This window comes from Heterodontus francisci, chromosome 40, assembly GCF_036365525.1.
Source record: "Heterodontus francisci isolate sHetFra1 chromosome 40, sHetFra1.hap1, whole genome shotgun sequence".
Classification (NCBI taxonomy): Eukaryota; Metazoa; Chordata; class Chondrichthyes; order Heterodontiformes; family Heterodontidae; genus Heterodontus; species Heterodontus francisci.
In genome coordinates this window covers 23152488-23224576 of record NC_090410.1, presented here as the reverse complement: position 1 = coordinate 23224576, position 72089 = coordinate 23152488, and positions in this window count along the sequence as shown.

Here is a 72089-nt window from a genome sequence, read left to right as displayed (position 1 = left end):
TGGGTGTACCAACCCAACATGGACTACAGCGGTTCAAGAAGATGGCTCGCCACCACCATCTCAACGGCAATTAGAGATGGGCAATAAATGCTGGCCTGGCCAGTGACGCCCACATCCCATGAACGAATAAATAAAAACTATGTAGATCGTGAATGGGAAGAAAATAATCAAGTGCCTCAGGAGTGCAGCGAATTAAAGGCAGCGTTCCAGGTATGGCAGCGTTCCAGGTATGGCGGCATTCCTGGTGTAGCAGCGTTCCAGGTATGGCGACGTTCCTGGTGTAGCAGCGTTCCTGGTATGGCAGCGTTCAGATGCTGCGAGAGCAACACAAGGACCTTGAAACGTCTGATGATCATTCAATGTGCAAAGAGGAAATTGAACAGCTCCAGCACAAGCTACAGAGGCAGAGAGGTCGAGTCTGTGCTATGCAAGGGGTTGTGGAGGAAGGGAATACATTGAACAGGTGGTGGAAGAAGGCAGAAAAGCAAGTTGTGGAAGGTTAAAAGAAAGGTGGTAATAGTATTGGGCGAGGAATAATGTGTCCAATACGGCACACGAAAGCAACACCAGTGGACAGCGGAGACCTGGTAGTGTCAATTTGTGATGAAACTCATACTCCCTGACAATTCAGGGAAGCAGTAAAGGATTTAGGAACTCTCGGACGGGGAGGAGATGTGGACAGGCAGGTTTTTTTTCCGCCTAGAAACAGTGGCTGCAATGCAGAGCTTTGATCAATATCAGAAAAAGAGCTGTTTGTTTTAATCTGGATGGGGAGGCTCTGGCTGGGCTACCCCAAGACACCAAACATGCTCGACCCACAGTGACTTGGGATGATACTAAGTGACAGGTTAGAGAAGCTTACAGTTACGAAAGGGGTTTTCCATTTAAGATCATGGCACAAACTATGCAGGGAGAGGAGGAACACCCAGAAGTGTTTGTTGGCAGATTGTGGCCTGTTTATAATGAAGCAGAGTAATGAGGATTGGATCGGCATCAATTGGCAGGAAACAGTCTCTGCCGATGGTAAAGAGCTGTTAGAGCTCGTATGGAACCCGCTAATAATACAGTCCTGTCAGGGATTGATTTGGGAGACCCAGACATGACAGAAGCTCGAGTGTTGAGGAAGTTAATGATGTTTAGGGAGGATAAACTGGACAAGCAGGTTCGGAACAAGGTAGAAGGGAGAAAGAAAGGAAAAGAGCAAGAAATAAAACCCCAGGTAACTTGAGACCAATCTGGAGATAGGAAGGAGCAAAGCCGAGGAGGTCACCTGTGGGAAAAGTGAGGATAGAAAACAGGCCGGTAGAATGAGCAGAGAATGCTATAGCAGTTGAAAGCACAGCCATGTAGAATGGGAATTCTGTGTCTGAGGAAAAGGGAAGGACTGAGAAATAATCCTGGGGATTGTAGGGGTCATGATACTGGCCCATGCCTTGGAGAAGGCAGTAAGCCAGGCTGGAGCTAAATGTAACTTCACCAAGGGAGGAAATGTAGGGGACCCTAAGCTGGAGACCTTTACACCCTTCAAGCAATGAAGGGGCCGTAACAGCCGGTTATCATCCCCGTGCCCATTCAGGTATGACAGCCACAGAAGACCCACTGTGGATTTATGGGAGAAGGAAAGAAAGGGGAATAACTGGTAAATACAGGGGTGTCACATACTGTGGTCTATGCGAAGATTGAGTGGAGATCCAATTGGTCCTGCGGTAAAGCCTGCATTTTGGGAAGATTTACAGGAAATACACTGGCTGGCATGGTATCTAAATCTCGTCACATATAAGTGGGGCCACTTGAAATAAAGTAAGTATGCATATTAATAAATTGGGATGTGGTAAAGGAGGGGAGACAAATTTGTGTAAAATGTTGAAGAGAAGGCTGAGATGTGATTTGACAGAGGTTTTCAAAATCATGAGGGGTCTGGACAGAGTAGATAGAGAGAAACTGCTCCTGCTCGTGAAAGGATTGAGAATGAGACAGAACAGATTTAATATATTTAGTAAGAGAAGCAAAAGTGACATGAGGAAAAAATTCTTTTCACACATCGAGTGGTTAAGGTCTGGAATGCGCTGCCTGAGAACGTGGTGGAGGCAGGTTCAATTGAGGCATTCAAAAGGGAATTAGAGAGTAATCTGAAAAGGAAGAATGTGCAGGGTTATGGGGAGAAGGCAGGGGAATGGAACTGAGTGAATTGCTCTTTCAGAGAGCCAGTGCAGACACGATGGGCTGAATGGCCTCTTTCTGCATTGTAACAATTCTGTGATGTAGCTTTGAGTCACCCAGTGATGGTGACAAGTGAACAATATCTCAATTACATCATGCCACAGATGTAATACTGCTCACACCTGAACTGGGAAAACCGTGTGGAAAGGTTCAACGCAGAACCGGCTGGATCTGTAAGATTGTACAAAATCAATCGTTCTGTGAGTGATGGTATAGTCCACTGCTGACTGAATTGAAATAAGCAATATGAAGGGCATTTGGAAATAATGCAGCAGGAAAGAGTGTAACTAAAGAAGAAGTAAATTATCAAACTATAATAATGTATCAGTTAAAAACGACACCAAATAAAACACCCGAATTAAAACAACAATAATCTCCAGAGTGTTCAAAGCAAATACCAGGATCCAAAATGTCCTGGTATTGGTGCCAACCAATCAGATTTTATATCAAAGATAATTCCAGTATTTTGAATTTGACTGAGGCAAGATGGCTAATCTGTGTAAAAGAGACACCCAGAAACTGATAGATGTATTGTGTGAATTAAAAGAAAGGCAAAGTGAAGTCGGGAAAGAAATAAAAAGCATTACAATTATCCCGTGGTGAGGACAATTATGGATTTGGGGAACTACAGTTGAGATAAATCCTTGGATAAGAATCGTGTTTCACGTATTGGTCATAATCAAATGATCATTGTGATCTATTTGTCATGTCTGACGATGGCGGAGAAAACTCGGCAGAAGAAGAAGGAGAGACAGAAAAAGTTGATGTGTGAGGTCTTGGTTCAGCAAGAACAGGAGAAGTTGGTTTAAAGGTCACTGATTCCCTGTGGAATCAGGGCATCAATCAATTGGGACTGGAGTTCTGTAGCCAGTCCTGCAGCAAGAACACATTTAACTTTAAGTAAAAAGACAAGGAACAAACAGGATGTTTAATTGAACTTTTAAAGCAAGCTGTGAGCTTGCAGGGAAATATACAGAGACAGAGACACGATGGATTGACTTTGTGTATTTGCCAACGCAGGAAGTAGCTGGAGTAACCAGACCACACAATAGTACGTGTCCGTTTGAATTTAAGTGACTTTCCTGACCATTGAACTCCTGTGGCCAAGCTGTTCACCGGACTTACAAAATAACGACCATGGTTCCACTGTGTTTGGATCAGCTCCCATATTCCTTGAAAATGTTTTTCTCAAAATTGTTACAGAGGGTAAAACCTATTCACCAACCAGATGATGCTGATACACCCAGAATTTTCCCAATCAAAACACCTCTGTGTGCTAATGGTTAAAACATCAAACAGAATGAGGACATTTCCTTGTCTGATAATAGACTATTCGCTGACCCAGGATGTGGAAGTGATCAGATTAAACATTCTGTAGATTTACAGAAACAGACAATATTAAGATGTTACAATCAAAAAGGTGGGGGGAGGTTGTTTTAATCATTATCACAGAAAGTGATGTAACACATGTGGTATGAATCCCTCATATAGGATCTTGGAAGATGTAACCCACAGCAGTAAGACATGTTTCAATAAAGCTCCTGTTTCTTCTAACCCATCAGACTCTTTCCATATTCTGGACTAAACTAACAGAACGCAAAATATTGTACAGCGACAGTGGAGAAAAACAATGCTGGAAAATTCTCCATCTTTACCAGAAAGCTTCAAGAAAGTCTTGAGCCTAAATCAGCTGAGGCATGGCCGAAGTGGTATCGGAGATTTGCCAGGTACTGCACTGCATCAGACCTCGCTGTGAAGTCGAGCAGTGAGCAGGTCAGTACGCAGTTTTATGTGATGGGTGACTGTGCAGATGATATTCTCATCACAGAGTATCAACGAGGAGAAAGGCACATACGACGAAGTAATTAAAACACTCGATACATATCTTAATTTAGGAAAGACTATCATTGTCCAGTGCGCCAAATTTAGCAAACGTACCCAACGTCAAGGGGAAAGCATTAATGCATTTATAAATGACCATTCTAAACTTGCAGAAAACTATGATTATGACAGCTTGAAGGACGAGCTGATCAGAGACAGAATTGTTGTTGGACTGTTTGATTATGCTTTATCTGACCACTTGCAGTCAAGAGATGATTCAATCGAAGCAAAGGCAATACAACTGAGCAGACAAGCGGAGGTCAGGAAACAGACTTGATCAGGTGAGAGGGAAAGTCCCGTCTTGAGAAACCGACACAGGCGGGAAAATTGTCCCACCAAAGGGGCCAAGTGCCATTTGTGCCACTTCCAGGCGGTATGCCATAGCAAAAAACCAGTACAGAATTCACAAAACAGGAAATCTTAGAAAGGAGGCAAGGTCCATGAAGTTGAAGATATCCACAATGTTGAGATACCTTTCTTTGGCGAGATCCAGGAACCAAGTGAGGAAGTTGCTGAAATGCAGAGATCCTTGTCGAGGGAAACAAGATGCACTTTAAGTTCGAGACTGGAGCAGCAGTTTCGGTTCTTTCTGGTGCTGAACCATGGTTAGAGAGGAGCGTTCTTCAGTCATCAAGCAAACAAATATATGGACCGGGAGGAATGAAACTCAAGGTCATAGGAGGACTGAAGGCAGCCCTCCAATATTGAGAGTCAATGTTGAGGACTCTCAGGGCAACTCCCTCCCAACTGTTTACTGCTGTGCAGCCACCTCTGATAGGTCTGCCCTTCTGCTGGGACAGAACATACGCAGGGATGGTGATGGTGCTGTCTGGGTGAGGTATGATTCGGTGAATATGACTATGTCAGGTTGTTGCTTGACTAGTCTATGGGACAGTTCTCCCAATTTTGGCACAAGCCCCCATATGTTAGTCAGGAGGAATTTGCAGGGTCGACAGGGCTGGGTTTGCTGTTGTCGTTTCCAGTGCGTACATCAATGCTGGGTGATCCATTTGGTTTCATTCCTTCTCTTAAGCTTCAAAGCAGTTTGATTCAACTCAGTAGATTGCTAGGCCTTTTAGAGAGCATTTAAGAAACCATCACATTGCTGTGTGTCTGGAGACACATGTAGGCCAGACCAGGTGAGGATGGCAGATTTCCTTCCCTAAAGGACAAATCTCCTTCCTGTCCATCTCACCCCTCCCTCTGCTGACCCTCTGGACTTTGCTAGTGGATCAGCTCTCACAGCCCCTGTATGCTTCTCCCTCCAGAACGTCTGTTCACTTGTGAACAAGACGCTTTCCATCCATGAACTTATTGTGTACGACTGCATCAACATAATGGTCTGAACGGAAACCTGGCTGAGGGGTAATAACACCTTCCCGCTAACTGAAGCCTCCCCGCCTGGCTATACCTTCCACCACCTGCCCCACTGAGACTATCGTGGTGACAATGTGGCACTTATCACCAGATCACACTGTGGCCTGACCCCCTACTCTTCTGGCACTTTCTCCTCCTTTGGGCATCTCACTTTGTTCCATCCCTCTCACCTCATTCAAAATCCTCCTTCTCTCCCGCCCTCCCAAGTACAATGAACATTTTCTCACTGAGATATCTTCATGGCTTTTCTCCCTCAGCCTCTGCACTGAACGATTTCTCATCCTCAGTGAAATAAACCTCCATCTCAACTCATCATTCTCTCTCTCCTCTGAGTTCACTGGGCTCTTATCCTCCCTAAATCTCTCCTTCCATATAAAATCCCCAACCTATATTCAGAACCACCACCATTGATCTTGTCATCTTGCTAATCTCATCCGATCAAGCACAGATAAGGCCAGCTCTGATCAATTCCTTATATCAACCTCCACCCACATCACCTTCCACACCCCAACCCCTACCTCCTTCTGTAACTGTCCCTGGGAAAAACTATCCCCCAGTTCACTACAACAGCACTTTCAATTCCCAACTCTCTAGTCTTTGGTCTTCCATTTGCAACAACATTTCTGCAGCTACTGATTTGCTCGACCACACCCTCACCTCCACCTTTGATGCCCTAGTCCCCAATAAATAAATTCCTCTCTCTCACCCTGGCCATTCCCCCGGGACAATCCTCATCTGCAATCCCTTAACTCCAAGGAACACAGACTTGAGAGGATATGACAGAGAACTGCCATCGCCAGATCTGGCTGGACCACATAAAACAATAAAATAAAAACAGAAAGTGCTGGAAATACTCAGCAGGTCAGGCAGAATCTGTGGAGAGAGAAGCCAAGTGAGCATTTCAGGTCTGTAACCTTTCATCAGAATACGAAACCACAAAAAACAGTATTGGGTCCTGCCCTCATTTGCTAAAACTGCTCGTTATTGCAGGATCAGACTGCATTACAAAAATAACAGCAGGTACTTTTGTCATAGAGTCATAGAGTTATAAAGTACAGAAACATGCCCTTCGGCCCATCATGTCTGTGCCGGCCTTCAAGCACCGAACTGTTCTAATCCTGTTTTCCAGCACTTGGCCCGTAGCCTTGTATGCTATGACGTTTCAAATGCTCATCTAAATACTTCTTAAATGTTGTGCGGGTTCCTGTCTCTACCACCCCTTCAGGCAGTGCGTTGCAGATTCCAACCACCCTCTAGGTGAAAAAAGTCTTCTTCAAATCCCCTCCAAACTTCCTTCCTTACCTTAAATCTATGCCCCCTGGTTATTGACCCCTCAGCTAAGGGAAAACGTTTCTTCCTATCTAACCTATCAATGCCCCTCATAATTTTGTATACCTCAATCATGTCCCCCTCAGCATTCTCAGTTCTAAGGAAAACAACCCTAGTCTTTTCAGTCTCTTGCGTATTGGACACTATCTGCTTAAACCCCTCTCCCCTGTCTCGTCCACCCTTACCTCCAACAATATGTGCAGGGAATTCATGGACTTCTTTACCACTGAGATTGAGAACCCTCCTGGTCCCCATATTAGTCGATATCGTTAACGGTTTTCTCTCTTCCCGTGCTGTCCCTCGCTCCTTTAAATCTGCTGTTACCATCCTGATGGGATCTACCCCAGAATACTGAGGGAGGCAAGGGAGGAAATTGCTGGGGCCATGACAGAAGTCTTTGTATCCTCATTGGCTAAAGGTGAGGTCCCAGAGGACTGGAGAATAGCCAGTGTTGTTCCTGTGTTTAAGAAGGGTAGCAAGGAGAATCCAGGAAATTACAGGCCGGTGAGCCCTACGTCAGTGGTAGGTAAATTATTGGAGATGATTCTTCAGGACAGGATTTACTCCCATTTGGAAACAAATGGACTTATTAGCGAGAGGCAGCATGGTTTTGTGAAGGGGACATTGTGTCTCACAAACTTGATTGAGTTTTTTGAGGAAGTGACGAAGATGATTGATGAAGGAAGGGCAATGGATGTTGCCAACATTGACTTCAGTGAAGCCTTTGACAAGGTCCCTCATGACAGACTGGTACAAAAGGTGAAGTCACACGGGATCAGAGATGAGCTGGCAAGATGGATACAGAACTGGCACCGTCATAGAAGACAGAGGGTAGCAGTGGAAGGGTGCTTCTCTGAATGGAGGGCTGTGACTAGTGGCGTCCACACGGATCAGTGCTGAGACCTTTGCTGTTTGTCGTATATATAAATGATTTGGAGGAAAATATAGCTGGTCTGATTAGTAAGTTTGCGGACGACACAAAGTTTGGTGGAGTTGCGGATAGTGATGAGGATTGTCAGAGGATACAGCAGGATATAGATCGGTTGGAGACTTGGGCGGAGAAATGGCAGATGGAGTTTAATCCGGACAAATGTGAGGTAATGCATTTTGGAAAGTCTCAGACAGGTGGGAGGTATACAGTAAATGGCAGAACACTTCGGAGTATTGACAGGCAGAGAGATCTGGGCATACAGGTCCACAGGTCACTGAAAGTGGCAACGCAGGTGGATAAGGTAGTCAAGAAGGCATACGGCATGCTTGCCTTCATCGGTCGGGGCATAGAGTATAAAAATTGGAAAGTCATGCTGCAGCTGTACAGAACCTTAGTAAGGCCACACTTGGAATATTGCGTATGAGGAGAGGTTGGATAAACTGGGATTGTTTTCACTGGAACGACGGAGGTGGAGGGGCGATCTGATGGAGGTTTACAAAGCTATGAGTGGCATGGACAGAGCGGATAGTCAGAAGCTTTTTCCCAGGGTAGAAGAGTCAGTTCCTAGGTGACATAGCTTTAAGGTGCGAGGGGCAAAGTTTATAGGGGATGTGTGAGGCAGGAGTTTTTACACAGAGGGTGGTGAGTGCCTGAAACTTGCTGCCGGGGTAGGTGGTGGAAGCAGGTACGATAGCGATGTTTCAGAGGCATCTTGACAAATACTTGACTAGGATGGGAATAGAGGGATATGGACCAAGGAAGTGCAGAAGGTTTTAGTTCAGGCAGGCACCATGATCGATGCAGGCTTGGAGGGCCGAATGGCCTGTTCCTGTGCTGTCCGGTTCTTTGTTCTTTCTTTGTTCTCTCCTCAAAAAACAACCCTTGGCCCCATAGACCTTGCAAACTACCACCCCATGTCCAACCGCCTTTCCTCTCCAAAGTCCTTGAAGGATTGTCATCTCCCAAATCTTTGCCTATCTTTCCTGGAACTCCATGTTTGACTTCCACCAATCAGGCCTCCACCCCTGCCACAGTGTCAACACAACTCTTCTCAAAGTCACAAGTAATATCCTGTGTGACTGTGACAAAGATTTTCTCTCTCTAATCGTGCTTCTTGACTGCCTGCAGCCTTTGACATGGTTGACCACAGCATCCTCCTCCAACACCTCCCCACTGTCATCAGAACTGGGAAAAGTTAGAAATGTAATAGGTTTTAAGCAGGTGAAATGGGGAAGGTTGAAAAAGAACAAATTGCATGGTCTGTGATAAGGTCGAAGATGAGAGATTAAATGATAAATAGTTGGTGGAGCAGAGCCAAAGAGAGTGGTAATGGGACCAGTAAAGAAACAAAAGATGTGTCTCGCGGAGGTTTGAATGTTAGAATGATGAACAGCTGCATCAGAAAGCAAAAAAAAGAGATAAACAAGAGTAAGACCGAAACATGCAAAGAAAAATCAAAAGAAATAGGGCAGAGATTATGGTCTGAAATTGTTGAACTCACTGTTGATTCTGGAAGGCTGTAAAGTGCCTAAACAAAAGATGAAATGCTGTTCCTCAAGCTTCCATTGAGTTTCACAGGAACACTGCAGTAGGTCAAGGACAGAGAGGTCAGTGTGAGAACAAGGTGGAGAATTAAAATGGTAGGCGACCGGAAGCTCGGGGTCACACTTGCAGACAGAATGGAGGTGTCCTGCAAAGCAATCACCCAATCTGCATTCGGTCTCCCCAGTGTAGAGCAGACAGCATTGTGAGCAGTGAACACAGTATACTAAATTGAAAGAAGTACACATAAATCACTGTTTCCAGCGTCCACAGTATTTTGCTTTTATCTTAGTGTTTAATTCACTGCCACTTCTCTTTCAGGAATGCCTACCTTGAAGAAGTTCTGCTCTTCTCTCAGACGGGATTTTCATTTGTCTCTTTTACCTTGTTCACCTTCATTGCTTTGTATTTCCCTCCTGGTGTTTGATGAAGTGTCTACCAAAACTTGTTTTCACAGCCACATCTTCCTCAGTACTGTCTCCAGCTCCGACTTATTCCACGTGGATTCCAACTGCAGTTTCACCCGTCATGTTTTGAATCCACCCAGGATTACCGGTATCTCCGAGAAATGCAATGTTCCTCGGACTGCTATTCTCGCTGCATCCTGAGATCCACACTCAGTGCTATGCACCGCCACATGCACACACTGAACCTCTCTCCCCAGCAGCACCGTCTCACCTTATCTCAAAGCTGTTCTACTCCACAGTTTTATTTCATCCTTTGTCGCATCTGACGCATTAACAAAAAACCTTTTTTCTTCCTTTCAGTTGTTAACGAATGCAAGCTCCAGTAGTTGATGGGGACTAATGGCCCTCCAATCCTTCTTCCCCTTCACTTCCTTATGATCCCACCCCTTCTGATCTGACCCCTGGCCATGTATTCACTATACCCTCTGACCTCCCCCTCTCTGACGCTGAATGTTCTGTACTCAGCAAAGGTCTCAGTTTTATCCCCTTACTCCCCCACCTCAATGAATTTCACGCTCGGCATGACGTTGAGCTCTTCTTCCATCGCCTCTGTCTCTGGGCTCAATTCTTTGACTAGGAGTCCTCCCCCCGGTCAGCAGACCCATTCATCCGCCTCCAGCATTCTCCCTCTACCTGGAACCCTACCCCTGGCCTCTTACCCGCTTCATTGAAAACAGTCAGTGAGACATTGGTCATTTCAATTTCTCTGCCCCCCTCACTCACTCTAACCTGTCCCCCTCTGAACTTGAGGCACTCCGTTCTCTCAGGTCTAACCCCTACATGGTGATCAAACCTGCAGACAAAGGTGGTGCTGTTGTTGTATGGCGTACTGACCTCTACCTTGCAGAGGCTCAGCGCCAACTCTCAGCCACTTCTTCCTGTCTCCCTCTGGACCATCACCGCACCACCGAACATCAAGTTACTGTCCACAGGACTGTCACTGACCTCATCTCCTCTGCAGATCTTCCCTCTACAGCTTCCAACCTCATAGTCCTGCAATCCCAGACAGCCCACTTCTACCTCCTTCCCAAAATCCACAAACAGGACTGTCCCGGCAGACCCATTGTGTCAGCCTGCTCCTGCCCCTCTGAGCTTATTTCTTCCTATCTTGACTCTATCTTTTCTCCGCTGGTCCAGTCTCTTCCCACCTACATCCGTGACTCTTCTGACGTCCTAAGTCATTTTGACAATTCTTCATTGAACAGCAGCCCAACCAGTCCCCATCCACCACCACCCTCTTCCGCCTGGCTCAACTTGTTCTCACATTGAACAACTTCTCCTTCAACTCCACTCACTTCCTTCAAGTAAAAGGTGTTGCTATGGGTACCCACATGAGTCCTAGTTATGCCTGTCTTTTTGTGGGATATGTCGAACATTCCTTGTGTCAGTCCTACTCAGGCCCCCTCCCCCAACACTTTTTCCAGTACATTGATGACTGTATCGGTGCCATTTCCTGCTCTCGCCCAGAACTGCAAAACTTTATCAACTTTGCTTCTAATTTCCACCCTTCTCTCACCTTCACATGGTCGATCTCCGACACTTCCCTTCCCTTCCTCGACTTCTCCACATCTCTGGGGATAGGTTGTCTACTAATATCCATTATAAGCCCTACGACTCCCACAGCTACCTCAACGACACTTCTTCACACCCTGCCTCCTGTAAGGAATTCATTCCATTCTCACAGTTTCTCCGTCTCCAAGGCATCTGCTCTGGTGATGCTACTTTCCATGACAGTTCTGATATGTCTTCCTTTTTCCTCAACCGAGGATTCCCCCCAATTTGGTTGACAGGGCCCTCAACCATGTCTGGCCCATTTCCCACACCTCTACCCTCACCCCTTTCCCTCCCTCCCAGAACCGCGACAGGTTTCCCCTCGTCCTCACTTTCCACCCCATCCAAAGGATCATCCTCTGCCATTTCCGCCACTTCCAGTGTGATGCCACTACCAAACTCATCTTCCCCTCCCTTTCCCTGTCAGGGAAGGGATCATTCCCTCCGTGACATCCTGGTCCACTCCTACATTACCTCATTACCTCATCCCCTTCCCACGGCATCTTCCCCTGCAGTCGCAGGAAGTATAATACCTGCCTATTTACCTCCTCTCTCCTCACTATCCCAGACCCCAAACACTCCTTTCAGGTGAAGCAGCGATTTACTTGTACCTCTTTCAATGTAGTATACCGTATTCGCTGCTCACAACGCGGTCGCCTCCACATTGGGGAGACAAAACGCAGACTGGGTGACCGCTTCGCGGAACATCTCCGCTCAGTCCGCAAGCAGGACCCTGAGCTTCCGGTTGCTGGCCATTTCAACACTCTCCCCTGCTCTGATGCTCACATCTCTGTCCTGGGATTGCTGCAATGTTCCAGTGAACATCAACGCAAGCTCGAGGAACAGAATCTCATTTACTGCTAGGCACACTACTGCCTGCTGGCCTGAACACCGAGTTCAATAATTTCAGAGCATGACGGGCCCCCCATTTTACTTTTATTTTTGTTATTTTTTCTTTTTCCTTTTTTTTATGTTTTTGTGTTTGTTTTATTTTATTTCGTCTTAGTTTGTTCAGTTTGCTTACCCACTTTTTTTTCATGTTTGTACTTGCGGCTGTTCAATTTTCAGTCCATTAACACCTTATCTGTACTAATGCGTTGTCTTTCAACACACCATTAACATATTGTTTGCCTTTGCTCCACAACCTTCTGGTCAACTATTTTGTGCCCTTGTCCTATCTACACCTTCTCCTTTGTTATCTCTTTCCCCACCCCCGCTATACTTGCTTATAACCTTTTACATTTCTAATATTTGCCAGTTCTGAAGAAGGCTCACTGACCTGAAATGTTAACTCTGCTTCTCTCTCCACAGATGCTGCCAGACCTGCTGAGTATTCCCAGCATTTCTTGTTTTTAAATCACTGTCTCACCTGGATGGAGTGTTTTAGGGCCTTGGATATTGAGGAGAGTTGAGGTTAAAGGGCAGATGTTAATCTCCTGTGCTTGCGTAGTGGGTGGGGAGGTGGTGTTGGGGGTGATTGAGGAACGGACCAGGGTGTAGCGGAGAAAACAGTCCCCTCGAAATGCTGAAAGGGGAGGGGAAGATATCTTCGGTGGAGGCATCACGCTGGAATTGGAGGAAATGGTGAAGGACGATCCATTGAATATGGAGGCTGGTGGGGTAGAAGGTGAGGACAAGGGGAATCCTGTCATGTCTCTGGGAAGGAGGTGAAGGGCTGAGAACAGAAGTGTGAGAAGTGGGGTGGACATGATCAAGAGCCCTGTCAATCACAGTGGGAGAAATCCTCGGTTGGCAGAAAAGGACAACATATCAGAAGCACTGGTATGGACAGTTACATCATCAGAACCAATGTAACAGAGACAGTAAAACTGGGAGAATGGAATGGAGTCCTTACAGGAAGTTGGGTGTGAGGAAGTGTAGTTGAGAAAGGGCAGTCAGTGGCATACTGGTACTGTCACTGGACTATTAACCCAGAGACCCAGGGTATTGTGCTGGGGACTTGAGTTCGAATCCCACCACAGCAGAAGGTGGAATTTGCATTCGATTAATAAAAAATCTGGAATTCTAGTCTAATGATGGCCATTGTCGATTGTTGTAAAAATCCATCTGGTTTACTAATGTCCTTTTGGGAAGGAAATCTGCTGTCCTTGCTTGGTCTAGCCTACATGTGACTCCAGACCCACAGCAATGTGTTTGACTCTTAAATGCCCTCAGTGATGGCCTCGCAAGCTACTCAGTTGTATCTAACCGCTACAAAGTCAATAAAAAGTAATGAAACCGGATGGACCAGCCGGCATCGACTTAGGCACCCGAAACGACTACGGGAAACCCAGCCACGTCGACCCGGCAAAGTCCTCCTTACTAACATCTGGGGGCTTGTGCCAAAGTTGGGAGAGCTGTCCTCCAGACTAGTCAAGCCTGAGATAGTCATACTCACGGAATCATACATTACAGACAATGTCCCAGACACTGCCATCACTATCCCCGGGTTGGTCCTGACCCAGCAGAGGTGGCGGCACAGTGGTATAAAGTAGGGAGGGAGATGCCCTCGGAGTCTTCAATATCGACTCTGGCCCTCATGAAGTCTCATGGCATCAGGTCAAACATGGATAAGGAAACCTCCTGCTGATTACCACCTACTGCTCTCTCACAGCTGATGACTCTGTACTCCTCCATGTTGAACACCACTTGGAGCAAGTACTGAAGGTGACAAGGGCGCAGAATGTAGTCTGGGTGGGGGACTTCAATGTCCATCACCAAGAGTGGCTTGGTGGCACCACTACTGGCCGAGTCCTAAAGGACATAGCTGCTAGACTGTGTCTGAGGCAGGTGGAGAGGGAACCAACAAGAGGGAAAAACATACTTGACCTCGTCCTCACCAATCTGTCTGCCGCAGATGCATCTGTGCATGACTGATTTGGTAGGAGTGACCACCACACAGTCCTTGTGGAGATGAAGTCCTGCCTTCACATTGAGGATATCATCCATCGTGTTGTTTGGCACGATCACCATGCTAAATGGGATAGATTTCGAACAGATCTAGCAATGCAAAACTGGGCATCCAAGAGGCACTGTGGGCCATCAGCAGCAGCAGAATTGTACTCAACCACAATCAGTGACATCAAAGCCCGGCATACCCCCCCCCCCCCCCCCACTCTACCAGAACCATCAAGCCAGGAGACCAACCCTGGTTCAATGAAGAGTGCAGGGTGGCATGTCAGGAGCAGCACCAGGCATACCTCAAAATGAGGTGTCAACCTGGTGAAGCTACAACATAGGACTACTCGCATGCCAAACTGCTTAAGCAGCAGGTGATAGACAGAGCTAAGCGATCCCATAACCAACGGATCAGATCGAAGCTCTGCAGTGTGTGCACTGGTCAGGAATGCTTCAACCCATGGGGTAAACTGATCAATGATCACCAGGCAGGATCTCTTTCCCCAGCTGTTGGGCAGGGGTCCGGTGAAGTCTATCTGAATGTTCTCCCAGGGTCCCTTGGGACGTGGCTGATGTACCATTCAGACCTTTATTGGTTTACCTGGGTTGTGCTGTGCACAAATAATACATCGTTGGCAGTGCTTGGCCACATCCCTGCCAATTCTGGGCAACCACCAATCTCAGAGGAGGCGGCCAAGCATACTGTCTCACCCATTGTGATCTGGTTCATGGTACAGTTTCAGGAGGGAATTTCGTATACACTCTGGTGCTACAACTAATGATCCCTTTCTCCACACCCCATCATCGTTCTGGCTTGTCCCTTCCTGTTCCCATTTCTTTCTTTCATCTACACTTGCTTCTGCCTGCACTTTCTGTATATTCATCTCCTCTGGCCCCATCACTTCTTCTTGGGCCTTTTCTGCTGCTTCTTTTGCGTCTGCGGCCGCTAACATGGACCCGTGTTGCGCCTCCGTTTCTATCTTTCTGTGTGCTTTTATTTGGTTTCAGGACCTCATCCCTCTTTCTACCTCTGTTGTTAATACCAATGTGTACCATGACCTCTGACTGTTCAGCCACCCCCTTCAGAATGTCCTGCATCGGCTCCATGACATCCTTGACCCTCGCACCAGGGAGGCAACATACCATCCTGGAGTCACGTTTGCGGCCACAGAAATGCCTATCTGTTCCCCTTACAATAGAACCCCCATCACTAAAGCTCTCCTTCTCCTTTTCCTCCCCTGCTGTACAGCTGAGCCACCCATGGTGCCAACAGACTTGGGTCTTGCTGCATTCCCCTGAGAAACTATCTCCCCCAACAGTATCCAAAACGGTATATCTGTTTGAGAGGGGGATGACCACAGGGGACTCCTGTACTACCTGCCTGCGCCTACTACTCAGCCTGGTAGTCACCCATTCACTTTCTGCCTGAGCAGTCTTTACCTGTGCTGTGACCACCTCCCTGTACGTGCTATTCACGATGATCTCCACCTCGCGGATGCTCCACAGTGTCTCCAGCCACCGCTGCAGATCTGAAATGTGGATTTCAAGTAGCTGCAGCTGAAGACACTTCCAGGTGTTTGCCCTGGAGACTGGCAGTGACCCTTACTTCCCACATTGCACGGGAGGAGCATTCCACGCTGACGAGCTGCCGTGCCATGAAACAAGGCTACGGGCCAAGTGCTGGAAAATGGGATTAGAATAGATAGGTGCTTGATGGCTGGCACAGACACGATGGGCTGTAGGTCCTGCTTCGGTGCTGCAGAACTGTATGACTCTGTGACTTACCCTTAATTTACTCCTTTAAATTACCCAAAAATTAGATTATTTATACTAGGGACCTTGAATCCCCAAAAAAAACTACCTCCTATATATATAAAAAACTGTAGACCTTTCTCTTTACTTTGGTTACTTACCCAGCTATTTAGAGTGATTCCCTAACAGCAGTTACTCACCAACCAATCATCTTGCAACTTTCATGTGATGTCACTGTTGACATTTTTCCTTCTTTTTTTCAAAACTCCGGTGCGTCTGGACTGCTCTCCGCTGCCGGAAGGTAAGTGTCCAGGCCATGATCCTCGGGCTCTATTTATCCTCTTCTCTCGCTCGGCGTTCTCCCCACAGGTTCACTCCTCTCCACTCTGCTCCCGGACAGTAAGTGTCCAGGCCGTAATCCTCGAGCTGTATTTATCCACTTTTCACGCTCAGAGTTCTCCCCGCAGGTTGGCTCCGCTCCCGGAATATTATCAATGTCCCAGAAAAAGAGGTGAGGGAGGGGGCCCAAGTCAGACTGAAACAAGGAATGTTCCACATATTCCACCAAAATGCAGGCATCGCTAGGACCCGTGGCTATTTCCACTTCTGTGACATCACCTGATTTCACCCCTGTCTCAGCTCATCTGCCACTGAAACCCTCATTCATGCCTTTGTTCCCTATAGAACTGACCATTGCAATGCATTCCTGGCAGGTCTACTACATTTTACTCCCCTTAAACTTGAGTTCATCCAAAACTCTGCTGCCTGTATCCAAACTCGCACCAGGTCTCGTTCCCCAATCACCCCTGTTCTCGCTGATCTACATTGGCTCCCAGTCAAGCAATACCTTGATTTTAAAATTCTCATTCTTGTTTTCAAATCACTTCACTGCCTCACCCCTCCCTATCTCTGTAATGTCATCCATCCCACAAAACCTCCAAGATATCTGTGCTATCTGGCCTCTTGAGAATCCCCCATTTTAATCACTCCACCATTGGTGACTATGCATTCAGTCGCCAGGGCCTAAGCTCTGGAATTGCCTCCCTAAATCAATCTGCCATGCCACCTCATATTCCTCCTTTCAGCCACTTGTTAAAACCGACCTCTTTGTCCAAGATTATTGTCATTTGACCTAATATCTCCTGATGTGACTCGGTGTCAAATGTTGTTTTGAATGCTCCTGTGCGGCGCCTTGGGATGTTTCATTGTGATTAAGGTGCCATACAAATGTAAATTGTTTACAGGCAGTCATTTTATCATTCCGTACAGAAGGTGTCTGTGCCATTTTTTTGAAAGAGAGATTCAATTATTACCTCTCTGCTGCTATTCCCCCATAGCCATGCAAATATCTCCTTTTCAATATATATCCGCTTCCTTTGGAAAGTTACTATTGGATCTGCTTCCTACTTTCTCAGATACTGCAGTCCAGCTCACAACAAATCACTGCATCAAATTTCTTCTCATATCCTCCCTGGATTTTTTGCCAATTGTTCAAAATCTGTGTCATCTGGTTATTGACCCTCCTGCCAGTGGAAACAGTTTCTCCCTCTCTATTCTGTCAAAATCCTTCATGATTGTGAGCATCTCTGTTAAATCTACACTAACCATTCTCTGTTCCATTGAAAACCATCCCAGTTTCTCTAACTGGTTAAAATTCAGGAATTAGGACTTTGTCTGGTGGAGATCTCTGGAAATGTGAATTATTTGCGCTCTGCCTCTGGAAATGAGAGAATAAGTGGAAGAAACACTTGACAGTGAGATCTTTACAGGCGTTTACAGGAACAGTTAGTAATTGTGGATTGTTTCCCAGGAATTGTGCCACCATTCTGAGTAAGTCCGATGTAATTGTAAGGATTTATTCTGTTACCAGTGATTGCATCACGATTTATAGAGATTGGGCTCTTGGAATCTAATCACATGGTCTCTTGATGGGAATCAATACTTGTGGGGAATCCTCAGGAATGTTTCAATGTTTCGAGCATGACCACAAATGACTCTGTGTAGGGTCAATGGTTGTGTATTTCTTGGTGCAATTCCGGATCCCATATGTACAATCTTTAGGGTGTGGGAGTGTGACAGAATTTTAAGGGCTATGAAAATGAAATGATGTTTGAACTGGATCTCCAGAAATGAGTAAAGAATATTCTCGGGGACTGTACCATATGGTTTTGTCTCACTGGCTGAGTTTAAAGTCCACACTGTGAATTGGATAGAAATTCACTGAAATTGCAGAACACATTATATCACAGGAATATCAGAAAACATGGAAATAAATCTGTTCTCACTGCACCCAATGCTGTCAGACTGCAGATTTCACACAGTCTGTTCTTCCCTGGACTCTGGGGAGATTCACTTTCCATTGTGCAATAACTGGCTAAATATAATTTATGATATTGCAATGTGTTGTGCAAAAGAAATTAATTGAATCTTTTTGTTCAGTCACTGTAAGTAATGTCAGCCTCCTTGCCTCGTAATTATGTCAATGGGGATTTCTCCTGCCTTACATAAGGATCTTCGCTCAGTTACAGAATCAGTAAGAGTTTGGTCTTCAGCACAAACCGGGATCAATATTCCACAGAAATGGAAAGAATGAATCGGATTCATACACCAGAACATATGGTCATGAGGATTCTTCAGGATTTTCAGGATATTTATTATCTCACCCTCGCCGTTATTGGTGTCGCTGGTAAGTTTTATGCCCAGATATTAATACTGTAACTGCGTTAACTCTGTTCCTGACTGTCAGTGCTGTTGGGTTCCTTGTAAGTAACTATATTTCTATTTCATTTTGTCGATGATATTTAACTGTCAGCACTGTCTTCATTATGCAAGTTTCCACATCCAACAAGTCTATGTATTCACTTTATTTTCCTTGCTGTGTGACTGAAAGTACATTGTTCCCTCGACAATGTTACTGGGTGATTTATTTGATGAACAGTCTGCTCTCTGCATTGAGTCCTGGGAGTAGATTTTATTCTTTACCATCTGGGTGTAAAACAGCACCTGAAGAAGGTAGTGCAATAAAAAGTGATGAAGGAGGATTGCACGTCCTTTATAGAACCAGCCTGATATTCATTGCATTGAGTTTAAGGGGAGGATAATGAGGTGGGTTTTATTCCTGGTGGAGGGTCTGTTTCCCCACCACATTTATCACTGTGTATGCCTCACAGGAGCTGATTCATTGATATATGGTGCAAATATGGCTTTTAAGATCATTTAAGGTTTGCTGGGTAAGATTAACGAAATAACGTTGCAATTGGTGATAAATCATTCCAACTGATTTTACTTTCAATAGATTGTAAATGGAATAAGGTGTGAAGTACATTTGTTTCTCATTTTCTGATTCATATTCTCTCAAGTAAGTGAAAATCTATTCAATAAAACCTGCCTGACTATCCTCCTCTTAAACTCAATGCAATCTATTCAGTTCTCACTCACAGGTGGAAAGCACCAGATTAATATTGTCCCACTTCCATCCTGATACATTCTCAAACCCGAGGGAGCAGATCTCAGCATCAGTTACAGCATCAACCCCTTGATAGTGACTGTTCATCAGAACAGCTTTGTAATATAAGGGGAGCTTAAAAGATTTGCAGTCGAGAGACAGAGTGAGAGAGACAGAGACAAGCAGAGGGGGTTTGGGGTGGTTATTGGTTCAAATTAGGAGCTGGAAAATTAAGTAAGTGTTGCAATATGAGTTTAAGCACAGAGCAGGACTAGAGGTATTAATTACAATTGATAATTTAAACAGGCTACGAAATAGTTTGTTCAAAAAGGGAATAGCGGGTTTTTGTTTAGGTCATGGATGGGCAGCTGTGACCTGTTGCTTGCAATTCCTGTTCCATGTGGGAACTTCAGGACACTTCATGCGCCTTGGGCAACTACATGTATAGCTTCAGCTCAAGCTCAGGAGTTCAGAGCTTGAGGGACAGCTGGAATCAGTGCGCAGCATCAGGGAGCAGGACAGTTTCCTGTATTGTATGTTCCAGGATCTGGTCACCCCACAGGCAGTAGAAGTTCAGGATGGATGGCCATCCAGAAGATTAGAAAGAGGCAGTAAGTTCAGGAGTCTTCAGGGTGTGAGCTACTCACAAACTAGTACTCAGCTTTGGAGACTACTGGGAGTGACAACATCTTGAAGGAGTGCAATTCAGACCATGGAACCAATGGGCATGGGACTGTACAGGAGGGAGCAGAAAAGGGCAGAAATGAAGTTGTTATAGGTAATTCCATAGTCAGGGTGTCAGATAGCCATTTCTTTAAATGTTATCGGGAGTCTCTGTACCTTTACTTTGTGAGTTCTATCACATGATGCTCAGAATGTGAATTGAAATGAGTTCCTACTCACCCACCTTGCAGAATAAAAGCAAAGTATTGTGGCTGCTGGAAATCTGATTTAAAAACAGAAGGTACTAGAAATACTCAGCAGGTCAGACAGGATCTGTGTGGAGAGAAGCACAGTTAATGTTTCTGGTCAGTGACATTTCATCTGAACTGGCAAAGCTCAGAAATGTAATAGGTTTTAGGCAAATAAAGAGAAAGTGGGGGAAAAGAGAAAAAAAGGGATGTGTGATCTGACAGGGGGCCGGAGATATTAACTGACAACGAGGTCATGGGGCAAAGGCAAAGAGGGTCTGATAATTGTGTGGTGAAAGACAAAGCATGCTTTTTTTGCTTGAAATGTAACCTTTGCCAGTATGTAATGTTTGTAACCTCCTCCCTATCTCTGTAACTTCCTCCAGCCCCTGCATCCCTCCCTATCTCTGTAAACTCCTCCAGCCCCTGCACCCCTCCCTATCTCTGTAACCTCCTCCAGCCCCTGCATCCCTCCCTATCTTTGTAACCTCCTCCAGCCGCTCCGCTCCTCCCTATCACTCTAACCTCCTCCAGCCTCTATGCTCCTCACTCTCTCTGTAATCTCCTCCAGCCCCTACATCCCTCCCTATCTCCGTAACCTCCTCCATCCCCTACAACCCCACCCTATCTCTTTTACTTTCTCCAGACCTACACCCTTCCCTATTTCCCTAAATGTATGTTGTGAGGAGGATGCAACGAGGCTGCAAGGGAATTTGGACAGGCTGAGTGAATGGGCAAGAACGTGGCAGATGGAATATTTCTGTCAATTAACCAATTCTCAATCCATGCCAGTATATTACCCCCAATTCCCATGCACTCTAATTTTATTTACTAACATCCTGTGTGGGACCTTATCAGAAGCCTTCTGAAAATCCAAATACACCACATCCACTGGTTCTCCTTTACTGCCTTCTTAAGCAATCCCTCAGGAATGAGGGTAATTTCCTCCACTCCAGGGTTGTGGGCCCTAAGGTGACTGAATAGTCTAATTCTGGATCCACACACTGTGCCACATGTGGGGCAGGTGGTGTTTGGTGAGGCGAGTGAATGAGATGCTCAAATTTCCCAACGTTCCTTCCGCTGTTTGCACTTGGTCGCTGCCTGGGCATGTCGGGTTGTTCGAACTGGCTGGCACCTTCTCGGATGTTTCTTCGCGATTTTGGGCGGTCTTGGGCAGGAGATTCCCACGAATCAGTGGAGATGTCACATTTTTTCAGAGAGGCTTTAAAGACATCCTTGTAGCGTTTCCTCTGCCCTCCTGGTAGCCTCTTGCCATGACGGAGCTCGAATTGGAAAGCTTGTTTTGGGAGTTCTTTGTGTCAGGTATGCAGACAACATGGCCCACCCAATGTAACTGAATAGTCATTGACCAGTGTCTCAATACTGGGAATGTTGACCAAAGAGAGGACACTGACATTGCAGTGCCTGTCCTGCCACTGAGTTTGTAGGATTTTGCAGAGGCATTGCTGGTAATATCTCTCCAGGTCTTTGAGATGTGTGCTGTACAGTGTCCATGTTTCCGATGCATACAGGAGGGCAGGTAACACTGTGACCCTGTAGACCACGAGCTTGGTGCCAGATTTGAAGTCTTTGTCGTCAAACACTCCTTTCCTCAGATGGCAGAAGGCTGCGCTGGCACACTGGAGGCGATGCTGAGTTTCATCATCGATGTCTGCCATTACTGAGAGGAGATTCCCAAGGTATGAGAAGTGATCCACATTATCTAGTGATTCGCCGTGTATCTTGATAGTCGGGGGTGGTGTTGCACTGTGGGAGCAGGCTGGTAGAGGACCTTTGTCTTCTGGATGTTTAGCTGAAGGCCCATTCTTTCATTTGCCTGTGTGAATGAATCGACGAGGGTTTGAAGTTCAGCCTCTGAGTGTGCACATGCGCAAGTGTCATCAGCATACTGCAACTCCTTTATCTGTTCTACAAGTAACATCCTTCAAAAACTCCAACAGGTTTATCAAACATGATTTCCCTTTTTATAAATCCATGTTGACTCTGCCCAAATATATCCCATGCATAAAGGGGAGGCAGTGGCATCATGTTATTGTCACTGGACACATAACCCAGACACCCAGGGTATTGCTCTGGGGACATATGTTCAAATTCCACCACAGCAGAAGATAGAATTTGAATTCAATTAATAAAAATCTATAATTAAAAGTGAGAAATGTGGTTGACTTTTAAATGCCCTCTGAAATGGTCGAACAAGTCACTCAGTGTATCAAACTGCTACAAAGTCAATAAGGAATGAAACCAGACCAGACCACCCAGCATCGACCGAGGCACCGGAAATAACAACAGTAAACCCAGCCCTGTCGACCCTGCCAAGTTCCCCTGACTAACATCTGGGGGCTTGTGCCAAAATTGGTACAGCTGTCCCACAGACACTAGTCAAGCAGCAGCCTGTCTTGGTCATATTCATGGAATTGTAGGTCCCAGACACCACCATCACCATCCCCGAGTATGTCCTGTCCCAGCAGAGGTGGCAGCACAGTGGTATACAGTGGGGAGGGAGTTTCCCTGGGTGTCCTCAACATCAACTCTGGACCCCAGGAAGTCTAGTCAAGCACAGGCAAGGAAACCACCTGCTGATTATCATCTAGCGCCCCCCATACCCCGTCAGCTGCTGAATCAGTACTACTCCACTTGAAGGAAGCACTGAGGGTAACAACGGTCACATCGTCTGCATTCCTGAAAGAAGATTCCCAAAACAAGCCTTCTAGTCCGAGCTCCATCACGGCAAGAGGCTACTCTCAATTGTCAGGAAAGTGACGGAAGGTGTTGTTGACAGTGCTATCAAACAGCACTTGCTTAGCAATATCCTGCTCAGTTTGGGTTTGGCCAGGGCCACTCAACTCCTGGTCTCATTAGAGCCTTGGTTCAAACATGGACAAAAGAAGTGAGGTGAGAGTGACTGCCCTTGACATCAAGGCAGCATTTGACTGAGTACAGCCTCAAAGAGCCCGAGCAAAACTGGAGAAAATGGCAATTGGGGGGAAATCAATGGTTGTTGGAAGTCAGTCATCTCAACCCCAGGACATCAATGCAAGAGTTCCTCAGGGTAGTGTCCAAGGCCCAATCATCTTCAGCTGCTTCATCAATGACCTTTCCTCCATCATTAGGTCAGAAGTGGGGATGTTCACTGAGGGTTGCAAAACGTTAAGCACATTCGTGGCTCCTCAGATACTGAAGCAGTCCATGTAGAAATGCAGCAAGTCCTGGACAATATACAGGCTTGGGCTGAGAAGTGGCAAGTAACATTCGCACCACACCAATACCAGGCAATGACGATCTCAAATGAAACAGTATCTAACCATCTCCCCTTGATATTCAATGGCATTACAATTACTGAATTCCTCACTATCAGCATCCTGGGGATTACCATTGACCAGAAAATGAACTGGAGTAGCAATATAAATACTATGGCTACAAGAGCAGGTCAGAAGCTCGGAATCCTGTGGCAAGTAAATCACCTCCTGACTCCCCAAAGCCAGTCTACCATCCACAAGGCACATGTCAGAAGTGTAATGGAATACTCTCCACTTGCCTGGATGGGTGCAGCTCCAACAACATGCAAGAAGCTCGACACCATCCAGGATAAAGCAGCCTGCTTGATTGGCACCCCATTCACTAACATTCACTCCCTCCACCACCGACGCACACTGGCAGCAGTGTGTACCATTTACAAGATGCACTACAGTAATGCACGACAGCTCCTTCAACAGCACCTTCCAAACCTGTGACCTCTACCAACGAGAAGAACAAGGGCAGCAGATGCATGGGAACACCACCACCTACAAGTTCCCCTCCAAGCCACACACGATCCAAACTTGGAACTATATCGCCGTTCCTTCACTGTCGCTGGGTCAAGATCCTGGAATTCCCTTCCGAAGAGCACTTTTGATTAGATTAGAGATACAGCACTGAAACAGGCCCGTCGGCCCACCGATTCTGTGCCGACCATCAACCACCCATTTATACTAATCCTACACTAATCCCATATTCCTACCAAACATCCCCACCTGTCCCTATATTTCCCGACCACCAACCTATGCTAGTGACAATTTATAATGGCCAATTTACCTACCAACCTGCAAGTCTTTTGGCTTGTGGGAGGAAACCGGAGCACCCGGAGAAAACCCACGCAGACACAGGGAGAACGTGCAAACTCCACGCAGGCAGTACCCAGAATTGAACCCGGGTTCCTGGAACTGTGAGGCTGTAGTGCTAACCACTGCACCACTGTGCCGCCCAATGTAGGTGTACCTACAGCCCAATGATTGTGGCAGTTCAAGAATGCAGCTCACCATCACCTTCTCATGGGCAATTAGGGATGGGTAATAAATGCCGGGCTAGCCAGTGACATCGTATCGCAAGAAAGAATGAATAAAAAATCATTATTTTCCAAGTGTCCAGTTATCTCATCCTTTACAACAGATTCTAACCTTTTCCCTTCTCCTGACGTCAAACTAATTGATTTGTAGATCTATGTTTATACTCTTGCTCCCTTTGTAATTAGTGGGGTTACATTTGCTACTTTCAATAAGGAATGAAACCAGACCCAAAATCTATAGAATTTTGAAGAATAACCTCCAATGCATCCATTATCTATATGGCCACCTCCTTCAACACTCTGGGATGTCACCCATCTGGTCCAGGGGATTTATCAACTCTCAATCCTGTTAATTTTTCAAGTACTACCTCTTGATTGATACTAATTTCTTGCATTTCCTCATTTTTACAAGTCCCTTGGTTCCCTAATATTTCTGGGAAATTTTCTGTGTCTTTCTCTCTGAAAACAGACACATATCAATTGTCTAGTCTCTCCGCCATTTCCTCATTCTCCACCACAAACTCTCCTGTCTCCGTCTACAATGGACCCACAGTCGGCGTTTCTTATCTTTTTCATTTCACGTAGCTAAAGAAGCTTTTACAATCCTCCTTTATGTTTCGAGCCAGCTTGCATTCATAATCTCTTTTCCCTTTATCAGTTTCTTGGTCCTCCTTTGTTCGATTCTACATTGCTCCCAATCCTCGGGCTGACCACTTTTTCTGGTGACCTGATAAGCCACTTCATTTGACCTAATGCAATATTTAACTTCTTTTGTTTGTCATGGTTGATGCACCTTTCCAGTTGGGTTTTTGTGCCTCATGTTATGAACAGGTAGTTAATCTTTTTTTCCTGAACAAATTTCTCTGTTGTTCCAACCACCTGTCCTTAACCAGATTCGTGATTGAATTTTTCCCTCCCTGAAACCCTGACTGGTAAAGGACAGTCACAACAACACAGTTGTAAATTTTAAATCAAAGAAGTAGCGTTTATTAACACACTCTCTTCAATTCAGGCGAGTCGGGTCGGGTCCGGCCGGACACGCAGGGTCAGTGCTGTGCAGGTAAGTATTAAAAATAAAAAATTTACCTGAGCTGGGAATCTGGGACGAAACTGAGTCTGCGCAGTGAGTGAGTGACATCACCAAGACATCATCACGCATGCGCGGCAGCTTCGTGGAGGTTCCGTGTTGGGAGGTAAGTAAACAGATGGACGGGTCGGAGTCGGGCCGAGTCGGGGCGGGCTCAGGTCGGGTCGGGATTGGAGCAGCCGGGACCTTCCAGGCCTCAGGTAACCAGAGGACGGCTGCTAAAGTCATCACAGGCCAAGGGGCAGCCTGATCAGCAGCCTGTCTCCAGCCCAGCTGCTGGCGATGGGTTCACACCTCGTAGAAGCACTCGCAATCGTTAAAAGCAAAGCACCTCGACTCACATGGGAGTTCACGGGTGTTTGATATCTGACATGTGATGCTTCAGATAAAGTTCTTTTGTTCAATTCATTAACATTCATTGTGTGAAAGTGATTATTCTATCATTCCCTAATTGTGAGCTGCTGACTTCCCCCTTCCCCCTCAGTGAAATGCCAATGTAAGCACAGCCTCATTTAAATATGATCTCCCATGGGCACTAGTGTGTGTTTCAGCTGGGCACTAGGCACGGAACACCAATGGAAAGGAGGCGACAGACTACATGCATTGAGGTCAGTCTTTATTGTTCTCTCTGTGAGTGACCATCATGGTGGCTGGAAGTGGGTAAGTATGAGATTGTCCTTTGCCTCCTTGATGCTTTGCTCAATGTTCCTGGCCTCCGGTACAAGAGATTCACCATCCAGTGCTGCCTGTCCATCACCCTCCTCTACGTCCTCTTCGTCAGTGGAGGAATTGCGTTCACGTGGCCTCGTCATGCAAGGCCTCCCTCCTCCTCACTGCTGGAATGTGCAGAGCACAGCAGACCACCACGATACGCGTGACCCTCACTGGGACAAACTGCAGGGCTCCACCAGATCGATCCAGGCAAAGGAATCTCATCTTCGGCAGCCCAAGGAGCTGCTCGGTGGTCACTCGGGTGGAGTGGTGGTAACTGTTGTACCTCTCCTCTGCTGCAGTGTGAGGTTTCCTCACAGGCGCTGAAAATCTATATCTTGAATGGGTCGCTCTTGTCCCCTAGAATCCATCCCTGAAGGTGAGCAGGGGCCTGAAAAGCTGTGGTACCTGTGACTGTTGAAATATGTAGGCATCGTGGGTGCTTTTCGGGAAGTGGGCACCCACCTGAAAGATCTGTTTTCGGTGGTCACAGACCAGTTGAATGTTGATTAAATGGAAGCTTTTCCTGTTGAAGGAGGAGGCTGGCTGGTCATTTGGAGCCTTAATGACCACATGTGTGCAGTCGATCACACTTCGTACCTGAGGGAATCCAGCAATGTCTTTGAATCCAATAGATCTCTCTGCCTGACTGTCAGGGTGGTTCAGTAACCCGCACAGTCACCGGCTCTCTTGAACAGGGCATTGGTCACCTCCTTGATGTAGTGGTGGGATATTGCCTGGGAGATGTCCCCAGTGGAGCCTTGGAGAATGATCCAGATGAGTAAAAGTTAAGTGCGGCGGTGATTTTCAATGCGAGATGCAAAAGCTGCCCACCAAATCCCACAGGTCGTAACTCGTCTGACAAGAGGGTGCATAAGGTGGTGCCTGCCTCCCTGGAGAGTCGTAGTCTTCACTGACAATGCCGCTTGGTCATTGGGAGGTTGCTGACTCGATTGCTGTACACTCTCTAGCGCAGGTTAGTCCGTCTTGGCATCGTCGGCTGCTCCTGCTCTCTTCGTGGAGCTTCACAGGCAGGTGAAGCTGCTTCTTGGCCCTCCTTCCATCGGAGGCACTTCATCATAACACAGGGGTCCAAAAAGACAGGGTGTATGAGACCCAGGCCAGGTGATAAGTAGACCTCCAGAGCGCTGTCCTTGCAGAGACGCCGCTGCTTTGGCAGTTTTCCCTTTGCTACTTCTCCTGGCAGACTGCCTATTGGGCCTCAGTGCCCACCCTTGATGGTAGCCGACCCTCTCAACCAGCAGTTTGGGCACCCTATACTGCCACCCAAAACCAAGCCCCACTTGCAGGCCACCAACACCCACCATCCACTTGCTGAACATCCAATACCCAGCACCCTCTTGCAGATCACCTGACACCGTGCCAACCCATGCTCAACACCCGAGACTCTGCCCCACCATGCAGAGTGCACAGCACTGTAAGTTAGCAATGGGCTCCACCCCCCCTTCATCCCCTGTGCAGTGCTGATCATGGCTGCCTATCGATTGCGGCACAGAGTCCCCATCTTGGCCTGTGTCCTGAAGGCCAGTCAGGGCCATCTATGGTCCATTTAATCCCAAGCCCCACATTGAATCATAAAAATTACAAGCAAATGCATTGAAACAACATGTTGTACATTCCTGTTGCATCGGGGCGGTGATGCTGCCTTGATGCTTTCCCCACACTGACTAGATCCAGAACCGATGTCACAATGTCAGATTTCAGGGGAGACTTGTCCAATACTATTCTACCACCCCCCCACTCCCCCACCACCACCTCCATGCCCGCTCCAAATGGCTGCACTAAATTGTGCCCTGTATCCCAGTGTCACTGATCAGGAGCAGGAGCCAGGGTCACAATGGTCGACAAAAGAGGTGACAGATAACATAAAGCTAAAGGAAAGAACACACAAAAATTTAAAGAATAGAGTAGGTCGAGGAAACAGTCAGAAAGATGAAGAACAACAAAAACGGTAAAAAAAAAGATAAGTAAAAGCTGAAAAAAGCTGATGTGAAAGACAATGAAAGGAAGGAAATTCCAGGCTTGTTTCATAATTGCCTTGTGTCAGTCTTCACAGTAAAGCAAATGGATAAAAGAGCTCACATTCCACAATGAATCAAGGACTGGAACTCACTAAAATTAACAGAAGCAAGAGAAGTATAATAGAAAACAATAATAGTCATAGAGTCGTAAAGCATCGAAACAGGCCCTTCGGCCCACCGCGTCGATACCGACCATAATGCCTATCTATACTAATCCCACCTGCCTGCATTAATTCCATATCCCTCTATGCCTTTCTCATTCAAATACCTGTCCAGATGCCTCTTAAATGTCGCTATTGTTCCTGCCTTCACCACCTCCTCAGGCAGCTCATTCCAGATACCCACTATTCTTTGTGTCAAACATTTACCCCTTTGATCCCCTTTAAAGCACCTCCCTCTCACCTAAAATCTATGCCCTCTAGTTTCAGTCACTCCGACCATGAGAAACAGACTCTGGCTATCTGCCCTATCTATGCCTCTCAAAATTTTATATACCTCCATCATGTCCCCTCTGAGCCTCCTTCACTCCTGGGAAAACAAACCCAGCCTATCCAATCTAAATTTATAACTCAAGCCCTCCAAACCAGGCAACATCCTTGTGAATCTTTTCTGCACCCTCTCTCGCTTAATCACAGCTTTCCTGTACTGTGGCGCCCAGAACTGCACACAGGACTCCAAATGCAGCCGAAACAGCGTTATGTACAACTGTAACATGACATCCCAACTCTTGTGCTCAGTGCCTCGGCCGATGAAGGCAAGCATGCCATATGCCTTCTTCACCACCCTGTCTACCCTTGTTGCCACTTTCAGGGAACTATGTACTTGCACCCCAACGTCTCTCTGCTCAACAACACTCCCCAGTGCTCTGCCATTCACTGTATATGTCCTGCCCTCGTTTAACTTCCCAAAATACATCACTTCACACTTGCCTGCATTAAATTCCATTTGCCACTCCCTTGCCCACTTTCCCAGTCAATCTATATCCTGTTGTAACCTGAGACAACCTTCTTCACTGTCCACTATGCCACCAATTTTGGTGTCATCTGCAAACTTACAAATCATGCCCCTTACATTCACATCCAAGTCATTAATATATATGAAAAACAACAGAGGGCCCAGCACCGGTCCCTGCGGCACAGCACTGGTCACCCGCCTCCAATCTGAAAAACAACCCTCCACTACCACCCTCTGCCTCCTATCACCAAGCCAATTTTCTATCCAATTTGCCAGCTCACCCTGGATCCCATGTGTTCGAACCTTCTGGACCAGCCTACCATGCGGGACCTTGTCAAAGGCCTTGCTAATGTCCATGTAGACAACGTCTATCGCCCTGCCCGCATCAATCCTCTTGGTCACCTCCTCGAAAAACTCAATCAAATTCATGAGACATGATTTCCCATGCACCAAAGCCATGCTGACTATCCCTAATCAGTCCATGCCTTTCCAGATGCATATAAATCCTGTCTCTCAGAATCCCTTCCAATAACTTTCTCACCATTGATATAAGGCTCACCGGCCTGCAGTTCCCTGGCTTATCCCTGCTGCCCTTATTAAATAAAGGCACAATATTAGCTATCCTCCAGTCTTCCAATACCTCACTCGTAGCTAACGATGATACAAAAATCTCTGCCAGGACCCCAGCAATCTCCTCACTTGCTTCCCATAGCATCCTAGGATACACCTGGTCAGGCCCTGGGGATTTATCCACCTTAATGCGCTTCAAAACCTACAACACCTCCTCCTTTGTAATGTTGATATGCTCCAGGATGTCAGTGTTCCCTCCCTTGAACCCATCAGCTTGCATGACCTTCTCCACAGTATGTACGCATGAGAAATATTCATTTGAGAACTCGCCCATTTCCCGTGGCTCCACATATAAATTGCCACACTGGTCCTTCAGGGGACCTACTCTCTCCCGAGCTACCCTTTTACTCTTAATATACTTACAGAATCTTTTAGGATTCTCCTTTATCTCTGCAGCCAGGAAAACCTCATGGCCCCTTTTTGCCCTCCTAATTTCCTTCTTAAGTTTAGTCCTACATCCCCGATACTCCTCGAGGGACTCGCTCGATCCCAGCTGCCTATACCTGACATATGCCTCCTTCTTTGCCCTGACCAGACCCTCAATATCTCTCGTCAACCAAGGTTCCCTAAACTTGCCAGTCTTGCCCTTCCATCTAACATGAATATGCCGGCCTTGAACTCCTCCTATCTCACTATTAAAAGCCTCCCACTTGCGAGACATCCCTTTACCTGCAAACAGCCTCTCCCATTCAACTTTTGAGAGTTCCTGTCTGATGCCATCGAAATTAGCCTTCCCCCAATTTAGGACTTCAACCTGAGGACCAGTCCTATCCTTTTCCATAACTATCTTGATGCTAATCGAGTTATGGTCACTGGTTCAAAATGCTCCCCCACTGACACATCAACCACCTGCCCATCCTCATTTCCTGAGAGGCTTTCGAGTATAGCCCCTTCTTTAGCCGCTGCTTCAGAAAACTATCCTGGACACACTTAACAAATTCTTCCCCATCTGATCCCTCAGCACTAAGGCAGTCCCAGTCAATATTAGGGAAGTTAAAATCACCTACTATTACAACCCTATAATTCCTACACCTATCTGTGATTTCCCTCCATATATGCTCCTCCACTTCACTCTGACTATTGGGGGGCCTATAGTATAATCCCATCAAAGTGATCAACCCTTTCCTATTTCTAAATTCTACCCATATGGCCTCGCTGGACATTCCCCCCGGAATATCCTCTCGACGTACTGCCGTGATGTCCTCCCTAATCAATAGTGCAACTCCCCCTCCTCTCTTACCTCCACCTCTGTCACACCGGAAAGATCGGTTCCCCGGAACATTGAGCTGCCCATCCCTCAACCACGTTTCTGTAATAGCTATAATATCACAATCCCATGTACCAATCCATGCTCTGAGTTCATCTGCCTTACCTGGAATTCTTCTTGCATTAAAGTAAATGCTGTTCAGCCTACCAGACCTTCCACGCTCCCTGTCCTGCCTCTTCCCGGCCTGCCTACTGGACTTGCTTGCTTCAACCTCTACATTTGCCTCAACTATCTCATCTGAGAGACTACTCCTTTGGGTCCCACCCCACTGCAAGACCAGTTTAAACCCTCCCGAGTAGTGCTCGCAAACCTCCCCGCAAGGATATTGGTCCCCCTTCAGTTTAGATGCAACCCGTCCTTCTTGGACAGGTCACTCGGCACCAGAAGTGATCCCAATGATCCAAGTAGCTGAAGCTCTCCTGCCTACACCAGCTCTTCAGCATGCATTCATTTGCCTAATCCTCCTATTCCTACCCTCATTAGCACGTGACACAGTGAGTAATCCCGAGATTACAACCCCAGATCTCCTGCTTTTTAACCTTCTGCCTAACTCCCTATATTCACTTTGCAGGACCTCATCTCTTTTCATGCCTATGTCATTAGTACCAATCTGGACCACGACCTCTGGCTGCTCACCCTCCCCTTTCAGAATGCCCTGCAGCCGCTCTGAGACATCCTTGACCCGAGCACCAGGGAGACAACATGCCATCCTGGAGTCTCGTTTGCCACCACAGAAATGAAGGACAGAGTAACTGAGCATTAAGAGCAATTTGAGGAAATTGGGAAGAAACGGCATGGAATTTTTAACGAATAGGTAAAATCTAACAAATCTAACTGATTTTTTTGAGGAGATAATTCAAATGGTGACAACATAGAAACTACGAGCAGGAGTAGGCCATTCGGGCCCTTCGAGCCTGCAGCGCCATTCAATGCAATGATGGCTGATTGTCCAAACTCAGTACTCTGTTCCCGCTTTCTCCCCTTATCCCTTGATTCCTTTAGCCTGAAGAACTATATCGAACTCTTTCTTGAATATATTTCATGATTTGGCCTCTGCTTTCTGTGGTAGAGAATTCCACAGGTTCACCACTCACTGGGTGAAGAAATCCCCCCTCATCTCAGTCCTAAATGGCTTATCCCTTATCCTTAGATTGTGACCCCTTGTCCTGGACTCCCCCACCATCGGGGAACATCCTTCCTGCATCTAGTCTGTCCAGTCCTGTTAAAATTTTGCAGGTTTTTATGAGATCCTCTCTCATTCTTCTAAACGCCGGCGGATACAAGCCTAATCGACCCAATCTCTCTTCATACGTCAATCCCAGGAATCAGTCTGGTGAACCTTTGCTGCACTCCCTCCATAGCAAGAACGTCCTTCCTCAGATAAGGAGATCAAAACTGCACACAATGCTCCAGATGTGGTGTCACCAACACGTTGTATCATTGCAGGAAGACATCCTTGCTCCTGTACTCGAATCCTTTCGCTGTGAAGGCCAAAATATCATTTGCCTTCTTAACTGCCTGCTGCACCTGCATGCTTACTTTCAGCGACTGGTGCACAAGGACACCCAGGTCTCGCTGCACCTTCCGCTTTCCCAATCCATTGCCATCCAGATAATAATCTGCCTTTCTGCTTTTGCCACCAAAATGGATAACCTCACATTTATCCATATTATACTGCATCTTCCATGTATTTGCCCATTCACTCAACCTGTCCAAATCACACTGGAGCTTCTCTGCATCCTCCTCACAGCTCACACTCCCATCCAGCTTTGTGTCATCTGCAAACTTGGATATATTACATTTAATTCCCTCATCCATTTCATTAATATATATTGTGAATAGCTGGGGGCCGAGCACCGATCCCTGCGCTACCCCACTAGTCACTGCCTCCCACTCGGAAAAAGACCCGTTTATTCCTACCCTTTGTTTCCTGTCTTCCAAACAGTTCTCTCTCCATTTCAGTACCTTACCCCCAATCCCATGTGCTTTAATTTTGCATGTTAATCTCCAGTGTGGGACCTTATCGAAAGCCTTCTGAAAGTCCAAATACACTACATCCACTGGTTCTCCCTTATCTATTCTATCAGTTACATCCTTAAAAAATTCCATTAGATTTGTCAAGCATGATTTCCCTTTCGTAAATCCATGTTGACTTTGTCCGATCCTTTCATTGCTTTCCAAGTGCTCTGCTATTACATCTTTTATAATTGACTTTGGCATTTCCCCCACTACTGATGTCAGGCTAACCGGTCTATAATTCCCTGTTTTCTCTCTGCCTCCTTTTTTAAATAGTGAGGTTACATTAGGTACCGTCCAATCCATTGGAACTGTTTCAGAGTCTACAGAATTTTGAAAAATGACCAGCAATGCTTCTACTATTTCAAGGGCCACTTCCCGAAGTACTCTGGAATGTAGATTATCAGGCCCGGGGGATTTTTCGGCCTTAAATCCCATTCATTTCCCTAACACCATTTCCCTGCTAATACTGATTTCATATAGTTCCTCCTTCTCACTGGACCCTATGTTCCCCAACAATTCTGGGAAGTCATTTGTGTCCTTTTTGAAAACAGACCCAAAGTATGTATTTAATTGTTCTGCCGTTTATTTGTTGCCAATCATAAATTCCCCCGTTTCTGACTGTCAGGGACCCACATTTGTCTTCACTATTTTTCTCTTCACATATAGAAGCTTTTACAGTCAGTTTTTATGTTCTCTGCAAGCTTATTCTCATACTCTATTTTTCCCTTTTTAATCAATCCCTTTGTCGCCTTTGCTGAATTCTAAACTGCTCCCAATCTTCAGGTTTGCTGCTTGTTCTGGCCATTTTATATTTCTCCTCCTTGGATCTAATACTATCCCGAATTTCTTTTGTAAGCCACGGATGAGCCACCCTTCCTGTTTTATTTTTGCGCCAAACAGGAATGAACAATTGTTGTAATTCATCCATGCACTCTTTAAATGCTAGCCATTGCCTGTCCACTGTCAACCGTTTAAGTAGCGTTCCCCAAACTATCAGACCCAACTCGTGTCGTGTCTCATACCATCATAGTTTCCTTTATTTAGATTCAGGACCTTAGTCTCAGAATCAACTCTGTCACCTTCCATCTTAATGAAGAATTCTCTCATGTTATAGTCGCTCTTCCCCTCGGGACCCCGCACAACAAGATTGTTAACTAATCCTTTCTCATTACACAATATCACTCTTGGATGGCCTGTTCTCTCGTAGGTTGCTCAACCTTTGGTCCAAGTGACCATCACGTACACACTCCAGGAATTCCTCCTCGACAGCATTATTGTTCATTTGGTTTGCCCAATCAGTCTGGAAATGAAAGTCATCCATAAATACAGTTGGTCCCTTGTTGCATGCTCCTCTAATTTCCTGTTTAATGCCATCCTCTACATCACCATTGCTGTTTGGTGGTCTGAAAACAACCCCCACCAACGTTTTCTGCCCCTTGGTGTTTCTTAGCTCCACCCATCCAGATTCCATATCAGGATTCTCTGAGCTAATATCCTTCCTCACTATTGTATTGATCTTCTCTTTTGCTAATTATGCTACACCACCTCCTTTCCTTTTTTGCCTGACCTTCCCAAAAATTGAATATCCCTCGATGTTCAGTTCCTATCCTTGGTCACCCTGCAACCATGTCTCCGTATTCACAACGATATTGTATCCATTTACATCTATTTGCGTACTTAATTCACCGACATTATTGAGACACAATACCTTTAGGCTTGTCTCTTTAACATTCTTAGTCACCTGAGCATTGTTTTGCACTGTGGCCCTATTTGTGTCTTGCCCTTGATTTCTATGTTTTCCACTTCTGCTTTTTAGTTTTCTGTCTTTCCTTTCCATCCTTGTTTCCTCCACAGCCTCCGCACTCAGGTTTCCATCCCCCTGCCATTCTAGTTTAAATCCTCCCCAACAGCACGAGCAAATGCCACCGCGAGGACATTGGTTCTGGTCCTGCCTGGGTGTAACACATCCCACTTGTGCAGGTCCCACCTTCCCCAGAACTGGTCCCGAGTCCCAGGAATCTAAATCCCTCCCTCCTGCACCATTTCTCCAGCCATGCATTCATCTGGTCTATTCTCCTGTTCCGATACTCACTAGCATGTGGTACAGGAAGTAATTCTGAGATTACTACCTTTGAGGACCTGCTTTTTAATTTAGCTCCTAACTCCCTAAATTCATCTTGCAAGACCTCATCCCTGTTGCTACCTGTGTTGTTGATGCCAATATGTACCACCACCACTGGCTGTTCACCCTCCCCCTTCAGAATATCCTGCAGCCACTCCGAGACATCCTTGACCCTAGCACCAGGGAGGCAACATGCCATCCTGGAGTCTCATTTGCGGCCACATAAATGCCTGTCTGTTCCCCTTACGATTGAATCCCCGATCACTACAGCCCTGCCACTCTTCTTCCACCTCGCCTGTGCAGCAGAGCCATCCATGGTGCCACGAGCTTGGCTGTTGCTGCCTTCCCAGGGATGCCATGCACCCACCCCCACCCGAGCAGTATCCAAAGTGATATATCTGTTTGAGAGGGGGATGGCCACAGGGGACTCCTGCACTACCTGCCTGCACCTACTACTCCATCTGGTGATCACCCATCCCTTTACTGCTTGTACGGCCATTACCTGCAGTGTGACCACCTCATTAAACATGCAATCCACGATGCCCTCGGCATTGCGGATGCTCCACAGTGAATCCACTCGCAGCTCCAGCTCCGTAATGCATGCAGCCAGGAGCTGCAGATGGATACACTTCCTGCACACATGGTTGTCAGGGACACTGGAATCGTCCCTGATTTCCCACAGATCACCGGTGTGAGCTCTCCGGCCATGACTTACTTTAGATTAATCAGTTACTCCCTTTAAAAATTACTAATTACACTCGGGGCCTTGTTCTACTCCAAAAATGACCCACTACAATCTAAAGCCCTTAATAAATTACACTAATTTTACAAAACGCACACTTTAGTAGTGCTAAACCTATCACTTGAGTTTTTTTTTGGAATAGCTATGAATGAAGGCAGTCAATATGATTCCACGGCAGAGATTGTCAGTTAAAAATAAAGCTCCTGGAATTGAAGGCAAATGATTGACCTGGTTAGAAGATTGGTTATGCAGTAGAACATAGAGAGTTTGGATAATCAGAATGTACTTGTATTGGAAGGAAGTGGCTGGCAATGTGCCAAGATGACCTGTTCTGAGGCCTCAACTATTCACAATATATATTAAAAACTTAAGACAATAATGAATTTGAGATCCAAATTTACCAAATCATCAAAAGGCTGAATCTTAATTCACAAAATCAGGTGGATTGGGGTTGTGCCAGAGCTTAAATGTGAAGAATCTGAAACAGGAACCCAAACTGCATCATATCCCACGGACATGGATCAGCAGCAGATGCCGGGGGAATTAAAACCTCAGCATGTCCAAGGGTCACTGATCAGGAGAGGGACCCTGGTAATTGCCCCATCATTTCCCCTGCTAACTGATTCCTATTGTGACTGATCAGGCTGAGAATTGATCCCTTTAGTTTTGCAAGGCACCTGTGTGTTTACTCTGTGCGCACCAAGGGAGACCATATTTTAACAATGCACATTTATGAATGAACATAAGCATTTTGTTTTTGTGTTTATTTATTGAACTCTTCAGATATGAACTTCTCAAATCATTACTGATAGTTGGTGCGAAGCCTTATTTTTATCATAAATTTCAAATACAAGGTATTCCATCGTGTTATGCAGTGAGCTTTCAATTTATTATACCCATGTATCCACCATATTGATATTCCTGCTCCCATCCTGATGTTTAATGTTCCTGTTTTTCCTGCTCCTGACAGTTAACTTAGTGATGATTGTGAGCCTATCTCGGGGAAAGTGTGGTCTCTCCAAATGTGTCACTCGTTACTTGGTGGCCATGGCAGCGGCGGATCTACTGGTCATTATCTTCGATCTGGTACTGAGGCAAATTCCCATTAGTTATCACAGAAAGTTACAATTTCTGTTTGATATTCCAGTGTGTAATATCCACGCTGTCCGACTTTATGCAGCAACGGACTGTTCTGTCTGGTTCACCGTCGCTTTCACCTTTGATCGATTTGTGGCCATTTGCTGCCAGAAACTGAAAACTAAATATTGTACTGAGAAATCGGCAGCTGTGATTATTGGAACAATGTCTGTGTTGTTCTATGTAAAGAATATTTTCTGGTACTTTATGCTTTCAAGCAGCTATACCCGTTTTCGAGCCCCCTGGTTCTGCATTCTTCCCTGGAGTGTTCTGCTTTCACCAGGATGGGTAGCAATTGAATTGTTACATTATATTTTCACCCCGTGTGTACCATTTATTCTGATTCTGATGCTCAATATTTTAACTGTCAGACACATTCTAGTGACCATCAGAATTCGCAAGAGACTTCGGGACCGGGTCAGTGAGGAGAGTCACAGTGATCCAGAAACAGTTAACAGAAGAAAATCAATCACTTCACTTTTTATGATATCGGGGAATTTTATCCTTCTATGGGTTCTGTTACTGGTGAATATGATGTCTGTTAGAATTAGTCTGCTGTACCGGAATGCTTCAAAAGACATGTCACCCATTGTCAATCACCTTGCGGTTATGCTTCAGCTCCTGAGTTGCTGCACAAACACTTTTATTTACGCTGTGACCCCGAGTAAGTTTAGAGAGGAATTGAAGAATGGGGTGAAATATCCCTTCGCTGTACTTTCTAAGATTTCAAATAATGAGGAAAATGGAAGATTTTTACAGATAGAACACATGAGAACCCAGCCTCTCTCCACTCAGTCTCTGTAATCACATTGTTTTAAAGACAAACTGAGATGATTTGATTGAGCTTGCATTTAATTTAAGGTACCTTTTGTAAAAGTAGAACAACTGCCAGATGCAGAAATTCCTTTACGCTAATCATACATATGGAATAAAATTAAACTAATATGCAACATGTCCCCTGATCCCTCCTCATGTCTCTGTTTTATTGGATAAACCTACAGCTTCCCACTTTATCTCTCTCAGCATCCTCCACAGTGGACATCGAGGTAATCGGCGATCGCTCATTAGAATTAGAATTGGAATTAGAATTAGAACATTACAGCGCAGTACAGGCCCTTGGGCCCTCGATGTTGCGCCGACCTGTGAAACCATCTGACCTACACTATTCCATTTTCATCCATATGTCTATCCAATGACCACTTAAATGCCCTTAAAGTTGGCGAGTCTACTACTGTTGCAGGCAGGGCGTTCCACGCCCCTACTACTCTCTGAGTAAAGAAACTACCTCTGACATCTGTCCTATATCTATCACCCCTCAACTTAAAGCGATGTCCCCTCGTTTTTGCCATCACCATCCGAGGAAAAAGACTTTCACTATCCACCCTATCTAACCCTCTGATTATCTTATATGTCTCTATTCAGTCACCTCTCCTCCTCCTTCTCTCCAACGAAAACAACCTCAAGTCCCTCAGCCATTCCTCGTAAGACCTTCCCTCCATACCAGGAAACATCCTAGTAAATCTCCTCTGCACCCTTTCCATAGCTTCCACATCCTTCCTATAATGCAGTGACCAGAACTGCACGCAATACTCCAGGTGCGGTCTCACCAGAGTTTTGTACAGCTGCAGCATGACCTCGTGGCTCCGAAACTCGATCCCCCTACTAATAAAAGCTAACACACCATATGCCTTCTTAACAGCCCTATTCACCTGGGTAGCAACCTTCAGGGATTTATGCACCTGGACACCAAGATCTCTCTGTTCATCTACACTACCAAGAATCTTCCCATTAGCCCAGTACTCTGCATTCCTGTTACTCCTTCCAAAGTGAATCACCTCGCACTTTTCCGCATTAAATTCCATTTGCCATCTCTCAGCCCAGCTCTGCAGCCTATCTATGTCCCTCTGTACCCTACAACATCCTTCGGCACTATCCACAACTCCACCGACCTTAGTGTCATCTGCAAATTTACTAACCCACCCTTCTACACCCTCATCCAGGTCATTTATAAAAATGACAAACAGCAGTGGCCCCAAAACAGATCCTTGGGGTACACCACTAGTAACTAAACTCCAGGATGAACATTTGCCATCAACCACCACCCTCTGTCTTCTTTCAGCTCGCCAATTTCTGATCCAAAGCTCTAAATCACCTTCAACCCCATACTTCCGTATTTTCTGCAATAGCCTACCATGGGGAACCTTATCAAACGCCTTACTGAAATCCATACACAGTACATCCACTGCTTTACCCTCATCCACCTGTTTGGTCACCTTTTCGAAAAACTCAATAAGGTTTGTGAGGCACGACCTACCCTTCACAAAACCGTGCTGACTATCGCTAATGAACTGATTCTTTTCAAGATGATTATAAATCCTGTCTCTTATAACCTTTTCCAACATTTTACCTACAACCGAAGTAAGGCTCACAGGTGTACAATTACCAGGGCTGTCTCTACTCCCCTTCTTGAACAAGGGGACAGCATTGGCTATCCTCCAGTCTTCCGGCACTAGTCCTGTTGACAATGACGACATAAAGATCAAGGACAAAGGCTCTGCAATCTCCTCCCTAGTTTCCCAGAGAATCCTAGGATAAATCCCATCTGGCCCAGGGGACTTATCTATTTTCACACTTTCCCAAATAGATAACACCTCCTCCTTGTGAACCTCAATCCCATCTAGCCCAGTCGTCTGAATCTCAGTATTCTCCTCGACAACATTTTCTTTCTCTACTGTAAATACTGACGAAAAATATTCATTTAACACTTCCCCTATCTCCTCTGATTCCACACACAACTTCCCACTACTATCCTTGATTGGCCCTAATCTAACTCTAGTCATTCTTTTATTCCTGATATACCTATAGAAAGCGTTAGGGTTTTCCCTGATCCTATCCGCCAATGACTTCTCGTGTCCTCTCCTTGCTCGTCTTAGCTCTCCCTTTAGATCCTTCCTGTCTAGCTTGTAACTCTCAAGCGCCCTAACTGAGCCTTCACGTCTCATCCTAACATAAGCCTTCTTCTTCCTCTTGACAAGCGCTTCAACTTCTTTAGTAAACCACGGCTCCCTTGCTCGACAACTTCCTCCCTGCCTGACAGGTACATACTTATCAAGGACACGCAGTAGCTGCTCCTTGAATAAGCTCCACAGTTCGATTGTTCCCATCCCCTGCAGTTTCCTTCCCCATCCTACGCATCCTAAATCTTGCCTAATCGCATCATAATTTCCTTTCCCCCAGCTATAATTTTTGCCCTGCGGTATATACCTGTCCCTGCCCATCGCTAAGGTAAACCTAACCGAATTGTGATCACTATCACCAAAGTGCTCACCTACATCTAAATCTAACACCTGGCCGGGTTCATTACCCAGTACCAAATCCAATGTGGCATCGCCCCTGGTTGGCCTGTCTACATACTGTGTCAGAAAACCCTCCTGCACACACTGGACAAAAACTGACCCATCTAAAGGACTCAAACTATAGTATTTCCAGTCGATATTTGGAAAGTTAAAGTCCCCCATAACAACTACCCTGTTACTCTCGCCCCTGTCGAGCAACAATCCCAATTGACCCATTCTAATCATTCACTGAATTTCCCACCCAGTGCACCCGCTGAGGGCTAATCATCCAATATCTTTATCATCCAACGCACCCCTCCCACTATAGACTCAGCCAGCGGATAAGCACTCACCATCCCGCTACACATCTCCCACCAAAATATCAAGGCCCTTTCCATCCATGACGTTATTGTGGATGATTTCATTGACATCCTGGCAAAACACATCCCCTGGTGTTCACTATGGAGAAGAATGATGTAGGTGTAGAGAGCAGGGAGGGGGATTGTGATATACTTAAACAAATCAGCATTGAAAGAGAGGCAGTATGAGATGTTTTTGCGGGCTTAAAACTGGATAAATCCCCAGGCCCAGATAAGATGTATCCCAGGCTGTTATGTGAAGCAAGGGAGGAGATAGCAGGGGCTCTGACACAAATTTTCAAATCCTCTCTGGCCATAAGAGACGTACCAGAGGATTGGAGGACAGCGAATGTGGTACCATTATTCAAGAAGGGAAGCAGGGACAAACCAGGTAATTAAAGGGCAGTGAGTCTAACATCAGTGGTAGGGAAACTATTGGAAAAATTCTGAGGGACAGGATTAATCTCCACTTGGAAAGGCAGGGATTAATCAGGACTAGTCAGCATGGCTTTTTCAGGGGAAATTGTGTCTAACAAACTTAATTGAATTTTTTGAGGATGTGACTTGATGTGTAGATGAGGGTAAGGCCGTAGTCGACATGCACTTCAGTAAGGCTTTTGATAAGTTCCGCATGGGAGATTAGTTAAGAAGGTAAGAGCCCATGGGATCCAGGGTAATTTGGCAAATTGGATCCAAAATTGGCTTAGTGGCAGGAGGCAGAGGGTAATGGTCCAGGATTGTTTTTGCAAGTGGAAGACTGTGACTAGTGGTGTACCACAGGAATCGGTGCTGGGACCCTTGCTGTTTGCAGTGTACATTAATGATTTAGTCGTGAATATAGGAAGTACGTTCAGCAAGTTTGCAGATGACACGAAAATTGGTGGTGTCGTAAATAGTAAGGAGGAAAGCCTTAGATTACAGGACGATATAGATGGGCTGGTAAGATGGCTGGAACAGTGGCAAATGGAATTTAATCCTGAGAAGTGTGAGGTGATGCATTTTTGGGGAACTAACAAGGCAAGGGAACATACAACGGATGGTAGGACCCCAGGAAGTACAGAGGGGTCAGAGAGACCTTGGTGCACTTGTCTATAGATCACTGAAGGCAGCAGCACAGGTAGATAAGGTGGTGAGGAAGGCATATGGGATACTTCTCTTTATTAGCTGAGGCAGAGAAGTTCAGAGCAGGGAGGTTATGATGGAGCTCTATAAAGCGTTAGTTAGGCCACAGCTGGAGTACTGGGTACACTTCTGGTTGCCACACTACAGGAAGGATGTGGTTACACTGGAGAGGTTGCAGAGGAGATTGAGCAGGATGTTGCTTGGGCTGGAGCATTTCAGCTATGAAGAGTGACTGGATAGGCTAGGGTTGTTTCCCTTAGAACAGGGAAAGCTGAAGGGTGACCTGATTGAGGTATACAAAATTATGAGGGGCATTGAAAGGATAGATGGAAAGAAACCTCTTCGCTTAGCGGAGGGATCAATAACCAAGAGGCAAAGATTTAAGTTAGGAGCAGGAGGTTTAGAGGGGAAAACTTTTTTCACCCAGAGGGTGGTTGGAATCTGGAACACACTGCCTGAAGAGGTGGTAGAGGCAGGAACCCTCACAGTGGCGCAGTGGTTAGCACTGCAGCCTCACAGCTCCAGCGACCCAGGTTCAATACTGGGTACTGCCTGTGTGGAGTTTGCAAGTTCTCTCTGCGTCTGCGTGAGTTTCCTCCGGGCCAGAAGATTTGCTGGTTGATAGGTTCACTGGCCATTATAAATTGCCCCTGGTGTAGGTAGGTGGTAGGGAAATATAGGGACAGGTGGGGATGTGGTAGGAATATGGAATTCGTGTAGGATTAGTATGAATGGGTGGTTGATGATCAGCACAGACTCGGTGGGCCAAAGGGCCTGTTTCAGTGCGGTATCCCTAAACGAAACAGAACTAAACTAAAATATTTACAAAGATCACTTGAAATGCCAAAGCATATCAGGCTATGGGCCACGTGATGGAAAATGGGATTAGAATAGATAGGTGCTTAATGGCTGGCACAGACAAAATGGGCCGATGGGCCTGTTTCTGTGCTGTATAACTCGATGACTCTAAATGAAGCCTCCCCACCTAGCTAAACCTTCCACCACAATCCCCATAGAGATTGACGTGGTGGCAGTGTGGCACTTTTCACCAGATCACACCTTGGCCTGACCCCCTCCTCCTCTTGCACTTTCTTCTCCTTTCACCAACTCCCGTTGCTCCACCCCTCTCACCTCTCAATCAAAATCCTCATTCTCACTGAGATATCTTCATTGCTTTACTCCCTCAGCCTCTGCATTGAATGACATCTCATTCTCGGTGATTTCAATCTCCATCTCAACTCATCATTCTCTCCCTCCTCTGAGTTCATTGCCCTCCAATCTTCCTTCAATCTCTCTCTCCAAAAACTTCCCAAATCATCTTCTTGGCTGCAACCTTGACCATACCATCTTCCATGGTCTCAATTCAATCACAGATAAGGCCATCTCTGATCACCTCCTTGTATCATTCTCCACCCACATCCCCCTCCTACACCCCAACCCTACCTCCTTCTGTATCTGCCCCGGAAAAAGGACCATCCCAAATTCACTTCATTTTCCATAACATTTCCACAGCTACTGATTTGCTCAACTGCACCCTCACATCAATCTTTGAAAACCTCGCTCCAAATACATCCATTTCTCTCTCTCACTCTGGTCATTTCCCCTGGTATAGCCCTTATCTCAGCTCCCATAATTCCGAGGGATGCAGAATTGATAGGATATGACAGACAACTTGTTTAGCAACACGGCCAGGTCACATAAAGCTCTATTGGGTCCTGTTCTCATTTGCTGAAACTGCTCACTATTCCTGGATCATCCTGCAATGAGAAGATAACGTCTGTCTTCTTTTCTCTACCGCACACCGGCTTCTTAAACTTCACACCACTGTCTCTCCACCCTCATCTCCAACAGTAAGTGCGAGGAGCTCATGGATTTCTTTGTCACTAAGATGAAACGATCCGATCAGATGCCTCTAACAATTCCACTGGCCCAAACTTGGTCTACAGCTTCCCCCCTCATAACTCTGATCTCACATCTTTCTCTCATGTCTATCCTAGCTCCCGTCATGCCCTCACTGAGCTCATCTTGAAGATGGGGCCCACCTGTTTTCCTTCAAATCTATTCCCACTAAGCTGCTGATCACCCAACTTCCCCTCCTACTCCCCATGTTAGCTGACATTGTTAACAGTTCCTTCTCTTCAGGTTCTATCTCTGTCTCTCCTCTAAATCTGCCATCGTCAACCCTCTCCTCAAAAACACAAGTCTTGCCCCCTCCTTCTTTGCAAACTGCCACCCCGTTTCCAAACTCCCTTTCCTCTCCAAAGTCTTTGAAAGTTTTGTCACCTCCCAAATCCGTGCCTGTCTTTCTCGGAACGCCATGTTTGAATCCAACCAATCAGGATTCCTCCTCTTGCACAGTAACAAAATAGACCTCATCAACATCACAAAAACATCCCATGTGACTGTGACAATGGTAAACTATCCCTCCTCGTCCTTCTCGATCTGCTTGCACCCTTTGACACTTTTGAACACACCGGACTCCTCCAATGTCTCTCCACTGTTGTCCAGCTGGTTGGGACTGAACTCACCTGGTTCCATTCTTATCTATCTAATCATTGCCCGTCAATACCATGGTATTTTCAGTCAACTAGGGATTATAAATTTTAAAGGACATTAAACGCTGTGCTAATTCTAAGGGGAAAGTTGCAATTGTGATTGGGGCCAATTGACCAGTTAATGCTTTGAAATCTCCATAACATGGAAGTGGCCTCAGTCACCTCCTCCTCAGGAGGGACGGGTGATCCTGGTTCCCCTTCTCCCCTTCTCTCGGGTCTACCCCGTCTCCTCCGTGTTGTCGTTAGCATAGCAGGACAGACAGGCAAAGGCTCTCCTTCCCCACCATTATCCTCCTCTGAGGAGTCCTGTCCTGTCTCAGTATATCCCATGTGATACTCTGCTTTCGTGACGGCTGCTACAACCGCCTGCTGCTTCCCCATCTGGTTCAGCAGTCACTGAATGGTGGACCTGCACTGTGCATTGGTCTGTCTCTCGGTGGGGTCACTCATGTAGCTCTCTAAAGACTCCCCATGATTCCTCTAACTTCTGGGTTAACTGGGTGTTTTCCTGATGAGAGTGACAATATGCCTCTCCGCCAACCCTAACCACTGCTGAGCTGCCCCAGCCTGTCCGGCATTAAGTGCCTGTTCCTCAGAGTGGCAGTAGAGGATGCTAGCTGATTTTGTAACATTTCCAGCAGTTTCTGCTGCTGCTGGATCGGTTCACTTTGAGCTACCATCTGTTTCACCTGTGACTGTACCACTTCCTTATTGCACTGCACACAGTGCGAGTGTGATTAGATTTAAAACCCTGTCACTCTTCCAACATTTAGCCAAGACCTGAACCTGGATAAACGCTACTCTTTCTTTATATAGGAACGCAGGAGCAGGAGTAGTCCATTCAGCCCAATGAGCCAGCTCCGCAATTCAACATGATCAAGGCTGATCATCCACTTCAATGCCTTTTTCCCACACTATACCCATATCCCTTTATATCATTAGGATTTAGAAATCTGTCAATCTCTGCTTTAAACATACTCAATGACTGAGCTTCCACAGCCCTCTGGGGTAGAGAATTCCAAAAATTCACAACCCTCTAAGTGAAGAGATTTCTCCTCATCTCTGTCCTAAGTGGCTTCCCCCTTATTTTGAAATTTGTGTCCCCTGGTTCTGGACTCCCCAACCAGGGGAAACATCTTTGCTGCATCTACCCTGTCTATCCTGAGAAGTATTTTGAAGGTTTCAATGAGATCACCTCTCATTTTTGCAAACTCTGTAGAATACAAGCCCAGTTTCCCCAATCTCTTTTCATCGAACAGTCCCATTATCTCAGTAACAAATCTGATGAATCTTTGTTGCACTTGCTCTGTGGCAATAATATCCTTCCTGAGGTAAGGGGATGAAAAATGCACACAGGTGCGGTCTAACCAAGGTTTTATGCAATTGAAGCGAGACTGCTGTGCTGTTCTTTGTTCTAACATCCCATTAGCCTTCTTCATTGCTAGCTGCACCTGCATGCTGGCTTTCAGTAACTTATTGACAAAGACACCCAAGTCGCTTTGTACATCTACACTTTCTAATTTCTTCCTATTTAAGAAATACTCTGCACCTCTATTCTTCCTGCCAAAATGGATAACCTCACATTTTTCCACGTTATATTCCATCTGCCATATTCTTGCCCTCTCACTGAGTCTGTTCAAATCCCCTTGAAGCCACTTTGCATCTTCCTCAGAGCACACATTCCCATCTAGTTTTGTGTCATCTGCGAACTTAGAAATATTACATTTGGTGCCCACATCCAAATCATTGATATATATTGTCAACAGCTGGTGCCCAAGTATTGATCCTTGCAGTATCCACTAGTCACAGACTGCCAAGGCGAGAATGACCCGTTTATTCCTAAACTCTGCTTTCTGCCTGTTAATCAATCCTTAATCCATGCCAGTATATTACCTCCTATTCCATGTGCTTAAATTTTATGAACCAACCTCCTGTGGGGGACTTTAACAAAAGCCTTCTGAACAGAACGTGCTCATGTTTTTGTGCGTACTCTTCTCACAGGGATTGGATACTGTCTGGATTACATTTAGTGACCAACTTTTCCTCATATGTTTCCCAGAAACCCTTCTTTACACTGGCCTTTCACTACATAGCTTGTACTCACTGGGTCAGTTTAATCTACCACCCTTCCAAAGAGATTATCCCCGTAAGATTTATCACTGGCCAAACAATGTTCTGACATTTGTGAAACTTGCTTTAACTCCCTCGGTTTATGGACTCGTCAAAGTCCAGGGTTTCAGCATCACTTGTAAGATCTGGAGTTTGCTTTAATTTAATTGGAAGACTTGGTCAATTACAACTACAGTCTAAGTTGGGAGAGAAGATCTAAAAGGGACTTATAGCTCAGACTAGCTACAAAACCACATGGGTACGAGGAGTTTTTCACAAGCTTTACAGACTTTATTGCGTTTTCTACAATAAACACAAAATCATGATCCTGAGCAAAGGGCAGTGGTGAGCAGTTGTGTTCACGATGGAACACCGGTCCTCAACCTCCAGTTAACTGCGATGCCTTGTCTCTTGATTGAAGTCTATCTTCTGTCTTCGTTTGGATGATGATGCGTGCTTTTGGGGACTTAGAAGTTCTTACTTCCTACACCTTTCCCAGCTTGGTTCTGTGCCATATTAGGTAAAACCCCATTTCTGTTCATCTAATTGGTCCGTCATTAACTAACTGCCCTTCCATGATGGTACTTTGACCTTGTTTAGGTCATTGTCATTGTCATTCAGGGGGCTCCAGATTCATGTTTCCTTGCTGTATATTCATCAACAATGATCACTTCATGAGATTGATCCTGAAAGGGAGTATTTTTGAGAGTCAAGGGTTGTGTTGTTATTGTATGGTGTTCTGACCTCTACCTTGTCGAGGCTCAACGCCAACTTTCAGACCCTTCTTCCCACCTCCCCCTGGACCATGACCCCAACACCGAACATCAAGCGACTGTCCACAGGACTGTCACTGACCTCATCTCTTCTGGAGATCTTCCCTCTACAGCTTCCAACCTCATAGTCCTGCAACCCCGGTCAGCCTGCTTCCACCTCATTCCCAAAATCCACAAACAGGACTGTCCCAGCAGACCCATTGTGTCAGCCTGCTCCTGCCCCACTGAACTTATTTCTTCCTATCTTGATTCTATCTTTTCTCCACTGGTCCAGTTTCCTCCCACCAACATCCATTACTCTTCTGACACCCTACGCCATTCTGACAATTTCCAGTTTCCTGGCTCCAACCGCCTCTTCTTCACCCTAGACGTCCAATCTCTCTACACCTCCATCCCCGACCAGGATGGTTTGAGGGCTCTCCAATTCTTCCCTGAACAGTGGCCCAACCAGTCCCCATCCACCACCAACCTTCTCCGCCTGGTTGAACGTTTTCTCTCATTGAACAACTTCTCCTTCAACTCCACTCACTTCCTTCAAGTGAAAGGTGTTGCTGTAGGTACCCACATGGGTCCTAGATATGCCTGTCATTTTGTGGGATATGTCGAACATTCCTGGTTCTACTCCTGCTCAGGCCCCTCCCCCAACTCATCTTCCGGGACATTGATGACTGTATCGGTGCCATTTCCTGCTCCCGCCCCGAACTGGAAAACTTTGCTTCTAATTTCCACCATTCTCTCACCTTTACCTGGTCCATCTCTAACACTTCCTTTCCCTTCCTCGACTTCTCTGTCTCCATCTGCCATGGGCGGCACAGTGGCGCAGTGGTTAGCACTGCCGCCTCACAGCTCCAGGGTCCCGGGTTCGATTCTGGGTACTGCCTGTGTGGAGTTTGCAAGTTCTCCCTGTGTCTGCGTGGGTTTTCTCCGGGTGCTCCGGTTTCCTCCCACAAGCCAAAAGACTTGCAGGTTGATAGGTAAATTGGCCTTTATAAATTGTCACTAGTATAGGTAGGTGGTAGGGAAATATAGGGTCAGGTGGGGATGTTGGGTAGGAATATGGGATTAGTGTAGGATTAGTATAACTGGGTGGTTGATGGTCGGCACAGACTCGGTGGGCCGAAGGGCCTGTTTCAGTGCTGTATCTCTAATCTAATCTAATCTAATCTCTGGGGATAGGCTGTCTACTAATATCCATTATAAGCCCACCGACTCCCACAGCTACCTCGACTACACTTCTTCACACCCTGCCTTCTGTAAACACTCCAATCCATTCTTCCATTTTCTCCGTCTCCGACGCAACTTCTCTGATGATGCTACCTTCCACAACAGCACTTCTGATACGTCTTTTTTTTCCTCAACCGAGGATTCCCCCCATTGTGTACGACAGTGCCATCAACTGTGTCCAGACCATTTCCCGCACCTCGACACTCACCCCTTCCCCTCCCTCCTAGAACAGTGACAGGGTTCCCCTTGTCCTCACTTTCCACCCCATCAGCCTCCATATCCAAAGGATCATCATCCACAATTTCCACCACCTCCAGCCACCTACCAAATGCATCTTCCCCTCCCTTCCCCTGTCAGCATTCCGAAGGGATCATTCGCTCCGCGACACCCTGGTCCACTCCTCCATTACCCCTTACTGCCTTCCAGTTTTTGCTACTAAAGTGCGTAACCTCACATTTATCCACAATATACTGCATCTGCCAATGCATTAGCCCACTCACTCAAGTTGTTCAAATAACCCTGAAGCCTCTCTGCATCCTCCTCACAACTCACCCTCCCACCCAGTTTTGTGCCATCTGCAAATGTGGAGATATTACATTTAGTTCCCTCATCTAAATCATTAATGTATATTGTGAATAGCTGGGGTCCCTGCGGTACCCCACTAGTCACTGCCTGCCATTCGGAAAAAGACCCATTTATCCCTACTCTTTGTTTCCTGTCGGCCAACCAATTTTCTATCCATCACAATACATTACCCCCAATCCCAAGCGCTTTACTATTACACGCTAATCTCTTATGTGGGACTTTGTCGAATGCCTTTTGAAAATCCAAATAAACCACATCCACTGGCTCCCCCTCATCAACTCTACTAGTTACATCCTCGAAGAATTCTCGTAGATTTGTCAAGCATGATTTCCCTTTCGGAAATCCATGCTGACTCTGCCCGATTCTGCCACTGTTCTCCAAGTGCTCTGCTATAAAATCTTTGATAATGGACTCTAGAATTTTCCCACTACAGATGTCAGGCTGCCTGATCTATAAATCCGTGTTGACCCTGCTCAATCCGACCATTATCTTCCAAGTGTCCTGTTACCACATCCTTTACAATAGATTCAAGCATTTTCCCTGCTACTGACGTCAGGCTCACAGGTCTGTAGTTCCTGGTTTTCTCTCTCCCTCCTTTCTTAAATAGTGGTGTTGCATTTGCTACCTTCCTATCTGCAAGAACTGTTCCAAAATCTACAGAATTTTGGAAGATGGTCACCAACACATCCACTGTCTCTACAGCCACCTCTTTCAACACTCTGGGATGTCGATCATGAAGTCCAGAGGATTTACCAACTTTCAGTCCCATTAGTTTCTCCAGTACTTATTTTTATGAATATGCTTTTTTTCAGTTCCCTGTTCTCACTAGTACCTTGGCTCTGCAGAATTTCTGGGAGGCTTTTTATATTTTCCTCCATGAAGACAGACACAAAGTATTTGTTTAGTTTCTTTGCCATTTCCTTATTGCCCATTATAAATTTCCCTGTCTCTCCCTGTAATGGGCCCCCATTTTTCTTTGTTAATCTTATCCTTTTTACATACCGATAAAAACTTTTACAGCCCATTTTTATGTTCCTCATTAGTTTACTTGCATATTCTATTTTCCCTTTCTTTATCAGTTTCTTGGTCCTCCTTTGATGAATTCTTAAATGCCTCCAATCCTCAGGCTTACTACTTTTTTGGCAATGTTATAAGCCTCTTCCTTTGGCCTCATTCAATATTTAATTTACTTGTTAGCCACGGTTTGGATCATTTTTCCTGTCGGGTTTTTGTGTTCAATGGAATGTATAGTTGTTGTAAAGCATGTATTAATTCTTTAAATGCTAGCCATTGCCTGTCTACCTTCATACCTTTAAAGGTAAAGGTTTGGACCAAAAGGGAAATAAAATCTACATTCACTACCCATCAGCTTGTCCATAACAGCTTTCAAGGCTTCGAGCTGATTTGTTGGTACTGTGTCTGCATCACTCACTACTCCTGTAACTCCTGAAAGGACAAAGACTGTTAAAAATCTTACAAGGAGACAGAATATGCTAACTCCAAAAGATTATACAACAGTCAGTTTATGTGAAATTAAATTTCAATTGCAACAAAAGCTTTTCATTACAGTCCCTGGAATTTTGCTGCGTAAATCATTTCTCACAGACAAGGATCCCAATGGTAGGTAACCACAGAAAACCAGGATCTGATTGGTCAATAAATGTGTTGGAGTCGGGGAAGGATGCAGAGCAGGACAGTTGGGTATTTTAAGTGCCGATGGCAAAATTTTGAAGCCCAACAGGGGATTGAGTGTGCCATAGAGTCTTACAGCACAGAAGGAGGTCATTCTGCCCATCATGTCTGTGCTGGCTCTTTTAAAGAACTATGCAATAAGTCCCACTCCGCTGCTCCTTCCCCATCAGTCTGCACATTTCTCTTTTTCAAGTATTTATCCAATTCCCTTTTGAAACTTGTTATTTAATCTGTTTGGCACAAAGTTAAATATTAATCAACTGCAAAGGAACCTGTGCAATGTGTCAATATAATTACACTGACATAAAATTATCCTTATTTGTTTGCCCAGCATAGTCGGAGTAGAAGTTGCTTCACACACTGAAGCAAGAGCTTTTTTGCTCATACCTGTCTGTCATAATTTTTTCTCAAGGAGTTGGATGATTCTCTGTAGTTTAATTTATGGGATAGCTGTCTGTTTTTCTCCACCAGAGCCTGGCATTCCTACTTTTTTTGTCTGGAACTGGGAGGAATACAGACCAGGCTGCCCAACTTCCCTTGCTGAAGAAAATCAATTGAGGCCAAATTACACTGGAATCAAGGCACTGAGTCTCAGTATCTTCAACTTCAGCACTAAGCTGGGGGCTGGTTTACTTCCATAAAAATGTTCAAGAAACAGCATTGGATGGGTTTTCAAATTATTTAATTTGAATTAATAGATAATTCAAACTTGCTCAACTCAAATGAAGGGTTGATTCTATTCAGAAGCGTCTATTACAACTCAGCACTGTCTGCAATTCTAAGGTTTTTGGATTTTATTTAGGGAGTTGGAAAGTAAACAGACTAAAGTTAAACACTAGACAATGCAAAACAATATTATATCAATAGCATGGTTATCAGACTCAGCACAATAGCTTATCATTGATAAAATCAAAAAAATATAGTTTTGAACAAGATTATAGCTGAATAATTTGGAAAAGCATGAAGCAGCTATTCAGTTTGTGAAGTCTCGGCTGACGGTACGTACAGTTAGATTAACATTCATTTTTGTTTTAGCACAGTGCTGCTATCAGAGCCTTCAGAATAAAGTTCACTGAAATCATTGGACAGACATTTCAAAAATGTTAGAGAGTGTCAACCAGCTCTTCATTGAAATTCAGAATAAATGTTGTGCTTGCTGCAGCCATTTATCTGGTTGTGGTAATGTACAGTGGCAGAGTGTTAATGTCACGTAGCTAGTAACCTGGTGTTCCAGGATAATAACTGGGGGAAATCGGTTCAAAACCCACTGCTGCAGCTGATTGAATTTGATTAAATTAAAAAAAACAATGTAAATGCTGGTTTCAGGAATGATACCATGAAGTTATCATTGATTTTTGTAAAATCCATCTGATTCGCTAATATCCTTCAGAGAAGGAAATCTGCCATCCATACCTGGTCTGGCCGAAATGTAACTCCAGACCCACAGCAATAGGGTTGACTCTTCATTGTGCTCTGAAATAGTTTAGTAAGACACTCAGTTGTCAAGGGAAATTAGAGATGAGCAACGAATTCTGAAAGAATAAAAAAAAAAAATCTGGACAGATCCGTGGGATGGTATTAATCAGTCACTGAATATTCACTGAGTATTCATCACCTGGACAGCTCTTGGCTTTCATTAAGTTGCCTTTAAAGATGTGTGTTTCTCAGTAGTGTCATTCGTGATATTGCTTTGGTTTGTGCACAACTCCCACAGCTGATGTGTAGCACCGTGATCACACAGTGGTTAGTACACTGAGTTGTGGCTGCATCAACGTCTGGTCTCTGCTGCACATGTTAACAGAACACAGCGAAAAATCAATCTATTCCAACTGGAAACAAATTGTTGTTCATGGAAAACAATTTGCTCCTTCAAATCCTCGCGCTCTCACATGCCTGTGCTTGACGCTCCATAATTCAAACCTATCTCTTCTCCCAACTTCTCCTCCTTTCACAGTCAATATCCCTCTTTTACTTTCCTCCTTCCATTCCATTGTCATTTTCCTGCAGTATTGCCTCATCAAACATCCATTCTCAATATTACGCTGTTAGGTTTGCTCTGCTCCCACTGCTGTTCCTGGGGACACAGGTCCCATTCACACCAATGTTCATTTGTGTCTTGAATCCAGATACATTTCTATCCATGGGACCACTTGGTGAACAAGCTGTGAAAGCAGAGCCGGCCTTTAGAGGGACAGCGGCCCGGCAGCTCATGATACTTTCTTGAGGAATATTGTGATAAGGGGGATACTAACTGAAAACTGGCTTCTGTTTACCTGGTAGTTGGCACTTTTCTCTGAACAGTTGAGGTGATGAGTGACGGGCAGTGCCACATAGCTGCCAATGAGGGCTTAAATATGCCATTTTGTCAAGCTTGGTCAGTGCAGCAAGATGCAAAACATCCTGTCTTCATCTTAATCGATCTGTTGAAAGGTGTGATTGAAAGAAATGGAGAATAAATGAACAGAATCCTAGTGACAGAAAAGGAGCAATTACAGGAGATTGGTCATGAGTCAAAGGTCTTTAAAATGTTCATGTGCTGTGATCAGAAACGGCAGTATTTAAAACACGTGTGAAGGAAAGTAAAGAGTGATCTTGGATATGAGAAGAAAACAGGAAAGTTGTGTCTGAAGCTGTGTCCTTGAAGCAGGCTGTGTGTTGTCAGGAAACTGTTATAGTGAAAGCACAAACAACAACAACTTATATTTATATAGCACCTTTAACATAAAATATCCCAAGTAGCTTGACAGGAGGGTTAAAAAGCAAAATTTGACACTGAGCCACATAAGGAGATTTTTGGGCAGAAGACCAAAATCTTGAACAAAGAGACAGGTTTTGAGGAATGTTTAAAAGGATGAAAGTGAGGTCGAGAGGCGGAGAGGTTTAGGGAGGGAATTCCACAGCTCAGAGCCCAGGCAGTTGAAGGCATGGCCGCCGATGGTGGAGCGATTAAAATTGAGGATGCTCAAGAGGCCAGAATTAGAGGAGTGCAGATATCTCGGAGGTTTGTGGGGCTGGAGGAGATTACAGAGATAGGGAGGGTCGAGGCCATGGAGGGATTTGAAAACAAGGAGGAAAATGTTAAAATCCAGACGCTGCTTGACCGGGAGCCAATGTATGTCAGCAAGACCAATTTCTGCTGATCCAGTACTGGTTGTCGGACAAGGAGTCTGACAATTTAACAAGGGTGGAAGAGTCGGGAGAGGTGATGGTGAGGGAGAGCTGGGTGTCATTAGTGTAAAAGTGGAAACTAACACTGTGCTTTTGGATGATGGAATGGAACATGAACACTTGAGGAACAGCGGTGCTGACTGAGCAATGTTAAAGGCCTAAAAACATGAGAGTGAATGTTACAGGAGGCTTAGCTGCAGAGAAATGAAATGGAAGTTTGTCAGTATTAATGGTGGAAGGAATAAGCTGAGAGAAGGGGTGGGTTTGAATGTTGGAGCCTGAAGCATAGGCGTGTGAAAGTGCGAGGATGCGTGGAGTCAATAGGTTCACTCCATCCAGAAGAAATACATCTTCACGTTTTAAAGAGTGACTATTTGTTGCGTTCAATTATGGTCGTTGGCTGGAGGAAGAGACCTCTGTTATCTCACAGGGGCCGTGGGCGGCCGGAGACTTTCTGGCCGGGCGTTGTCCTGCCCGTCCGATACCGGCGGGTCATCCTCATCACTCCCAGAATCCTCCTCCTCCTCTACTTCTGTCATCTTTACCTCACCAACACCCATCACTCACACAACACCCCTGTACACCTGGAACTTCTCTCTCAGTCTCTCTATCTCACTCTGACACTCAGTGTGATCTGCTTTCATGCCTTTCTCTTTATGCTGTTGGTGTATAACACGGTGCAGCCTTCATGTCCTCAGCCTCTTGTTCTGCTCTGTCTGCCCTATGGCACTGCTCTGCTTCCCGTGCAGCCCATTCATCACACTGGTGCTGATTGTTAACACACTGGCTTTCCAAAAATTGAGTTCTGTTTAACCACCGCTCCCTTTCCAGCTCAAATTGTTCACTGTTCTTTTCCCTCATCTCTCTCTCTTCCTCTCGCTATTTCATTAACCCATTAATAACCGCATCCCATTCACTGAGATTCTTTATCTCTCTCCTCCAGCTCCTGCTTGAATTTTGTTTTCTCAGCCTCATCTTTCCTGTGCTGCCACTGATCTGCCATCAGCCAAAGTGGGCCTTCATCAAGATCCGCTTACAAGTGGACCCCTGTGTCCACTGTTCTGCCTCATCTACCGGATCATCACCCTCCAGGATAACCCGAACACACCGAGTGCTTCAGAGGTAATTTCCCTGCCAAGTACTTTGTGACAAACCCATCCATAGTATTTTCTGCCATTTCTTTATCTTCAAGCCTCCTGGCTGGCTCGCCACTTGTAACACCTCTGGTCTAATGGTTCTTGTCTTTACTCCTCATATCAATGTCACGCAATGACTTGGATACTGTTTCAGTAAATGTGATACACCTTTATTAAAACTCGAAGCAATGGTACATACTCACAATGACACTGGTTGCTTCGGAATCCCGCGAGCTCGGGTCAGTCTCAGGTCAGTCCTTCAACAGATCTCCAGGCACGACTTCAGAATGGCTGACCAGGCCACTCTACCGACTGCAGTAACAATGTCTTTGAGGGCTGTGACTTTATACAACTTCCTGACTCCAGCCCTTAGTATATCAGGTAATCCGTGAAATCGGATCATCCAGTTGGGTTAATAATCCCACCCTGGCCATCCAGGACCACCCCCACGTGGTCAAATCCTGACCTCAGCAGGGGCGGGGGGAAGGGGGTGTCTCCGGTTGTATGCCAATAATGGGTGTGATTACTGTATCCTGGGGCAGGAAGAAGGCCATTCATACATTCCCGAGTGGCCATTGTCTGTAGGCAAGGTGTCTGTGGCAATTCACCACCTCAGGGACATGTCCTGATATGTCTGTGTGTGTTTTTTTATTTTTTGCTGGGATGTAGGATTCACTGGCCAGGCCACAATTATTGTCCATCTCTAATTGCCCTTGAGAAGGTGGTGGTGAGCTGAATTCTTGAACCGCTGCAGTCCATGTGGTGTAGGTGCACCAACAGTGCTATTAGGAAGGGAGTTCCAGGATTTGGAGTTCCAGCGACAGTGAAGGAGCAGTAATATAATTCCAAGTCAGGATGGTGTGTAGCTTGGAGGGAAACATTCAGATGGTGATGTTCCCATGTATCTGCTATTCTTGTCCTGCTAGGTGGTCGAGGTTGCAGGTTTGGAAGGTGCTGTCTGAGGATCCTTGGTGCATTGCTGCAGTGCATCTTGTAGATGGTGTACACACTGTTGCCACTGTGTGTCGGTGGTGGAGGGACTGAATGTTTGTGGATGGGGTGCCAATCAAGTGGGCTGCTTTGTTCTGGATAGCGTCAAGCTTCTTGAGTATTATTGAAGCTGCACCCATCCAGGCAAGTGGAGAGTATTCCATCATATTCCTGACTTGTGCCTTCTGGATGGTGGACAGGCTTTGGGGAGTCAGGAGGTGAGTTACTCGTCACAGGATTCCTAGCTTCTGACCTGCTTTTGTAGCCATGATATTTATATTGCTACTCCAGTTAAGTTTTTGGTCAATGGTAACCCCAGGATGTTGATAGTGGGGGATTCAGTGATCATAATGCCATTGAATGTCAAGGGGCACAGGTTAAATTCTATCTTTTTGGAGATGATCATTGTCTGGCACTTGTATGGCGTGAATGTTACTTGTCACTTATCAGCCCAAGCCTGGATATTGTCCAGGTCTTGTTGCATTTCTACACGGACTGCTTCAGTATCTGAGGAGTTGTGAATGGTGCTGAACGTTGTGCAAGATTTCAGTTTTCGTTAAAACTGTCCCACTAATAATGTCTTCAGTTAGAATTCTCCCTTCGAAGCTCCATCTTCCAACCACCATGAGATAAACTCTGCCCACAGGACTTCACCACAGCCAGCTTTCATTAAAATGAAAGAAATAAAAGCACGGTTTCCATGATAAAGAATGATTAATACAATTTAGGTAAATAATGCATTGACTTATACATGTCACACAAATGCCAGGCAATGACCATTTCCAACAAAAGAGAATCGATCCATCTCAGCTTGAGATTTAATATCATTACCATTGCTGAATTTCCCACCATCAACATCCTGGGGGTGGGGGAGGGGAGCAGTCACCATTGATCAGAAACTTAACTGGACCAGTCATATAAATACAGTGGCTACAAGAGCAAGTCAGAGGCTGGAATTCTGTGGTGAGTAACTCACCTCCTTACTCCCCAAAGCCTGTCCACCATTGACAAGGCACATGTCTGGCGTGTGTTGGAACACTCTGCACTTGCCTGTATGAGCACAGCTGCAACAACACTCAAGATGTTTGATACCATCCAAGACAAAACAATCAGCTTGATCAACACCCCATCCACCACATTAAACATTCATTCCCTCCACCACTATTAGACAGTAACAGTATTGTGTACCCTCTAAAAGATGCACTGCAGCAACTTGCCAAGTCTCCTTTGACAGCACTTTCCAAATACACAGCCTCTACCACCTTGAAGAACAAGGGCAGCAGGCACATGGAATACCATCACCTGTAAGTTCCCCTCCAAGTCTCACACCATCCTGACTTGGAACTATATTGCAATTCATTCATTGTCACTGGTCAAAATCCTGGAACTCCCTTCCTAACAGCACTGTGGGTGCACCAACCCTCCATGGACTGCAGCGGTTCAAGAGAGCAGCTCACCACCACCTTCTCAATGGCAATTAGAGATGGGCAATAACTGCTGGCATTTCCATTGATGATCCCATGAACAAAAAAAAAAGTTTTCTTGGAAAGCAAAATTTATTCAGTATTTCTTCTGAATGAGTGTACATTAACTGGAATTCTCAACGTGTGATTGTACTGACTTTTACGAGGTCTGGGGGAGTGCTTCAGTATTCAAAATAATCTTGAGAATTGACTTAATATCACAAGCTCCAATATTGATTCAATATCGAGAATGTTATTTTGGAAGTCTGACCATACAGTCCATATTTAGACTGTAACCCATATATAGGCAATAATCTGACCTTCATATAACTTCCGGATTTCACTCGCTACACCTGCCTCCGAACTCGAACAACAGTTCATGATGCTCCGTGCTGACTCCATCCTGTCTCCATCATCGTTATCCCACCACGGGACCTCTGTCTTTAACTCTGGACTCTTTCCTGTTATCTCCTGTTTCCCGTCTACTGTCAGATTTTATGTTCACTATTGTTATGTAACCAGATCTATGTAACTTGAGGTTTCCCTGAGTCCATTCGCGGGTGCATTTTAGTTGCCGCTCTGGACCCGAGCCCGTCACTCCCTTTTCTTTCTTTTTAACTTCTTTTCTTTTTACTCCTCCTAGCCTCCTTTCACCTATTCCCCTCGCAGATACTCTACCCTCCCAATTTCCCACTCAAACCTTTCCGTACTCCTCAATAATCCTGCTCTCCTGTCACTGTCCCAGGCTGAGCTCCCTCTGGGATGAGTCTGCAGCTTCCCTCTGTGCCTCTCTTGGCTTCCTCCGAAGACATCATCAAGACACTCAGTGCTGGCTCATTATGAGCATGAACCCCAATTACCCCATCTTATTCCTTCACCCCAATTCCCACCCAGTGTGCCCGCTGGGGGCTTATCCTGACAAATCTTCCTGACCATCTCACCCCTCATACTGCTCACCCTGTGGATTCTGCCAGTGGATCAGTTCTCACAGCCCCTCCCAAGTATAATGAACATTTTCTCACTGAGATATCTTTATGGCTTTTCTCCCTCAGCCTCTGCACTGAACGATTTCTCATCTTTGGTCATTTCAACCTCCACCTCAACTCATCATTCTCTCTCACCTCTGAGTTCACTGCCTTCTTTTCCTCCCTAAATCACTCCCTCCTTGTAAATTCCCCAACCCATATTCACGGCCACCACCTTGATCTTGTCATCTTGCTAATCCCATCCGATCAATCACAGATAAGGCCAGCTCTGATCAATTCCCTATCTCACCCTCCACCCGCATCCCCCTTCCACACCCCAACCCTACCTCCTTCTGTAACTGTTCCTGGGAAAAACTATCCCTCAGTTCACTTACAACTGCACTTTCAAAATCCCAACTCTCTGCCTCTGGTCTTCCTTTCGCCGCAACATGTCTGCAGCGACTGATTTGCTCATCCACACCCTCACCTCCACCTTTGACGCCCCAGTCCCCAATAATTACATTACTATCTCTTACTCTGGCCATTCCCCCAGTACGATCCTCATCTCCCCTCCCTTCTGTCTCAGGGACGCAGACTTGAGAGGATATGACGGACAATTGTCACCACCAGATCTGGCTGGACCATGTAAAATACTACCGGGTCCTGCTCCCATCTGTGTAAACTGCTCCTTGTTGCAGGATCAGCCTGGCATGCATAGATAACACCGGCTTCTTTTCTCTGCCACACACTGTCTTCTTCAACCCCGCTCCCCTCTAAGATTATTAGATTACTAAAAGTTTACTAACCAGAATACCAATTGTTATAATCAAGCTATTATAAATTAACAACTGATTTATTATTATAAACTAACATTTAGCTTTATTAGAACCCTTCTTTGTGGGATGGTAAATTGGGAAAACTGAGGAAATAAGGACACATTATGGAGAAGATGTCAAGGTAGAGGGATTCTGGGAGAATATGTCATGTTTTAAATGCTGACTTGCGGTAAAATGATGAGGCTCAGAGAGCAGACAGTGAAACAGCTCCTCTGAGAACAAATGTAGATTTGACTCGGAATGAGATAAGGAACCTCGGATTGTAAAAGCATGAAATTCTACAGTCAACAAAAAGAGGTATTACCTATGTAAATCCGAAAGGTTATCAACAGGCAAAGAATGATCCTTGATTGGTTAAGAAGGCATCCTTAAACACAAAGCTAAGGATGATTGGTGTCGGGAGGGTTAATTGGAAAGCAGCCAGGATAAAAGATGTCTTGTCTCTGTCCCTGTACAGCAGGCAATTTTCAAACAGCAAGAGAAAAGAGCGAAAGAGAGAGAAACCAAAGTAACTTGAAGACTAGAAGCTGCAAGAGCAACCATTTGTATGCTCTACCACCCAGTCTCTAATAGGGGTGGTATCTGCATTAAACTGTTAATCACTGCCTGAGCTTGTGACTAATAGTTAATCTGAAAATTGAATAAACTTGTCTTTATTTATTTATTTAGAGATACAGCACTGAAACAGGTCCTTCGGCCCACTGAGTCTGTGGCGACCATCAACCACCCATTTATACTAATCCTGCATTCCTACATGTCCCTATATTCCCCTACCTATACTAAGGGCAATTTAAAACGGCTAATTTACCTATCAACCTGTAAGTCATTGGCTGTGGGAGGAAACGGAAGCACCCAGCAAAAACCTGCACAATCACAGGGAGAACCTGCAAACTCCACACAGGCAGCACCCAGAATTGAACCCAGGTCGCCGGAGCTGTGAAGCTGCAGTGCTAACCACTGCACCACTCCTTACCGTCATCTGACTAATGACGAATCACAACAAAAACTTTGCTGTCAAGTCTGTTCCTGCCTTAGAAGGGGGCATTAAATCCCAACAATCTTATCTTATCTTCCACCCCTGTCTCCTCCACCCTCACCTCCAACAATAAGTTCTGAGAACTCATTGACTTCTTTGTCACTGAGATTGAGACCATCTGATCAGCTGCCTCTGCCATGTTCCTCCTTTCCACAAGCCCACCAGGCCAACTTCCCCTAAACTCCCCACTGCCTTAGCTCTGAACAACTCACATCTTTCACTGGTTCTCTCCTATCTCCCCTCGTTCCATTTCTGAGTTCATCTCATTCATGAGACCCACCTCCTGATCCTATTCAATAAACCGCTGACCAAACAACGTCCCTCCTGGTCCCCATATTAGCCAATATTGTTAATGGTTCTCTCTCTTCTGGTGCTGTTCCTCTCTCCTTCAAATCTGCAGTTATCATCCCTCTCCTCAAAAAATAACCCTCACCTCACTGTCCTTGCAAACTACCACCCCATATCTAACCTCCTTTCCTCTCCAAATTCCTTGAAGGATCGTCATGTTCCAAATCCATGCCCATATTTCCTGGAACTCCATGTTTGAATCCCACCAATCAGGCCTCCACCCCTGCCATAGTATCAACTCAACTCTTGTCAAAGTCCCAAGTGACATCCTATGTGACTGTGACAAAGATTTTCTATCCCTAATCATCCTTCTTGACTGTCTGCAGCCTTTGACATGGTTGACCACAGCATCCTCCTCCAACACCTCCCCACTGTCATCAGAACTGGGAAAACTTAGAAATGTAATAGGTTTTTAGCAGGTGAAATGGGAAGGTTGAAAAATAACAAAATGAATGGTCTGCGATAAGGTGGAAGATGAGAGATTAAATGACAAAAGAGTTGGTGGAGCAGAGCCAAAGGGAGTGGTAATGGGACCAGTAAAGAAACAAAAGATGTGTCCAGAGGAGGTGTAAATATTAGAATGATGTACAGCTGCTGTCAGAAAGTAAAAACAAGAGATAAACAACAGTAAGACTGAAACATGCAAAGAAAAGTCAAAAGAAATGGGGCAGAGATTATGCTCTTAAATTGTTGAACTCACTGTTGAGTCTGGAAGGCTGTAAAGTGCCTAATCAAAAGATGAGATGCTGTTCCTTGAGCTTCCATTGAGCTTCATTGGAACACTGCAGTACGCCAAGGACAGAGAGGTCAGTGTGAGAACAAGGTGGAGAATTAAAATGGCAGGTGACTGGAAGCTCGGTGTCAGTCTTGCAGACGGAATGGAGGTGTCCTGCGTTCGGTCTCCCCAATGTAGAGCAGTCAGCATTGTGAGCAGTGAACACAGTTTACTGAATTGAAATAAGTACACATAAATTGCTGTCTCGCCCGGAAGGAGTGTTCTGCGACCTTGGATGGTGAGGACAGAGGAGGTTAAACGGCAGGTTTTACATCTCCTGTGTTTGCATAGAAAGGTGCTGTGGGAAGGGAAGGTGGTGTTGGGGGTGATTGAGGAGAACAGCAGAGTGTAGCAGAGAAAACAGTCCCCTCAGAATGCTGAAAGGGGAGAGTAAGATATCTTTGGTGGTGGCATCACGCTGGACATGGCAGAAATGGTGATGGATAATCCATTGAATACAGAGGCTGGTAGGGTGGAAGGTGAGGACAGAGAGAACCCTATCATGTCTCTGGGAAGGAGGGGAAGGACAGACAGAAGAAGTGCTGGAAGTGGGACAGAGACAGTCGAGGGCCCGGTTATTCATGGTGGGGGAATTTTTGGTTCAGGAAAAAAGGAAGACATATCAGAAGCACTGGAAGGTTACATCATTAGAACACGTGCAATGGAGAAGGCGTGCTGTGAGAATAGAATGGAGTCCTGACAGGAAGCAGGGTGTGAGCAAGTGCAGTTGACGTAGGTGTGGGAGTCACTGAGCTTCTGATAAATATTTTTTGAAAGCCTATACCCAGCAGAAATGGAGACAGAGAAGTCAAGGAAGGGAAGGGAAGAGTCGGAGATGGATTATGTGAAGGTGAAAGAAAGATGGAACTTGGAAGCAAAGTTGATGATGTTTTACAGTTCAGGATGAGAGCAGGAAACGTCACTGATACAATCATCAATGTACCAGAAAAAGAGGTGAGCGAGAGGGCCTGCGTCGGACTGGAACAAGGAATGAAAACAGAAAGTGCTGGAAATACTCACCAGGTCGACAGCACCTGTAGAGATAGAGACAGAGTTAACGTTTCAGGTCTGTGACCTTTCATCAGAACAAGAAATGTTGCACATATCCCACAAAAAGGCAGCAGAGCTGGGACCCATGGCTGTTTGTACCTCTGTGACATCACCCAACTTCGCCCGTCTCAGCTCATCTGCCAGTGAAACCCTCATTCATGCCTTTGTTACCTCTCGAACTTATCATTCCAACACATTCCTGACAGATCTCCCTCATTCTACTCTCCTTAAACTTGAGGTCATCCAAAACCCTGCTGCCTGTGTCTGAACTTGCACCAAGTCCTGTTCCCCGATCACCCCTGTGCTCACTGATCTACATTGACTCCCTCTCAAGCAATGTCTTGATTTTAAAATCCTCATTCTTGCTTTCAAATCCCTCCATCGCCTCATCGCCTCCCTATCTCTGTAATCTTCACCAGCCCATAAACCCTCCAAGATATCTGTGCACTTATAATTCTCGCCTCTTGAGCATCCCCAATTTTAATCACTCCACCATTGGTGGACTTGCATTCAGCTGCTTAGACCCTAGGCTCTGGAATTCCCTCTCTTAATTTCCCAGCCTCTCCACCTCACTTTCCTCCTTCAAGACATTCCTTAAAGCCGAGCTCTTTGTGCAAGTTTTTTGTCATATGACCTTATATCTCCTTTTGCGGCTCGGTGTCAAATGTGATTTTAAAATGCTCATGTGCAGCATCTTGGGACTTTTTTAAAATTATGTTCAAGGCACTATACAAATGCAAATAGAGGAGGAGAGGTGACTTAATAGAGACATATAAGATAATCAGAGGGTTGGATAGGGTGGATAGTAAGAGTCTTTTTCCTCGGATGGTGATGGCAAACACGAGGGGACATAGCTTTAAGTTGAGGGGTGATAGATATAGGACAGATGTCAGAGGTAGTTTCTTTACTCAGAGAGTAGTAGCGGCGTGGAACGCCCTGCCTGCAACAGTAGTAGACTCGCCAACTTTAAGGGCATTTAAGTGGTCATTGGATGGACATATGGATGAAAATGGAATAGTTTAGGTCAGATGGTTTCACAGGTCGGCGCAACATCGAGGGCCGAAGGGCCTGTACTGCACTGTAATGTTCTAATTCAAATAGTTGTTGTTTATCGACAGTCATCTTGTCATTCCACACAGAAGGAGTCTGTGCCATCTTTTTGAAAGAGAGATTTAATTATTACCTCTCTGCTGCTATTTCCCCATAGCCATGCAAATATCTCATTTTCAATATATATCCACTTCCTTTGGAAAGTTACTATTGGATCTGCTTCCTACTTTCTCAGATACTGCAGTCCAACCCACAACAAATCACTGCATCAAATTTCTCATCATATCCTCTATGGATTGTTTGCCAATTGTTCTGAATCTGTGTCATCTGGTTTTTGACCCTCCTGCCAGTGGAAACAGTTTCTCCCTCTCAATATTGTTAAAAATCACTCATGAGTTTGAGTGTCTCTGTTAAAGCGACACTAACTATTCTCTGTTTGATGGAGAACCATCCCAGTTTCTCTTGTCTCTTCACATAACTGAGATCCCAGGTCAAAATTCAAGAATTAGGTGTTTTTTTGGTGGGGATCCCAAGGAAGTGACTCTGCCTCTGGAAATGAGTAATTTTGGATGGTTTCCCAGGAATTGAGCCACCATCTCCAGTAAGTCCGATGTAATTGTAAATATTTATTTTGTCACAAATGATTGCATCACTAATTATAGAGATAGGGCCCTTAGAACCAATAACATGGGTCTCTGGATGGGAATCAATACTTGTGGGGAATCCTCAGAAATATTTCAATGTTTCGGGCAGCTACATGGCCACAAATGACTATTGGTAGGGTCAATGGTTGTGTATTTCTTGGTGCAATTCCGGATACCGTGTGCACAATCTTTCGGGTCTGGGAGTGTGACAGAATTTTAAGGGCTTTGGAAGTAGAATGATGTTTAACCCAGAAATGAGTAAAGAATATTCTCGGGCTATACCACATGGTTTGGTCTCACTGGCTGAGTTTAGAGTCCACCCTGTGAATTGGATAGAAATTCTGAAATTACAGAACATATTATATCACAGAAATATCAGAAAACCTGTAAATAAATCTGTTCTCACTGCACCCAATGCTGTCAGATTGCAGATTTCACCCAGTCTGTTCTTCCCTGGACTCTGGGGAGATTCACTTTCCATTGTGCAATAACTGGCTAAATATAATTTATGATATTGCAATGTGTTGTGTAAAAGAGATTAATGGAATCTTTTTGTTCAGTCACTGTAATTAAGTAACTCTTTGCCTCATAATTATGTCAATGGAGATTTCTCCTGCCTTACATAAGGGACTTTGTTCAGTTACAGAGTCAGTAAGAGTTTGGTCTTCAGCACAAACCGGGATCAATATTCCGCAGAAATTGAAAGAATGAATCGGGTTCATACACTGGAACATATGGTCATGAGGATTCTTCTGAATTTCGAGGATATTTGTTATCCCACCCTCGCTGCTATTGGCGTTCCTGGTAAGTTTTATGCCCAGGTATTAATACTGTAACTGCGTTAACTCTGTTCCTGACTGTCAGTTGCTGTTGGGTTAACTGTAAACACAGTCTTCGTTATGCAAGTTTCCACATCCAACAAGTCTGTGTATTCGGTTTATTCTCCTTGCTGTGTGACTGAAAGTACATTGTTCCCACGACAATGTTACTGGGTGATTTATTTGATGAACAGTCTGCTCTCTGCATTGAGTCCTGGGAGTAGATTTTATTCTTTACCATCTGGGTATTAAACAGCACCTGAAGAGGGCGGTGGAATAAAAAGTGATGAAGAAGGATTGCACGTCCTTGACAGAACCAGCCTGATATTCATTGCACTGAGTTTAAGAGGAGGATAATCAGGTGGGTTTTATTCTTGGTGGTCTGTGCCCCCACCCTGATTATCATTGTGCACACCGGGCAGGAGCTGCTGAATTGCTATATGGTGTACACATGGCTGTGAAGATCATTTAAGGTTTGCTGGATAAGATTAATGATCTCACGTTGCAGTTGATGATAAATCATTCCAACTGATTTTACTTCCAACTGATTGTAAATGGAGTAATGTGTGAAGTAGATTCCTTTCTCATTTTTTGATTCATATTCTCTCGAGTAAGTGGAAATCTATTCAGTTCTCACCCAGGTGGAAAGCACCAGATTAATATTGTCCCACTTCCATCCTGATACATTCTCAAACCTGAGGGAGCAGATCTCAGCATCAGTTACAGTATCAGCCCCTTGATAGTGACTGTTCATCAGAACAGCTTTGTAATATAAGGGAGCTTAAAAGATCAGCAGCAGAGAGACAGAGTGAGAGGGACAGAGACCACAAGGGGGTACTGGTTCGAAATAGGAGCTGGAAAATTAAGTAAGTGTTTCAATAAGAGTATAAGCACAGAGCAGGACCAGAGATATTCATTACAATTGATAATTTAAACAGGCTACTAAATAGTTTGTTCAAAAAGAGAATAGAGGGTTTTTGTTTAGATCATGGATGGGCAGCTGTGACCTGTTGCTTGCAATTCCTGTTCCATGTGGGAAGTTCAGGACACTTCAAAAGTCTTGGGCAACCGTGTGTATAGCTTCAGCTGGATCTTAGGATTTTCGATCTGGATGGACAGCTGGAATCACTGCGGAGCATCAGGGAGCAGGAGAGTTTCCTGGATTGTATGGTCCAGGAGCTGGTCATCCCACAGGCAGTCGGAGTTCAGGATGGGTGGTCATCCAGAAGATTCAGAAGAGGCAGAAAGTTCAGGAGTCTTCGGGATGTGTGCTACTCACAAACCAGTACTCAGCTTTGGAGACTGCTGGGAGTGGCGACACCTTGAAGGAGTGCAGTTCAGACCATGGAACCAATGGACATGGGACTGTACAGGAGGGAGCAGCAAAGGGCAGAAATGAAGTTGTTCCAGGGATTTTCATAGTCAGGGGGTTAGATAGGCATTTCTTCAAATGTTATCGGGAGTCCCGCATGTCGTCCTGCTGCCCTGGTGCCAGAGTAAAGGACATCATGGAGAGGGTGCAGGATATTCTGAAGGAGGAAGGGAATGAGCCAGAAGTAGCAACAACACAGCAAAGGCTGGTATTGAGGTCCTGTGGTCAGATTTTCAGGAGTTAGGGAGGAAGATAAAGAGTATTAGCTTGAAAGGTAGTAATCTCTGGATTACTCCCAGTGCCACTGATTAATGAGAGCAGAAATGGGAAGACAGGGAAGATCAATGCGTGGCTTGAAGTATGGTGCAGTTGGGAGGGCTTCAGATTCTTGGGGCATTGGGACCATTTCTGGGGCAGAAGGGACCTATTTAAAAGAGGCGACTTGCGTCTCACCAGGACTGGGACCAAAGTCCTCACAGGGAGGCTCACTAGTGTAGTTGGAAAGGGTTTAAATTAAATCGGCAGAGGAATGGGCAGCAGAATATCGGAGTCAAGAAGAGGAATAAGGTGCATAAGGTGAGAGTGTTCGACAGTACTAGAGAAGGGAGTAGTTCCATATTAGATGGGATGAACTGAGAAGGATTACGAGGAATGCAAAGAAAGATTACAATGCCTCAGTGTAAATGCACGAAGTGTGGTGGTTAAAGTTGGTGAGCTATAAGCACAAATAGCAGGATGGGAATATGATGTAGTGGCAATTACGGAAATGTGGCTGATAAGTGGCAAGGATTGGGTGCTCAATATACCAGGATATTGTCATGCCAATGTACTTTGTTAAATGATAATTTTCTTTAATCCACTGCCTGGAAATCTGAATTTATAACATTTTTAAAACACATTTGAAAAGACCAGCTAAAAGGATGACTTTGCTGGCAGCTAAAGATGATCACTGAGTTTGCAACACTGTATCCGACACTGCAAAGGACTGTGAGGAAGGAGATGAAATGGCTACATTTCCCAGCAGGAACCAAGACCCAGGAAGGTTAAGGGAACTATTTGTTCTTTTTCTTTTTAACAAGACAGAAATACTGGGAACTGCTATGTTTTGAATCACTGAGTGACTGTCATGTGACAAACCCCTCCCCATCTGTGGTTTTAAGCTTGTGTCTTTCTGCAATGGAGAAGGGAGAAGCAACTGGACCCTGACAAATGCAGACCCAAGTCTGTCTTTCTCCATTCCAGCATGAAAGCTTTCAAATCCTGCCCGGTGACTGACCACCTCTGCATACTGCGGCTACAACCAGAAAACCTTTGAAGGAAATCATCTGAATCGCTGTCTCCAAGAGACCAACCAAACCAGTCACCTCGCTCTTCAAACTAAAAGCCTCAGGACCACCAAATTCACCTAGAATCCAGCTGAATTATCAAACGTCACAGACTGTATGTGCCTTTTTACTATGGACTCTAACTCAACCAATCTATCTTTCCCCGCTCTGTAACCGATTTGTGTGTGTGCAAACCTCTGGTCTGTGTGTATGTGGTTTTTTTAATTCACTTATGCCATGTGGGTGTCGCTGGCAAGGCCAGTATTTATTGCCCATCGCTAATTGCCCTTGAGAAGGTGGTGGTGAGCTGCCTTCTTGAACCGCTGCAGTCCATGTGAAGTAGGTACAGCTACAGTGCTGTTAGGAAGGGAGTTCCAGGATTTTGACCCAGTGACAGTGAAGGAATGGCGATATAGTTCCAAGTCAGGATGGTGTGTGACTTGGAGGGGAACTTGCAGGTGGTGGTGTTCCCATGCATTTGCTGCCCTTGTCCTTCTAGTTGGTGGAGATCACGGAGTTAAAGGTGCTGTCGAAGGAGCCTTGGTGCGTTGCTGCAGTGCATCTTGTAGATGGTACACATTGCTGCCACTGTGCGTCGGTGGTGGAGGGAGGTAATGTTTGTAGATGGGGTGCCAATCAAGCGGGCTGCTTTGTCCTGGATGGTACACAGAACATAGAACATAGAACATTACAGCGCAGTACAGGCACTTCGGCCCTCGATGTTGCGCCGACCTGTGAAACCATCTGACCTAAACTATTCCATTTTCATCCATATGTCTATCCAATGACCACTTAAATGCCCTTAAAGTTGGCGAGTCCACTACTGTTGCAGGCAGGGTGTTCCACGCCCCTACTACTCTCTGAGTAAAGAAACTACCTCTGACATCTGTCCTATATCTATCACCCCTCAACTTAAAGCTATGTCCCCTCGTGTTTGCCATCACCATCCGAGGAAAAAGATTCTCACTATCCACCCTATCTAACCCTCTGATTATCTTATATGTCTCCATTAAGTCACCTCTCCTCCTCCTTCTCTCTAACGAAAACAACCTTGCGTCCCTCAGCCTTTCCTCGTAAGACCTTCCCTCCATACCAGGCAACATCCTAGTAAATCTCCTCTGCACCCTTTCCATAGCTTTCACATCCTTCCTATAATGCAGTGACCAGAACTGCACGCAATACTCCAGGTGCGGCCGCACCAGAGTTTTGTACAGCTGCAGCATGACCTCGTGGCTCCGAAAATCGATCCCCCGACTAATAAAAGCTAACACACCATATGCCTTCTTAACAGCCCTATTAACCTCGGTGGCAACTTTCAGGGATTTATGTCCCTGGACACCAAGATCTCTCTGCTCATCTACACTACCAAGAATCTTCCCATTAGCCCAGTACTCTGCATTCCTGTTACTCCTTCCAAAGTGAATCACCTCACACTTTTCCGCATTAAACTCCATTTGCCATCTCTCAGCCCAGCTCTGCAGCCTATCTACGTCCCTCTGTAACCTACAACATCCTTCGGCACTATCCACAACTCCACCGACCTTCGTTTCATCCGCAAATTTACTAACCCACCCTTCTACACCCTCATCCAGGTCATTTATAAAAATGACAAACAGCAGTGGCCCCAAAACAGATCCTTGCGGTACACCACTAGTAACTAAACTCCAGGATGAACATTTGCCATCAACCACCACCCTCTGTCTTCTTTCAGCTAGCCAATTTCTGATCCAAAGCACTAAATCACCTTCAATCCCATACTTCCGTATTTTCTGCAATAGCCTACTGTGGGGAACCTTATCAAACGCCTTACTGAAATCCATATACACCACATCCACGGCTTTACCCTCATCCACCTGTTTGGTCACCTTCTCAAAAAACTCACTAAGGTTTGTGAGGCACGACCTACCCTTCACAAAACCGTGCTGACTATCTCTAATGAACTTATTCTTTTCAAGATGATTATAAATACTATCTCTTCTAACCTTTTCCAACATTTTACCCGCAACCGAAGTAAGGCTCACAGGTCTATAATTACCAGGGCTGTCTCTCCTCCCCTTCTTGAACAAGGGGACAACATTTGCTATCCTCCAGTCTTCCGGCACTATTCCTGTCGACAATGGCGACATGAAGATCAAGGACAAAGGCTCTGCAATCTCCTCCCTAGCTTCCCAGAGAATCCTAGGATAAATCCCATCTGGCCCAGGGGACTTAACTATTTTCACACTTTCCAAAATTGCTAACACCTCCTCCTTGTGAACCTCAATCCCATCTAGCCTGTTGCTGGGAAGAAAAGAGGGTCTAGTACAAGGAATTGCCAGGCCCCAAGCTGGAAAGATATTTTTGCATTCTCGCAGCCAGTGTTGGAAAAACGAACCAGTCACTGCTTCCAACACACAGAACAGGTGTGGTTTGACTAGTTTAGTCACGTGATTAACTGGCTGTTGCAGAGTTTTAAACTGAGAGTTTTAAATTCGAGAAACAGTGTTTGAAAAAAGAGAGTTGTTTGCTCCTGGACTGAAAAGAACTTGTGGCTGGCTCACCACAGCCTCTCCTGTCTGCTCACATCTCTTTCTCACAGAACTCCAAAAAACAACTGAAGACACATGAACGCCAAGAGAGAAAATTCTCCGACAGTGAACAAGGTTTCTGAAGAATACTGGGCCACAACAAATAGCAAGATCAACCGACAAAAGGACTTTACAGTGAGCTTGAAGAACTCTCACAACTCTTCAGATATTGCCTCAAACTTTTTCAATTCATTTTTCTTCTGCTCTTTTCTGTCTCTATTTGCATGTGTGTAATGCGTATGCATCCTAACGAGGGGTGTGGAGTGTATATGTCGGCATTCACCGAATTAGAGTTCATGTTTAATAAATTTCACTTTTATTATTTAAACATAAGAAAGCCTGTTTCAGCTCATTTCTTTTTTTTAATTCATTCATGGGATGTGGGCGTCGCTGGCTATGCCAGCATTTATTGCCCATCCCTAATTGCCCTTGAGAAGGTGGTGGTGAGCTGCCTTTTTGAATTGCTGCAGTCCATTTGGGGTAGGTATACCCACAGTGCTGTTAGGAAGGGAGTTCCAGGATTTTTACCCAGTGACAGTGAAGGAACGGCGATATAGTTCCAAGTCAGGATGGTGTGTGACTTGGAGGGGAACTTGCAGGTGGTGGTGTTCCCATGTATTTGCTGCCCTTGTCCTTCTAGTTGGTAGAGGTCACGGGTTTGGAAGGTGCTGTCTAAGAAGCCTTGGTGCATTTCTGCAGTGCATCTTGTAGATGGTACACACTGCTGCCTCTGTGCGTCGGTGGTGGAGGGAGTGAATGTTTGTAGATGGGGTGCCAATCAAGCGGGCTGCTTTGTCTTGGATGATGTCGAGCTTCTTGAGTGTTGTTGGAGCTGCACCCATCCAGGCAAGTGGAGAGGATTCCATCACACTCATGACTTATGCCTTGTAGATGGTGGGCAGGCTTTGGGGAGTCAGGAGGTGAGTTACTCGCCTCAGGATTCCTAGCCTCTGACCTGCTCTTGTAGCCACAGTCTTTATATGGCTACTCCAGTTCAGTTTCTGGTCAATGGCAGCCCCTAGGATGTTGTTAGTGGGGGATTCAACGATGGTAATGCTGTTGAATGTCAAGGGGAGATGGTTAGATTCTCTCTTGTTGGAGATGGTCATTGCCTGGCACTTGTGTGGCACGAATGTTACTTGCCACTTATCAGCCCAAGCCTGGATATTGTCCAGGTCTTGCTGCATTTCTACACAACTGCTTCAGTATCTGAGGAGTCACGAATGGTGCTGAGCATTGTGCAATCATCAGCGAACATCCCCACTTCTGACCTTTTGATGAAGGAAGGTCATTGATGAAGCAGCTGAAGATGTTTGGGCCTAGGACACTACCCTGAGGAACTCCTGCAGTGATGTCCTGGAGCTCAGCTGATTGACCTCCAACAACCACAACCATCTTCCTTTGCACTAGGTATGACTCCAGCCAGTGGAGCATT